At 43.6% G+C, this 60,948-nt stretch overlaps 3 protein-coding genes and 2 pseudogenes across 3 annotated transcripts; 1 reads left to right on the forward strand and 4 right to left on the reverse strand.

Annotated features, from left to right (window-relative positions):
- Positions 1 to 7,160: 7,160 nt before the first annotated feature.
- On the reverse strand, positions 7,161 to 12,878 carry Gm21655 (annotated as a pseudogene).
- A 9,385-nt stretch (positions 12,879 to 22,263) lies between these two features.
- Gm21663 (predicted gene, 21663) lies at positions 22,264 to 28,972 on the reverse strand. The gene is made up of 5 exons (NM_001378637.1): positions 28,774 to 28,972; positions 27,621 to 27,780; positions 26,121 to 26,264; positions 25,302 to 25,485; positions 22,264 to 24,558 (listed from the first exon to the last, which is right to left on the reverse strand). Exons 1-5 carry the CDS (start codon positions 28,910 to 28,912, stop codon positions 24,382 to 24,384), a joined length of 804 nt encoding a protein of 267 aa, NP_001365566.1. The 5' UTR covers positions 28,913 to 28,972; the 3' UTR covers positions 22,264 to 24,381.
- Positions 28,973 to 36,402: 7,430 nt separating this feature from the next.
- On the reverse strand, positions 36,403 to 40,950 carry Gm21671 (predicted gene, 21671). The gene is made up of 5 exons (NM_001281516.1): positions 40,812 to 40,950; positions 39,660 to 39,819; positions 38,143 to 38,286; positions 37,324 to 37,507; positions 36,403 to 36,579 (listed from the first exon to the last, which is right to left on the reverse strand). The coding sequence occupies exons 1-5, from the start codon at positions 40,948 to 40,950 to the stop codon at positions 36,403 to 36,405; spliced, it is 804 nt and encodes a 267-aa protein (NP_001268445.1).
- Positions 40,951 to 43,218: 2,268 nt separating this feature from the next.
- Gm21168 lies at positions 43,219 to 47,803 on the forward strand (annotated as a pseudogene).
- Positions 47,804 to 53,516: 5,713 nt separating this feature from the next.
- On the reverse strand, positions 53,517 to 59,251 carry Gm21680 (predicted gene, 21680). The gene is made up of 5 exons (NM_001378644.1): positions 59,056 to 59,251; positions 57,905 to 58,064; positions 56,401 to 56,544; positions 55,584 to 55,767; positions 53,517 to 54,839 (listed from the first exon to the last, which is right to left on the reverse strand). Exons 1-5 carry the CDS (start codon positions 59,192 to 59,194, stop codon positions 54,663 to 54,665), a joined length of 804 nt encoding a protein of 267 aa, NP_001365573.1. The 5' UTR covers positions 59,195 to 59,251; the 3' UTR covers positions 53,517 to 54,662.
- Between the last annotated feature and the right edge of the window lie 1,697 nt (positions 59,252 to 60,948).

Here is a 60,948-nt window from a genome sequence, read left to right on the forward strand (position 1 = left end):
GCCCTTGGTCCTGTGAAGGCTCTATGCCCAAGTATAGGGGAATGCCAGGACCAGAAATGGGAGTGGGTGGGTTGGGGAGCAGGGGGAGAGGGGAAGGGATAGGGGTTTTGGAGGGGGAAAGTAGGAAAGGGGATAACATTTGAAATAAATAAAGAATCTATCAATCAGATAGGGGACTAATATCCAATATATATAATGAACTCAAGAAGGTGGACTCCAGAAAATCAAATAACCCCATTAAAAAATGGGGCTCAGAGCTAAACAAAGAGTTCTCACCTGAGGAATACCGAATGGCTGAGAAGCACCAGAAAAATGTTCAGCATCCTTAATCATCAGGGAAATGCAAATCAAAACAACCCTGAGATTCCACCTCACACCAGTCAGAATGGCTAAGATCAAAAGTTCAGGTGACAGCAGATGCTGGTGAGGATGTGGAGAAAGAGGAATATTCCTCCATATTTGGTGGGATTGCAAGCTTGTACAACCACTCTGGAAATCAGTCTGGCAGTTCCTCAGAAAATTGGACATAGTACTACTGGAGGATCCCACAATACCTCTCCTGGGCATATATCCAGAAGATGTTCCAACTGGTAAGAAAGACGCATGCTCCACTATGTTCATAGCAGCCTTATTTATAATAGCCAGAAACTGGAAAGAACCCAGATGCTCTTCAACAGAGGAATGGATACAAAAAAAATGTGGTACATTTACACAATGGAGTACTACTCAGCTATTAAAAAGAATGAATTTATGAAATTCCTAGGCAAATGGTTGGACCTGGAGGGCATCATCCTGAGTGAGGTAACCCAATCACAAAAGAACTCAAACAATATGTTCTCACTGATAAGTGGATATTAGCCCAGAAACTTAGAATACCCAAGATATAAGATACAATTTGCAAAACACATGAAACTCAAGAGGAACAAAGACCAAAGTGTGGACACTTTACCCCTTTTTAGAATTGGGAACAAAACACCCATGGAAGAAGTTACAGAGACAAAGTTTCTAGCTGAGACAAAACGATGGACCATCTAGAGACTGCCATATCCAGGGATCCATCCCATAATCAGCCTCCAAACGCTGACACCATTGCATACACTAGCAAGATTTTGCTGAAAGGACCCTGATATAGCTGTCTCCTGTGAGACTATGCCGGGGCCTAGCAAACACAGAAGTGGATGCTCACAGTCAGCTATTGGATGGATCACAGGGCCCCCAATGGAGGAGCTAGAGGAAGTACCCAAGGAGCTAAAGGGAACTGCAACCCTATAGGTAGAACAACAATATGAACTAACCAGTACCCCGGAGCTCTTGTCTCTAGCTGCCTATGTATCAAAAGATGGCCTAGTCCGCCATCACTAGAAAGAGAGGTCCATTGTTCATGCAAACTTTATATGCCCCAGTACAGGGGAACGCCAGGGCCAAAAAGTGGGAATGGGTTGGTAGGGGAGTGGGGGGTGGGGGAGGCCATGGGGGACTTTTGGGATAGCATTGGAAATGTAAATGAGGAAAATACCTAATAAAAATATTAAAAAAGAATCTATCTAATAGAAAAAGAAAAAATGAATAAATAACATTAAAATACTTGAAAAAATATAAAAAGTATACCATGTTATATTTATGTAAAATTGCATGCATGCACACAAACTAACACACACCCACACATGTATGTGTGGTTTTATATATATATATATATCCATATATATATATATACATACATATATATACATATACATGTATAGTATATACATAATAACTTGGTGTGATAATGCTTCCCTCAGGACTCATAGACTATATAACAAAAGATATATTACAAGGCATAGTAAACCTCCTTTGGGTTGATGTTTAAGGGAGCCCAAGGAACAATACAAGTAATCAACTGCTTTTACCCTGTTTTGTCTCCTAAAACTTGAAGGTAAATCCCTATTGATGAGCACACTATACAGTTTGAGAACAGGACTTAGTGGAAGTGAGATGGGCGTGCTCCAGAAGCCTTCTTGCTGAGAACCTTTAGAGAAGTTAAATATCAACAAAGCAGAACACATAAATTACTCACACACACAAATACACATGCACAAACACTCACACACACACATATACTCACACACACACACAGAGTCCTGATATTGCTGAAGGAGAAACTTCACAGGAATAAGAAAGTAGAAAAACAGGAAACAGAAATCCCTTCGTTTATTTTATAAATATTAAGTTACTCTGAATTCAAGAATATTAAAGGCCGGGCAAGGACTGGAGGAGCTGAAGGGGTTTGCAACCCCTTGGGAAGAACAACAATATCAACCAACCAGATGCCCCCAGAGCTCCCAGGGACGAAACCACTAACCAAAGAGGACCCATGGCTCCAGCTGCATATGTAGCAAAGGATGGCCTTATGTGGCGTCAATGAGAGGGGATGCCCTTGGTCCTGTGAAGGCTAGATGCCCCAGTGTAGGGGAATGCTAGGGCAGTGAGGTGGGAGTGCGTGGGTGCGTGGGTGAGTGGGGAAGTACCCTCATAGAAGCAGGGGGAAGAAGGATGGGATAGGGGGTTTGGGGAAGGTGAACTGGGAAAGGGATAACAGTTGAAATGTAAATAAATGTAAAATCCAATTAAAAAGGAAAGTATTTAAAAAAAAAAAAGAATGGCTGGCAACATGCATCCAAGTCTAGGAATGTATTGCAGTCTGGGAGAGAAAATGAGACACAGTGCTCCACACTGCACATTAGCTAGAGAAAGTACCAAAGAAGCTAAAGGGATCTGCAACCCTATAGGTGGAACAACATTATGAACTAACCAGTACCCCGGAGCTCTTGACTCTAGCTGCATATGCATCAAAAGATGGCCTAGTCGGCCATCACTGGAAAGAGAGGCCCATTGGACACGCAAACTTTATATGCCCCAGTACAGGGGAACGCCAGGGCCATAAAAGGGGAGTGGGTGGGTAGGGGAGAGGGGGTGGGTGGCTATGGGGGACTTTTGGTATAGCATTGCAAATGTAAATGAGCGAAATACCTAATAAAAAATGGAAAAAAAAATTAAAAAAAAATTAAAAAAAAAAAAAAGGACAGCTTAGTCTGGTAAGGGCTGACATGAAATATTTCATATCACAAGTAGAAAAATCCAGGATAATGTATACATCTGGTAGCATTTTCCAAACAAACCACACAGTGTTGTGAGGATCCATACTTGAATAGGCTTTGCAAAACCCAGGCCCCTTCCAGTTCTAAGATGGAGAAGGAGAACCAACCACTACAGTAGTATCTTGGCAGTGTGGGCTAAATCAAGTTTCACCCACTCTCCACTGTGTTGCGGATGACCCTTTCTCTGGCTGAATCAGTTCATAAAACCCAGAGGACCTGTGCCAGTGTATAATCAAAACCTCTACCCTGCTTCTGTAGGTGCTGAACTTTTAAAAGTCCTGGCTTGCCAGCAACTCTTTGTGGAAGCACAGGATTAATTCATTCACACATTAACTCTCTGATTCATCCCCACGCAGAGTCAGTTCCATTCAGTAAAACTCACACAGTCACCTGGAACAAGTACTTCCACAATATACTCTTAGATCTGCTATGGCAAAAGGGGAGCTTCAAATGTCCTTCCTAATTAGCAACAACAAAACACAGCAAGTGTATGGTCAAGGACAACCGCATCTATCAAAGCTATTTCCCAGAGTGACTTTGAAGGTTATCATATCTGGTGTGTGGTTATCCCTGAGGCTGTATTGCAAGCAAAACTGAGGCATGTGACTCTGGCCTTCCTGATTCATTTTATAAATAAATAAATTGAGTTATAAATATAACTCAATATTTGGCTACAGAGTCATGAATGGACGTGTGTTACAGAGTACTATATGTTAGGAGTATGAGAATTCATAACAGCATGGATACAGTATGGTGGTGAATACATCTTAGTGTGTACATGGGGTAAGCCACATGATCCACACACAAGAGACCATCGCCTTGTGTATCCCTAGGTGGCTATGACTTCACACATATACAGAAAAGGATAGCTGGGTCTGGGTTTAGTCAGAGAAGATGCAACTGACCCTAAAGAGACCGAGGTCTCTGGAAGTTCAGAGGTCTGGTGGGGTGGGTTTGGGGATCTTTGTGGACAGAGGAGGGTCAGGGGACGAGGTTTGGGATGTGGAAGAGACAGAGGGTAGATCTGGAGTTTAAAAGAAAAAACATAAATAAAATAAAAGCATAAAAGTGTTATTTTTCTTGTGTTTCAGCCTTGCTTTTCTTTCTAAGCAGAGTAAGTTTGTCACCTTTCTGGATAGATAGAATTGATAGGAGCTAGAAAGTTTAAAGCAAAGATGGCTATTATACCAGCATGGGTTCAGAACAGCACCAAATCAAGGACAGGGTGAGGGAGTGGGCCATGGAGCCAGCTGAGAGCCACAGCCTCATGACTGGAGGCCTGAGCATGCCAGTCTTCCCTGGGCCTTACTCAGTCCTCACTCACCTCACAAGATGAGGACTTGCTCTGGCTTGTGGAGAGTAGAGCATTGATCACTGTGACCACTAGGAGGCGCAGTGATGAGGGGTCAGGACTAATTCAATGATGTGGGCAGATGGTCTGTTACCCTGCAAGTTGGGTGTAGTATCAGAGAAGGAAGAGTGGGTGAGCATAATCAGGACTGACATTTTCTCAGAGCCAAGCTCTAAGTACAGCCTTGGGCAAGTGGGCCCATCATACTGAGCTTTGGCTTCCTTATCTGTCATTGATGATAAGAATCCAGACCTCACATTGATGTTGTTTAAGTGAGATGCTGAGACAGCTGCCTAGCTATTGAAAAGAGATCAATATTATTGCTTATTACAGTGTAGACCCAGGGCCTTCACTGGGAATAACAACAATAACGATTGTGTTAGCAGCAATAATAGTAAACAAAGGAATCGTTGTTAGGTTTTTCCCATCCTTTCTTTCAGTCAGGTCCAAGTTTAGGAGTGCAGAGGACTGGGCCTGGAGACTGCTGTAGCTGGTTCAGATTCACATTTGCTTAGCTGGCCCCTCTGGAGAAACAGTGAAAGCCACTTTTGGCTACTTAGGTCCAAGGCATGCATAGGTAGGATAGCCTCTACTAGTCACATGCATGGTGGTGGCTGTCTTGGGTTGAATCATTGTCCCTTGCACTGCAGCTCAAGGCTTTTCTTAGGATTAAATCAGGGAGAACTTAGGGGGATTTGACCAAGAAGAGACTTTTATGAGATGTGCAGCAAATCCCCACTGTGACAGGCGGCTTTGTTATGAATACCTTCTTTATAAACAGTCCTGGAAATGCCCGGGTCACTTCTCCTTCCACAATAGGCCACACAGCATGGTAATTCACTTTATGTTGCCTTCCCTTCTGGACTTAAAATTCCATGTAAAGAATAAAGTAGATCCTATGACATCTGTACTCTTAAAATTGATCTGTGTGGACTGGGGATTTGTTTTGTTATTTTTTTGAATTTTTTTGGTTTCTGAGCCTGTTTTGTTTGCAAGAGGAGTATGTATTCTATAGGACTGTGACTAGCTATTCTGAATTTGGGTGGAGGGAAGCATGTTCCAATATTCCATTCTTTCAGTAAGTAAACATTTTTATAACCCAAATTAAAATACTATGTACAAATTACTGAAGCTGACAGAAAAGTCTCTTACATGTAGAAATATGGATAAGAGTAGACACAGCAGGGGATAATAGGTGTGTATGCTGAGTGCTTACAGCAGCTGGCCTGCTCTAGGCCACCCAATACTCTTCCAGATTCCCCCATCACACCCTTCACTCCATCACCTACCCTGTGCTTATGTTAAGACTCCCACTTTCCAACAAACTTATCAGACAGGGCTTTTACACAGTTTGGGGAGGGCTTGGATTACAGACAAAAGTAACAGAGCATGGGGGATCTTTATTTTTTTCTTCAAGTTGGACAGATTGCTACTATGCTTAGAACAAAAGGAAATACATGATTGTAGCTTGTAGAAAAAAAAAGTTAAAAAAAAACCCAAAACCAAAAAAAAAAAAAAACATAAAAACAAAATCCAATCCATGCTAAAGTGGTTAGGGACAGGCAAGATGATCTCATTAACCTTGAGTGGCCAGCCCCATGCAGCACTCTTGCCCTGTTTCCCATGGTTAGCTGCTGCCAGGCTGTTCATAATTCCAATGCCATCCACCACCTGTGGCTAGCCTACAGTGAGCTGACTGCCACTTGCACTTCCCCTTTACCTCTTAAAATAATAACACAAAAGACTTGTAATATGCCAGCCAAATTTATTAGGGGAAATCTACAAGCACAAAGTGCCCATGCAAGCAATACAAAACTCAACACATATAAATAAAACCTGCACACTTAGATCAGGAAAATGTACCTACATTACTCTATTTCCAATTTATGAAATCCCCAGTTATTTATGGACACTAGGGCCCCGTAGTCTAGCACCATCTTCCCATTCCTCTATCTTTTGTCCTCCGTTCCCTCTCTCTTCTCCATCACACTTCCCCTCTCTAATATTTCAGCTCTGCATTTCTTCCCAATTGTCCAATAAGAGCCTCTAGCCTTATCTGACCAATTAAGATTTCACCTAACTGCACCTTTGTTTAGGGACTCTTGAGGGAGCAGAAAACACAAACAGCAATCCACAACTTTCCCACTACCCCATTTTGTCCAATTAAATGGCTCTGAACACAGTCCTGCCAGTGGTAACATCAGAGCCCTGCTTACATGAATGAGTATGCATAGGTCAGGCACTGTACCTACACATCTCCTGATATTTCTCCACTCAACTGGACTTGATCCTGGCCATCTAAAACAGCACATTCTCTGGAAGGACAAAAGCCAACTGCAGGAGGTGTGGGGATGCCTCACAGGTTAGAGCATCTGCTACTCTCTAGAAGACCCACATGGTGCCTAACAACCATCTCCAGGAATGGTTGTGGTTCCTTCTTCTGTCCTCTGAGGGAAATGTCCCTCAGGAGGAGCCACATACTGTATTACATTCAGTAGGAAAGACACCCATTCACATAAATGTTAAACATAAGTCTAATCAGCAACAGCAAAAACACAGCAAGTTTATGGTCAAGGACAGCAGCATCTATCAGAAGCTATTTTCCAGCAAGCCATGGAAGGTAATTATATCTGCTTTGTGGTTATCACTTGACGAAGACCAGGTTTGGGAACGACTTAAAGAAACAGACGGACTACCGCTCTGGTGGCAAGTAGCAAAGCTTTACTGATTTCTACAGCTTAAAAACATGGGGTATGACTTTACAAATTTTGCTCAAAAAATAACATTTTTACTTAGTTGCACCTGGCAGACAATATTATCATTTTTGGAGTCATTTTCTCATAACAAGAACAAACTTCAGAAGAAGAAACTGTTATCTGAAGACCCAAGGACATCTTCCTATCAGGGTAAATATTAACTCTTGACTAGGAACAAGGAAAAACTCTGGCTCACAGAAAGTCATGTTTAGACATCCCTCCCTTTCAGGAGGAACGACCCATGACCTTTCTCCCAGTTAACGGCTCTGACCCTTTCAGGCCAGAACCAAAGGGAAGCCATTGCTCTCCTCAATCACTGTTGCTCTATTGCAAGTAAACTGAGGCAGATGGCTCTGGCCTTCCTGATTTATTTTATATTCCTTTCTGAATGTTTTTATATCTGCAGAAGCTCCTGAAAAATGGCTGTATATTACTCAGTATCTGGTTCACAGGATCATGAATGAATGTGTGTTATAGAGTGCTATATGTTAGGAGTAAGAGAATTCATGACACCATGGATGCAGTATGGCAGTGATTACATCATCAAGTGTTTATCCATGGGGTAAGTATAATTATTGACACAAAAGTTCATCACCTTGTATACCCCTAGGTGCCTAGGGTATAATTTTGCCATATAGCCCTGGCTGCCTGGAACTTACAAAGATCCATCTCTGGATGTGAGTTCTACGTCTACAGCTGGGATAGAACACCTGAATAAGGAAGATGGTCTCAAGAGTCACTTCTTACAAATCAGTTTTTATGCATAAGAAATAGAATTTTTAAAAAATAGGTTTTAAAAGTTCAATTAATATAGAGATAAAGGAAAAAACAATGAAATATAAGAACATATAACTTCTAAATAACTTAGCAACAATTGAAAGAACAAAAACCAAAACTTCAACCAAAACTCTAAAGGAAAATTATTGTTCAGCAGCCTTTTTCTGCACTTTTAGCAGCACAGCCCTACAGCCTGCTGCTCCTCTTGGACACTTGGTAGCAGAGGAATCACCTCAATTCCCTGCCAAGAGGCGTTGTCTGAAGAGAAAAGGGAACAATGCCCTGAATCAGCCATGGCTTCCTCGGTAGGGCCTATTCCCACTCAGGACATGTGCTATAAGAAGATTCATCTGAGGAAGATTCATCTGAGGAAGATGGTGGGTGCTGGGGATGGTGCTCAGCAGGGGCCTCCTGGCATGGCAACTCATTCTGCAAGATGCTGTCTTCTTCAGCTGTGGCCAATACCAGCTCTCTTGCAGCTTCTGAGACCTGGGAGAGGAAGGCAGTTACTAAGACACAGGAATGGTGGGGAAGGGCATGGCAGCTCTCAGGCTGCAGTCTCCCACTACCTCAAATTTACTTGACAGTCATCATTAATATTTTAACTGAAATTACTGCTGTGAAATCTGCAGACAGGCAAAGTATTCAAAAACAGTCACAAAACATGGACTGAAAAAGATCAACTCAGGCTTCTATCAGCTCCAAACAAGAACATGGCAAAGGAAGAGACCTCAGTGGATTACAGGAAGAAAGGAGAAGGCCACATGCCACCCAGATCAATGATAATGAGAAGCACTCATTTGACATTTGTACTTGGCTCTAATCCCTCCAAGGTGAATTGACCTAGAATGTCATATGACCTCTGCCTGTCTCCTGTCTAAGGACCCAGGACTCACTTAAACCTCCACATAGCATTCCACCTATCTTGAAGACATGCATGCAAGAATGTGACATGTTATTCACCTGTCACCCTGAGTGGAATGCAGACTAAAGCAGAGTTGAAAATACACTTGCCAGTGGTAACAGTGTCTCAAAAGAGGCTAATTCAGTGTCTCACAAGAGGCTAATTTCCCAGAATATTTGTGTGAAGACAGAGCAAAGAACAGCTACATTCCATGAGGAGGGTGGCTGCTTGGAAGTATGGACTAGAAAGTTGGCGGGGGGAGGCAAAGATAGATCTAATGTGTCAATGGTATCAGATAGTCATAGCCTGACTGAATTGTTTGTCCCTACCTGATGTTCTTGAGTCTCCAGGTTGCTGGTCTTCTCCTGTTCGTCTTTACCACTCAGGTTCAACTCCACCAAACTTTGATGAATGGTGGCCCAATCAGCATGTACTTCCTTGCTCTCCTACTGCAATATCACCAACTTCTTCTTTATAAGATTCTCCTCCAGCAGGATCCTGGTGTGCAGGTTACTGGAAACACACTCTGCATGGTAAGATCCTGCAGCCTCCTCCTCCCGTTTCTACTTACTTCCCATTAACCTGACCTGTACCCTGGATCCCATGAAGACTTAATACAATCCACCTCAATACATCCATGACAGCTGTACAAACAGCAAAGAGCCATTTCAGGGAAGAAGAAACTTTGGCTGTAGTCCAAACACCAAAAAGGGTCCATGTTTCTCCAAAAGAAAAAGGGATCTCCATCTACCCATGACAGCCCATGCATTGGGGCAATACCAATTAGTAGGGTGCAACTACAATCAGGGTACTCAAGAGAACAACAGGGAGGGCACTCTATCGTTGTGTTACTCCTCACTTAGCTCTGTAAAACCTGCCTGAGCCCCAGAGGCCCAGTACAGCATAATAACCTTCTCATGATCCGAATCACTTGTCTGTCTAGAGGCTCCAGAGGATGCCTGGAGAACACTGGCAGTGGTAAGTGTCTCTTAGAGGCTTAGGAAAACTGAGTCCAAAAGATCCAAGGCACACTGATGGCTAAAAGGCAGAAAGGATAGAAGGAGACCTGCGGACTCTCCAGACCAGAAACAAAGGAAGGTAGAAATGGCCATTTCACAAGTGTTGGCCTCCCTGACAAGAACTTACCGATAGAAATTTTTCTCCTTCTTGAGCTCCTGATTGTTCTCTCGGGCCTCCATGTTCTTCATCTCTAAGTCGTGTAGATATGTCATTATCTCCTTCTCCTTTAATTTCAGTTCTTTATAATGTCGAGTTTGCCTGTGGTAGGGCCTGGCCCCAGGAAGACAGAACTCCATGAACTTAGGCTTTTAGTAACATATGAACTCAGGCTGGGTCCTGGACTACTGCAGCCATGGAAACCACACTCTGCATTCTAAATGCTGGGATTTTCTTATCCTTGGGAAACTGGCTATCCTGGCCCCAGAACACCAGAAGCTAGGCATCCAGATGGAGGGTGCCCTGGCTCTCTGCCTTACTCAGTAGGGCTGAAGGGCAGACTAAACAGTTATGTTCTCAGGAGCCTAGGCTACGGGTCTTTGCCCACCAGACACCTGTGATGGTGTTTCTCCTGTTTTCATAAAAGGGATTCTAAATCCTGGATACCTAATACTGTAGAGACAGATATTACACATAATTCTGGAGATGAGGCCAGAAATCTCCACAGATATATAATCTGCTCAATAGATACAAATGTATGAACACTTCTGACCACATAGTCAAAGTGCAATGCTATTTAAAGTGGGGACTACCAGACCTCAGGACCCACCTCACCTGGAAACAGTTAGGCAGGTAAATCCTCAGGCCAAAACACCTACCCCTAGATTCCAAATTGTGGAGAGAAATAAAAACATACAAAACATCTTCACAGGTCAGTACCTGTGCATGCACATAGACTCACAGACTTAGACCTATACACAAGATGGAGAAACAAAGAGTGAGAGAATGGGAGAGAGAGAGAGAGAGAGAGAGAGAGAGAGAGAGAGAGAGACAGAGACATAGAGACAGAGAGAGGCAGAGACATAGAGACAGAGAGAGGCAGGCAGACAGATAGACAGACAGAGACAAAGGGAACACAATGACAGGTAGAATAATGTATGCAACATTACTGCCTCAGACTATAAGGCACACAGACAAGGAGGGACAGGCATGAAGTTCAGGCATTCTAATCAAGCACTGAGAAGAACCATGTGTGGACCAGGCCCCTCCAGCTGCAACCTGGAGGTTCCAGCACTGTCACCTGTGAGACAAGTAAAAACACAACTACAAACTCCCATCACCTAGAAACCTGCTGTCAAAGGCTTCCCAAATGAACCATAGGAAATCATCACTGCCTCTATCCCTGAGTTCTTCACTCAGACTCCAAGTTCCTCTTTTCAAGTGGAGGGAGCAGAGGAGTCTATTTCCCTTCCTACTCCTGACAAATCTTCAGGTGCAGCCTCTCCTCTAATAAGTATTTAGGGGCATGAAGTGGGGCCCAGGTATGTTCTGGTGGCATAGCTTCCTAGAACCCACACCTTTAAAAGCATAAGATGAGGGAGGCATTGCAGACCCCAGACGGACACCACAGGTTTTGGAGCAATGTATACCTCTTGTTCATGGATCCCTTGGTCACGTAGATCAGGCGATCTCTCAGCTCATTTATCTCCTTGGTAGTGAGCTGGATCTTTTTGATCAGCTCCTTCTCTTCCTTCTCAAACTGCTTTTTGCTTGTGACAGGAACAGGGGATGTTGTCTGTCTGTGAGCCACTGTAGGTAGATGAATACCAGAATATTAGATGTGAGAATGCAAAGAGTGTGGACTGACCACAGAGAAGGAAAAATGCCTGTAACCTCGTGACACCACCAAGAGATTGGTGCCAGCATGAGATTTCTTCTCAGTGGATCTCAGTTCTACCATCACTCTAGAGAGATCAGGCGATGTAAGTAGGCAGATGTTTCCTCATTCTCCTTAAACATGCTTATGAGGACCAGAGAGATGTCTTCTCCAGGGTACAATTTGGCTTCAGAGCCCTGAGCCCTGTGGTTTCACAAGTCAGATGATAAATACACTATTCAAAAGTATTTGAGATCTTGGAGATGCTCCAATATCCTACTTGTTACTCTAAGCCAAGGAATTGGCTTAAAAAGTCATGCAGGGGGAGAACATAGTCAACACAATGATCAATTTCCCAACCCGCCCCGAAACACAAAACATCCCAGAAGTATGTTTAGAATCCCTATGTGGGTCTATCAACTGATAGTTCTTTGTTTACAGTGTAGAAATGCGTGCCCCCTACATTGGTGATAAAGAAAGTTAAGGTAGGAACTGTCACGAACAGGAGATCAGAGTAGTTCTGAGAACATGAGGTCTTGGTCTGGAGCACCATTCTCTCCCTGTCACTAATGTCACATAACTACAGGAGCTAAAAGAAGCCATGGACTGAAGTGCAGGAATTCCCTCTCCAAAACTGGCATAGCTTAGACCCACTGTCACTCCTGATGGTCTCATTCTGTCCCCATGTAACACCCACAATACCCAGTGCAAAAAAAGACTTGAAGTTCATGTCATAACAGCTTTGACCTTGTCAATTCCTTCCTTAGGGGATGGAAAAGTACTGTTCTGAAATCCTTGATGTTCAACAATTGTGATAACCATGGAAATGTTTTCGCTACCCAGAGTCTCCAGTTCCACATTACTGGAAAGGCCAGCTCAGGCCACTCCTACCAGGAAGATCAACATCCACTTCCCAGGACTTACTCCACATTCGCCAAGTCCACCTCCTTCGTCCTTCATTACTCTCAGATGGAAGGTCAGCATCCTTCCTCCCCTCTCTGGTCTCTCTCCCATCCACATTGGCTCTCTGAAAAAGTCTGCAGAGTCGGGCAAACAAGGCCATCACTGCAGTGTCCAGCCTCTGACTGAGAAATCTCAGTGAGTTTGTTGTCACTACAACACTGGTGACATCACGGAGGTTCCTAAGAACTCTCCAGGAGACAATAGAATGTCCAGGAAGGGGTTGCTGATGTCATGGACTACATACAGCCTTTGGTTTCCTGCTAATGTTTCCCTGTACTGATAGGAAACTGAGCTGCCCTTTCCTGGGGCATAGCCATTGAGCACATTCTCCTTACAAAGCTTGGGTTTGTTCTAGGCTTGATTGGCAACACCTATGTAATTCCTATGTATCTAACTGTGTGTTTCCTTTCCAAACCCTTCTCAGAAATATCTCATCCTACTTTAAATTTTCCTCAATCAGCAGTAGGAGCAATCAAAACCTACTGAGAAATCATACCAGTTCGAATATGCAGCCAAAATCTACTCCTGTCTCATCATGTACAGGTGCATGAAATCTCATCCAGGCTGAGCCTGCAGGGCCGGGTGTAGTGTGGGTGTGTGTTAGGGGCCACACTCATGAAGCCTTGTGCTTAGCATTTGAAATTTGCCCCAAGATCCCTTAGGAGGGAGATATGCAGTTATCATGCAGTCATCACGCAGTCATCATGCTTCTGACAACAGTCTAGAGATCTGTTGGCAGAGAAAACTGAAATATTGGAGCCACCAATGAGTGGCCCTCAGATTGTGTGGGGGCTTTTCTCACTGCACCAAACTCACCAATCAGTATTGCTTATAGCCCTATGTGTGGTAGACCATGATATTGTGTATGTAATAAATAATATATTCAACAGAGTTGCAGATGTGCAGGTAGAAAGTATAGGCTAATACTATAGACAGGTTAGTTGACAGAGCAAGGGCCTAGCATCTTGTATTTGGGTTCATGTTTGGATCCACAAACCACACAAAACCCAATCTCAGTCAAACATGAATGATTCATTAAATGCAGACCCTAAAGTTGATTGATCAGAACCATAGCTCAGGTTTTGGGGGTTGAGCCATAGCCTCAAAAATCTTTCTTTGTTAACTTATAAAGACAAAAAAACCGAAAACCAAAACCCTAAAACCAAAACAAACAAACAAACAAAAACAAATGAAAAAACACAATTAGTTCATTTAAAGTTAGGGAAATATCCAGTGGTCTGTTCTGATCAGACCATTTTAGATAGAACTGCATACTGACCTTTAATTGGAGGGGTCCCATGGATTGGTTTATGGACCATTGTAAGATTAACAAGCCTCATACACAACACAACAGGATGTGGACACCATGACTTTGCTCTGAGTCAAGTTGTTTTTCTGTGTTGATGATTGGCTGTCATATGACAGCAACTATCTGAATAGGGCACAGACATAGAACACAATGGCTCTTGCTATACTGGGCGGTATATGCCTTAGCATTAGATTATCCAGGTCTCTCACATTGACCAGTTCTGTTTTCACAGTACTTGGAGACCCCACTTGGAAGCCCAAATATAGGAAAGTGGAAGCAGAATTGTCTGAGCTCAAGGTTAACCTGGTCCACACGGGGTATTTGAGACCCTGTTTCAGAAAACAACACTGAAACACATGCTACATGCAAGGCCTCACTAGCCAATTCTTGTCTATTATAAGGAACTTACCATTCTCTCCCTTCCAGTCTTTCTTTCTGGGAAGATGGAGAAGTGAAAATGATCTTTCCATTCTAAGGACCATGTTCTCTTTTCCCCTCAGCCCACATTAAGAACAAATAGAAGTGAGTATCATCATCTGAACAACTGAGTAATATCCACTGCTGCTAGCATGGTACTGTGCCCATGATAATCTTAGCTTCCTTTAGTGTTGCTGCCCCAGCAGGAAGTATTAAGTGCTGAGGCCAAAGCTCAGAGAACCTTTCAAGGGGCTAGAGAGAAGCCATCAGAGACTCTCCACTTCCTTGTCCTGAGATGAAATCCAGGAACACAATGTGAACTTGGTGGCTAATTAACCATACATCATACTTCTACCTCCACCTTTCTATGTTCAGTACAGGAAAGTGTTCATGCACCTCCATGCCAGATTTATCTTGATATATGTCGCAGGGCGCAGACTTTTTAGAGTGTTGCGTGTAGTCAAGCAGTTGGTGCCCTCAGTAAGATGTCACGAATAAGAAGTGACCACACTGTATTTGTTTAAAAAGTTCATTAGCTGAAAATTGAGCATAAGTGAGGAGTGGGACACCTGCACTGTGCCCTGGCGTTTTTGTGCCTAGACATGGCTCAAAGGGAAGGTGTGAAGACACCTTGGGTTCCTCTACATGGACAGAGTAAGGTGAAATGGGCAGTGACCAGGCTGAGCAATACTTCTGAGGCCCCTTATTACAGGTAACAAGCACATTCTATGTCCTCCTTACAAAGAGCTTCTGTTGAAACCATGGACCTTGTAAGGTAAGGCTATAGTAATGTCACGCAGACTTCTTTCCTAGTGATACAAAGTTCTCTCTGATAAGGCTTGCCCCATACCATATCTGTAGCAAATTTGTTACAAGCCAGCAGTCTATTTCATGCTGTTCCTGTAATATGCTTCCCAGTCATGGATGTAAAACCTTTCAAGGAGCTAGACAGAAGCCATCAGAGACTCTCCACTTCCTTGTCCTGAGATGAAATCCAGGAACACAATGTGAACTTGGTGGCCAATTAACCATGCATCATACTTCTACCTCCACCATTCTGTGTTCAGTACAGGAAAGTGTTCATGTACCTCCATGCCAGATTTATCTTGATATATGTTCCAGACTGGGACCCTATAGGGGGAACAACAATATTAACTAATCAGTACCCCCACTCAGAACTTGTGTCTCTAGCTGCATATGTATCAGAAGGTGGCCAGGTCAGCCATCATTGGAAAGAGAGGCACGTTGGTCTTGCAAACTTTATATGCCTCAGGACAGGGGAACACCAGGGCCAAGAAGTGGGAGTGTGTGGGGAGGAGGGGAGTGGGAAGAAGGGTATGGGGGACTCTTGGGATGCTCCAACTCCATAGCTGTTCAGGACCATCACCTCATTACATTCCTACCCCGTTGAAAAATATCTTAATAAAAACTCCTTCAAAACTCTGCCAAATTAAAGCACATCTGAGCATTAGACTTTGGCAGAGTTTTGAACACTCAATGCCCATTGCAAATTCTTTCTATCTTAACTCCCTCTTCACAGCCTCCTTCTGACTCTTAAAGGGGTTTGGGTAGGCAGAGACACCTTCCATTACCTTGCCTCCCCCCGGAGCACAGTCCTGGCCTATGTAGCCAGCACAATGACCTGCTTTCTGGCCTTTGCTACCTCTTGTCCCTTCCCAATCCTAATGTTGTAAGACTTGGTCCAGATCTCACGATCCAGATCTCTGGCCAACAGGAGAGTTGTTGACCAATGTCTCTTTCCACTGAGTGGCTCACTAGTCCTGAAAATAAAAGTGGCTAGCCTTCTCCATGTCCTGCACACTAAAGAGGTACACAAGCCACAGCCCAGAACACTGCTCTAATGCCTCCCATCTCATGGTAGACAGGCTGAATACTTTGGTGTGTATTCCTAACTTTGACCTACTAGCCTAAAAAAACCTCTTCATTATTGACCTCCGTCAGCCACATGATTGGGACAATGACTTGGTTAGTATTCACATATGGGTGAAAATGTCCTTAGATTTTCACAAGTCTATACTTGTGATGGTTTGTATATGCTTGGCCCAGGCAATGACACTATTAGAAGGTGTCAGAGTAGGTGTGGCCTTGTTGGAGTAGGTCTGTCATTATGAGCTTGGGCTTTAAGACCCTCATCCTAGCTGCCTGGAAGCCAGTATTCTGCTAGCAGTATTAAGATGAAGTTGTAGAACTCTCAGCTCCTCCTGCACCATGCCTGCCTGGATGGCACCATGCTCCCACCTTAATCATAATGGACTAATTTGAATCTGAAAGCCAGCCCCAATTAAATATTGTTCTTATAAGAGTTGCCTCGGTCATGGTGTCTCTTACCAGCAGGTAAAACCCTACCTAAGACAATAATTAATAGAACTAGTTTCTATTCGAAATAAAGACATCCTTTCTATATTGAATTGTACAAAAGCCAGAAAGATTCATGGACTTTTTGTTGTTGATGTTATACCAACAAATCTCTTTATTGACACGTATTCTAGAATGTACCCCTCACATAGCATCCTCCCAGATTTCATAATTTTATTAACAGTGCTGTGTATTAATTTTCTCATTGCATTTTCTGTCCTCATTTTCTTATATATTTCCCTGCACTGTTTAGTTTAAATGTTTCCCAATTGTCTTCTTAGTAAAATATTGATGGAAAAAACATCTTGTATCACCAAGTATAAATACCTCAACCTCTATTTGTGCTTCATGAGATTCTATTCATTAGAAAGGGATGTGTGTGTATGTATGTGTATGTGCGTGTATGTGTGTTTGTATGTGTTCTGTGTGCATGTGTGTGTGTGATTGTGTAGATATACAGATACACGCACAAATGTGTGCCCTAATAGGATTATTTCATTGCTGCTCTTATATATTCCAAGCATCTAGCAAGGAATATTATTATGCTAATGATTATGCCTTCTTGCTCAGGAGTCCACAGTCTTCCTATGTATAGAGGCATACACAGGTATTTATCCTGATCTGCACACATGTGCCTGTCTTCCTGATCTGAACTAATGTGCCTGTCTTTATTTCCTGATTATATAACTTGAATTTTATATGGCCTGGTGAAAGAAAATTCAAATTCTCACCTATATTAACAAAATCATAAATAAAATGTCTCAATCCATGTGTGTCTTTCACTGTTCTTTTACAAGATACTTCAGTCAAATTCCGCAACTCACTTTGCCTCAATCCACTTTTCTTTTTTTTTTAAATTAGGAATTTTCTTCATTTACTTTTCCAATGGTATCCCAAGAGTCCCCAATACCCTTCTTCCCACTCCCCTCCTCCCCACACACTCCCACTTCTTGGCCCTGGTGTTCCCCTGTACTGAGGCATATAAAGTTTGCAAGACCAATGTGCCTCTCTTTCCAATGATGGCCGACCTGGCCAGTTTCTGATACAGATGCAGCTAGAGACACAAGTTCTGGGGACAGGGGGGTACTGGTTAGTTAACATTGTTGTTCCACCTATAGGGTTAGAGACCCCCTTTACCTCCTTGGGTACTTTATCTACCTCCTCCATTGGGGGCCGTGTGATCCATCTAATAACTGATTGTGAGCATTCACTTCTGTGTTTGTTGGGCCCCTGCATAGTCTCACAAGAGACAGCTACATGAGGGTCCTTTCAGCAAAATCTTGCTAGTGTATGCAATGGTGTCAGCATTTGGAGGCTGCTTATGGCATGGATCCCCAGGTATGGCAGTCTCTAGATGGTCCATCCTTTCATCTAAGCTCCAACCTTGTATGTGTAACTCCTTCTAAGGGTGTTTTGTTCCTAGTTCTAAGAAGGAGCAAAGTGTCCACAGTTTGGTCTTTGTTCTTCTTGAGTTTCATGGGTTTTGCCAATTGTATCTTGTATAATGGGTGTTCTAAGTTTCTGGGCTAATATCCACTTATCAGTGAGTACATATTGTGTGAGTTCTTTTGTGCTTGGGTTACCTCACTCAAGATGGTGCCCTCCAGGTCCATCCATTTGCCTAGGAATTTCATAAGTTCAATCTTTGTAATAGCTGAGTAATACTCCATTGTGTAAAAGTGCCTCATTTTCTGTATCTGTTCCTCTGTTGAGGGACATTTGGTTTCTTTCCAACTTCTGGCTATTATAAATAAGGCTGCTATGAACATAGTGGAGCATGTGTCCTTGTTACCAGTTGGAACATCTTCTGGATATATACCCATGAGAGGTATTGCGGGATCCTCTGTCCAGTTTTCTGAGGAACAACCAGACTGATTTTCAGAGAGGACCCATGGCTCTAGCTGCATATGTTGCAAAGGATGGCCTTATCTGGCATCAATGAGATGGAATGCACTTGGTCCTGTGAAGTCTAGATGCTCCAGTGTAGGGGAATGCTAGGACGGTGAGGTGGGAGTGCATGGGTGCGTGGGGAAGTACCCTCATAGAATCAGGGGGAAGAAGGATGGGATTGGGAGTTTGGGGAAGGTGAACTGGGAAAGGTATAACAGTTGAAATGTAAATGAATGCAAAATACAATAAAAACGAAATTATTAAAAAAAAAAAAGAATGGCTGTCAACATGCTTCCAAGTCTAGAAATGCTTTGCAGTCTGGGAGAGAAAATGAGACACTGTGATCCACACTGAATATTTAGGACAGCTTAGTCTGGTAAGGGATGACATGAAATATTATTTCATATCACAAGTGCCAGTAGAATAATCCAGGTTAATGTATACATCTGGTAGCATTTACCAAACAATCCACACAGTGTTGTGAGGACCCATACTTGAGTAGGCTTTGTAAAACCCAGGCCCCTTCCAGTTCTAAGATGGAAAATGAGAACCAACCATTATAGTAGTATCTTGGCAGTGTGGGCTAAATCAAGTTTCACCCACTTTCCACTGTGTTGCGGATGACCCTTTCTCTGGCAGAATCAGTTCATAAAACCCAGAGGACCTGTGCCAGTGTATAATCAAAACCTCTACCCTGCTTCTTTAGGTGCTGAACTTTTAAAGTCCTGGCTTGCCAGCAACTCTTTGTGGAAGCACAGGGTTAACTCTTTCACACATTAACTCTCTGATTGATCTCCATGCAGAGTCAGTTCCATTCAGTAAAACTCACCCAGTCACCTGGAACAAGTACTTCCACAATATAATCTTCAAAAGGGGAGCTTCAAATGTCTTTCCTAATTAGCAACAACAAAACACAGCAAGTGTATGGTCAAGGACAACCACATCTATCAAAGCTATTTCCCAGAGTGACTTTGAAGGTTATCATATCTGGTGTGTGGTTATCACTGATGCTGTATTGCAAGCAAAACTGAGGCACATGACTCTGGCCTTCCTGATTTATTTTATATACTTTTGTGATTGTTTTTATTTCCTCAGCAGCTGTAGAGCAATGACTGTATATTACTCAGTGTTTGGCTACCGAGTCATGAATGGATGTGTGTTACAGAGTACTATATGTTAGGAGTATGAGAATTCATGACAGCATGGATACAGTATGGTGGTGAATACATCTTAGTGTGTACATGGGGTAAGCCACATGATTCACACACAAGAGACCATCGCCTCGTGTATCCCTAGGTTGCTACGACTTCACACATATACAGAAAAGGATAGCTGGGTCTGGGTTTAGTCAGAGAAGATGCAACTGACCCTAAAAGACCGAGGTCTCTGGAAGTTTAGAGGTCTGGTGGGGTGGGTTTGGGGATCCCCGTGGACAGAGGAGGGGCAGGGGAGAGGTATGGGATGTGGAAGAGACAGAGGGTAGATCTGGAGTTTAAAAAAAAATAAAACAAAAGCATAAAAGTGTTATTTTTCTTGTGTTTCAGCCTTGCTTTTCTTTCTAAGCAGAGTAAGTTTGTCACCTTTCTGGATAGGTAGAATTGATAGGAGCTAGAAATTGAAAGCAAAGATGGCTATTATACGAGTATGGGTTCAGAACATCACCAAATCAAGGACAGGGTGAGGGAGTGTGCCATGGAGCCAGCTGAGAGCCACAGCCTCATGACTGGAGGCCTGAGCATGTCAGGATTCCCTGTGCCTCACTCAGTCCTCACTCACCTCACAAGATGAGGACTTGCTCTGGCTTGTGGAGAGTAGAGCATTGATCACTGTGACCGCTAGGAGGCGCAGTGATGAGGGGTCAGGACTAATTTAATGATGTGGCAGATGGTCTATTACCCTGCAAGTTGGGTGTGGTATCAGAGAAGGAAGAGTGGGTGAACATAATCAGGACTGACAGTTTCTCAGAGCCAAACTCTAAGTACAGCCTTGGGCAAGTGGGCCCATCATACTGAGCTTTGGCTTCTTTATCTGTCATTGATGATAAAATTCAGACCTAACATTGATGTTGTTTAAGTTAGATGCTGAGACAGCTGCCTAGCTATTGAAAAGAGATCAATATTATTGCTTATTACAGTGTAGACCCAGGGCCTTCACTGGGAATAACAACAATAACGATTGTGTTAGCAGCAATAATAGTAAACAAAGGAATCGTTGTTAGGTTTTTCCCATCGTTTTTTTCAGTCAGGTCCAAGTTTAGGAGTGCAGAGGACTGGGCCTGGAGACTGCTGTAGCTGATTCAGATTCACAGTTGCTTAGCTGGCCCCTCTGGAGAAACAGTGAAAGCCACTTTTGGCTACTTAGGTCCAAGGCATGCATAGGTAGGATAGCCTCTACTAGTCACATGCATGGTGGTGGCTGTCTTGGGTTGAATCATTGTCCCTTGCACTGCAGCTCAAGGCTTTTCTTAGGATTAAATCAGGGAGAACTTAGGGGGATTTGACCAAGAAGAGACTTTTATGAGATGTGCAGCAAATCCCCACTCTGACAGGCGGCTTTGTTATGAATACCTTCTTTATAAACAGTCCTGGAAATGCCTGAGTCACTTTTTCTACAGGAGGCCACACAGCATGGTAATTCACTTTATGTTGCCTTCCCTTCTGGAGTTAAAATTCCATGTAAAGAGTAAAGTAGATCCTATGACATCTGTACTCTTAAAATTGAACTGTGTGGACTGGAGTTTTGTTTTGTTATTTTTTGTTAATTTTTTTGGTTTCTGAGCCTGTTTTGTTTGCAAGAGGAGTATGTATTCTACAGGACTGTGACTAGCTATTCTGAATTTGGGTGGAGGGAAGCATGTTCCAATATTCCATTCTTTCCGTAAGTAAACTTTTTTATAACCCAAATTTAAAAACTATGTACAAATTACAGAAGCTGACAGAAAAGTCTCTTACACGTAGAAATATGGATAAGAGTAGACACAGGAGGGGATAATAGGTGTGTATGCTGAGTGCTTACAGCAGCTGGCCTGCCCTAGGCCACCCAATACTCTTCCAGATTCCCCCATCACACCCTTCACTCCACCACCTACCCTGTGCTTATGTTAAGACTCCCACTTTGCAACAAACTTATCAGACAGGGCTTTTACACAGTTTGGGGAGGGCTTGGATCACAGACAAAAGAAACAGAGCATGGGGGATCTTTTATTTTTTTCTTCAAGTTGGACAGATTGCTACTCTGCTTAGCACAAAAAGAAATACATGATTGTAGCTTGTAGCAAAAAAAGAAACTTAAAAAAACCCAAAACCAAAACAACAAAACATAAAAACAAAATCCAATCCATGCTAATTTGGTTAGGCACAGGCAAGATGATCTCAGTAACCTTGAGTGGCCAGCCCCATGCAGCACTCTTGCCCTGTTTCCCATGGTTAGCTGCTGCCAGGCTGTTCATACTTCCAATGCCATCCACCACCTGTGGCTAGCCTACAGTGAGCTGGCTGCCACTCACACTTCCCCTTTACCTCTTAAAATAATAACACAAAGACTTGTAATATGCCAGCCAAATTTATTAGGGGAAATCTACAAGCACAAAATGTCCATGCAAGCAATACAAAACTCAACACATATAAATAAAACCTGCACACTTAGATCAGGAAAATGTACCTACATTACTCTATTTCCCATTTATGAAATCCCCAGTTATTTTTGGACACTAGTGTCCCGTAGTCTAGCACCATCTTCCCATTCCTCTATCTTTGTCCTCCGTTCCCTCTCTCTTCTCCATCACACTTCCACTCTCTAATATTTCAGCTCTGCATTTCTTCCCAATTGTCCAATAAGAGCCTCTAGCCTTATCTGACCAAATAAGATTTCACCTGACTGCACCTGTGTTTAGGGACTCTTGAGGGAGCAGAACACACAAACTTCAATCCACAACTTTCCCTCTACCGCATTTTGTCCAAATAAAAGGCTCTGAACACAGAACTGCCAGTGGTAACATCAGAGCCCTTCATACATGCCTGGCAGCATAGGACAATGAGTATGAGCAGGTCAGGCACTGTACCTACACATCTCCTGAGATTTCTCCATTCAACTGGGCTTGATCCTGGCCATCTAAACAGCACATTCTCTGGAAGGACAAAAGTCAACTTCAGGAGGTGTGGGGATGCCTCACAGGTTAGAGCATCTGCTACTCTCTAGAAGACCCACATGGTGCCTAACAACCATCTCCAGGAATGGTTGTGGTTCCTTCTTCTGTCCTCTGAGGGAAACGTCCCTCAGGAGGAGCCACATGCTGTATTACATTCAGTAGGAAAGACACCCATTCACATAAATGTTAAACATAAGTCTAATCAGCAACAGCAAAAACACAGCAAGTTTATGGTCAAGGACAGCAGCATCTATCAAAAGCTATTTCCCAGCAAGCCATGGAAGGTCATTATATCTGCTATGTGGTTAACATTTGATGACGACCAGCTTCGAGAATGCCTTAAAGAAACAGATAGATTACCGCTCTGCTGGCAAGTAGCAAAGCTTTACTGATTTCTACAGCTTAAAAACATGGGGTATGACTTTGCAAATTTTGCTCAAAAAATAACATTTTTACTTAGTTGCATCTGGCAAACAATATTATCAATTTTGGAGTCATTTTCTCATAACAACAATGAATTTCAGAAGAAGAAACTGTTATCTGAAGACCTAAGGACATCTTCCTCTCAGGGTAAATATTAACTCTTGACGAGGAACAAGGAAAAACTCTGGCTCACAGAAAGTCATGTTTAGACATCCCTCCCTTTCAGGAGGAACAACCCCTGAACTTTCTCCCAGTTAACGGCTCTGACCCTTTCAGGCCAGAACCAAAGGGAAGCCATTGTTCTCCTCAATCACTGTTGCTCTATTGCAAGTAAACTGAGGCAGCTGGCTCTGGCCTTCCTGATTTATTTTATATTCCTTTCTGAGTGTTTTTATATCCGCAGCTGCTCTAGAACAATGGCTGTATATTAATCAGTATCTGGTTCACGGGATCATGAATGAATGTGTGTTATAGAGTGCTATATGTTAGCAGTAATAGAATTCATGACACCATGGATGCAGTATGGCAGTGATTACATCATCAAGTGTGTGTCCATGGGGTAAGTAAAATTATCGACACAAAAGATCATCACCTTGTATACCCCCCTAGGTGGCTAGGCTCTGACTTTATTATACAGCCCTGGCTGCCTGGAACTTACAAAGATCCATCTCTGGATGTGAGTTCTAGGTCTACAGCAGGGGATAGAACACCTGAATAAGGAAGATGGTCTCAAGAGTCACTACTTGCAAATCAATTTTTCTGCATAAGAAATAGAATTTTTAAGAAATAGGTTTTAAAATTCAATTAATATAGAGATAAAGGCAAAAACAAACAATGAAATACAAGAACAAGAACATATAACTTCTAAATAACATAACAATAACTCAAAGAACAAAAATGAAAACTTCAACCAAAACTCTAAAGGAAAATTATTGTTCAGCAGCATTTTTTTGCACTTTTAGCAGCACAGCCCTCCAGGCTGCTGCTCCTCTTGGACACTTGGTAGCAGTGCAGCTGCCTCAGTTTTCTACCAAGAGTCGTTGTCTGAAGAGAAAAGGGAACAACGCCCTGAATCAGCCATGGCTTCCTCGTTAGGGCCTATTCCCACTCAGGACATGTGCTATAAGAAGATTCATCTGAGGAAGATTCATCCGAGGAAGATGATGGGTGCTGGGGATGGTGCTCAGCAGGAGCCTCCTGGCATGGCAACTCATTCTGCAAGATGCTGTCTTCTTCAGCTGTGGCCAATCCCAGCTCTCTTGCAGCTTCTGAGACCTGGGAGAGGAAGGCAGTTACTAAGACACAGGAATGGTGGGGATGGGCATGGCCGCTCTCAGGCTGCATTCTCCCACTTCCTCAACTTTACTTGACAGTCAACATTAATATTTTAACTGAAATTACAGATTTGAAAACTGCAGACAGGCAAAGTATTCAAAAACAGTCACAAAACATGGACTGAAAAAGATCAACTCAGGCTTCTATCAGCTCCAAACAAGAACATGGCAAAGGAAGAGACCTCAGTGGATTACAGGAAGAAAGGAGAAGGCCACATGCCACCCAGATCAATGATAATGAGAAGCACTCATTTGACATTTGTACTTGGCTCTAATCCCTCCAAGGTGAATTGACCTAGAATGTCATATGACCTCTGCCTGTCTCCTGTCTAAGGACCCAGGACTCACTTAAACCTCCACATAGCATTCCACCTATCTTGAAGACATGCATGCAAGAATGTGACATGTTATTCACCTGTCACCCTGAGTGGAATGCAGACTAAAGCAGAGTTGAAAATACACTTGCCAGTGGTAACAGTGTCTCAAAAGAGGCTAATTCAGTGTCTCACAAGAGGCTAATTTCCCAGAATATTTGTGTGAAGACAGAGCAAAGAACAGCTACATTCCATGAGGAGGGTGGCTGCTTGGAAGTATGGACTAGAAAGTTGGCGGGGCGAAGCAAAGTAGATCTAATGTGTCAATGGTATCAGATAGTCATAGCCTGACTGAATTGTTTTTCCCTACCTGATTTTCTTGAGCTTCCAGGTTGCTGGTCTTCTCCTGTTCGTCTTTACCACTCAGGTTCAACTCCACCAAACGTTGTTGAATGATGGCCCAATCAGCATGTATTTCCTTGCTCTCCTGCTGCAATATCGCCAACTTCTTCTTTATAAGATTCTCCCCCAGCAGGATCCGGGTGTGCAGGTTACTGGAAACACACTCTGCATGTTAAGATCCTGCAGCCTCCTCCTCCCATTTCTACTTACAGGTCCCATTAACCTGACCTGTACCCTGGTTCCCATGAAGACCTAATACAATCCACCTCAATACATCCATGACAGCTGTACAAACAGCAAAGAGCCATTTCAAGGAAGAAGAAATTTTTGCTGTAGTCCAAACACCAAAAAGGGTCCATGTTTCTCCAAAAGAAAGAGAGATCTCCATCTACCTATGACAACCAATGCATTGGGGCAATCCCAATTAGTAGGCTGCACATGGAATCAGGGAAGTCAGTAGAACCACAGGGAGGGCACTCTATCGTTGTGTTACACCTCAGTTAGCTCTGTAAAACCTGCCTGAGCCCCAGAGGCCCAGTACAGCATAATAACCTTCTCATGATCTGAATCACTTGTCTGTCTAGAGGCTCCAGAGGATGCCTGGAGAACACTGGCAGTGGTAAGAGTCTCTTAGAGGCCTAGGAAAACTGAGTCCAAAAGATCCAAGGCAAACTGATGGCTGAAAAGCAGAAAGGGTAGAAGGAGACCTGCAGACTCTCCAGACCAGAAACAAAGGAAAGTAGAAACGGCCATTTCACAAGGGTTGGCCTCCCTGACAAGAACTTACCGATAGAAATTTTTCTCCTTCTTGAGCTCCTGATTGTTCTCTCGGGCCTCCATGTTCTTCATCTCTAAGTCGTGTAGAAATGTCATGATCTCCTTCTCCTTTAATTTCAGTTCTTTATAATGTCGAGTTTGCCTGTGGTAGGGCCTGACCCCAGGAAGACAGAACTCCATGAACTTAGGCTTTTAGTAACACATGAACTCAGGCTGGGTCCTGGACTACTGCAGCCATGGAAACCACACTCTGCATTCTAAATGCTGGGATTTTCTTATCCTTGGGAAACTGGCTATCCTAGTCCCAGAACACCAGAAGCTAGGCATCCAGATGGAGGGTGACCTGGCTCTCTGCCTTACTCAGTAGGGCTGAAGGGCAGACTAAACAGTTATGTTCTCAGGAGCCTAGGCTACGGGTCTTTGCCCACCAGACACCTGTGATGGTGTTTCTCCTGTTTTCATAAAAGGGATTCTAAATCCTGGATACCTAATACTGTAGAGACAGATATTACACATAATTCTGGAGATGAGGCCAGAAATCTCCACAGATATATAATCTGCTCAATAGATACAAATGTATGAACACTTCTGACCACATAGTCAAAGTGCAATGCTATTTAAAGTGGGGACTACCAGACCTCAGGACCCACCTCACCTGGAAACTGTTAGGCAGGTAAATCCTCAGGCCAAAACACCTACCCCTAGATTCCAAATTGTGGAGAGAAATAAAAACATACAAAACATCTTCACAGGTCAGTACCTGTGCATGCACATAGACTCACAGACTTAGACCTATACACAAGATGGAGAAAGAAAGAGTGAGAGAATGGGGGGGAGAGAGAGAGAGAGAGAGAGAGAGAGAGAGAGACAGAGACAGAGACAGAGACAGAGACAGAGACAGAGACAGAGACAGAGACATAGAGACAGAGACAGAGACAGAGACATAGAGACAGAGAGAGGCAGGCAGACAGATAGACAGACAGAGACAAAGGGAACACAATGACAGGTAGAATAATGTATGCAACATTACTGCCTCAGACTATAAGGCACACAGACAAGGAGGGACAGGCATGAACTTCAGGCATTCTAATCAAGCACTGAGAAGAACCATGTGGGGACCAGGCCCCTCCAGCTGCTACCTGGAGGTGCCAGCACTGTCACCTGCGAGACAAGTAAAAACACAACTACAAACTCCCATCACCTAGAAACCTGCTGTCACAGGCTTTCCAAATGAACCATAGGAAATCATCCCTGCCTCTATCCCTGAGTTCTTCACTCAGACTCCAAGTTCCTCTTTTCAAGTGGAGGGAGCAGAGGAGTCTATTACCCTTCTCACTCCTGACAAATCTTCAGGTGCAGCCTCTCCTCTAATTAGTATTTAGGGGCATGAAGTGGGGCCCAGGTATGTCCTGGTGGCATAGCTTCCTAGAACCCACACCTTTAAAAGCATAAGATGAGGGAGGCATTGCAGACCCCAGACTGACACCACAGGTTTTGGAGCAATGTATACCTCTTGTTCATGGATCCCTCGGTCACGTAGATCAGGCGATCTCTCAGCTCATTTGTCTCCTCGGTAGTGAGCTGGATCTTTTTGATCAGCTCCTTCTCTTCCTTCTCAAACTGCTTTTTGCTTTTGACAGGTACCGGGGATGTTGTCTGTCTGTGAGCCACTGTACGTAGATGAATACCAGAATATTAGATGTGAGAATGCAAAGAGTGTGGACTGACCACAGAGAAGGAAAAATGCCTGTAACCTCGTGACACCACCAAGAGATTGGTGCCAGCATGAGATTTCTTCTCAGTGGATCTCAGTTCTACCATCACTCTAGAGAGATCAGGCGATGTACGTAGGCAGATGTTTCCTCATTCTCCTTAAACGTGCTTATGAGGACCAGAGAGATGTCTTCTCCAGGGTACAATTTGGCTTCAGAGCCCTGAGCCCTGTGGTTTCACAAGTCAGATGATAAATACACTATTCAAAAGTATTTGAGATCTTGGAGATGCTCCAATATCCTACCTGTTACTCTAAGCCAAGGAATTGGCTTAAAAAGTCATGCAGGGGGCAGAACATAGTCAACACATTGATCAATTTCCCAACCCGCCCCTAAACACAAAACATCCCAGAAGTAGGAATAGAATCCCCCTGTGGGTCTATCAACTGCTAGTTCTTTGTTTACAGTGTAGAAATGCCTGCCCCCTACAATTGGTGATAAAGAAAGTTAAGGTAGGAACTGTCACAAACAGGAGGTCAGAGTAGTTCTGAGAACATGAGGTCTTGGTCTGGAGCACCATTCTCTCCCTGTCACTAATGTCAGATAACTACAGGAGCTAAAAGAAGCCATGGACTGAAGTGCAGGATTTCCCTCCCCAAAACTGGCATAGCTTATACCCGCTGTCACTCCTGATGGTCTCATTCTGCCCCCATCTAACACCCACAATACCCAGTGCAAAAAAAGACTTGAAGTTCATGGCATAACAGCTTTGACCTTGTCAATTCCTTCCTTAGGGGATGGAAAAGTACTGTTCTGAAATCCTTGATGTTCAAGAATTGCGATAACCATGGAAATGTTTTCGCTACCCAGAGTCTCCAGTTCCACATTACTGGAAAGGCCAGCTCAGGCCACTCCTACCAGGAAGATCAACATCCACTTCCCAGGACTTACTGCACATTCGCCAAGTCCACCTCCTTCGTCCTTCATTCCTCTCAGATGGAGGGTCAGCATCCTTCCTCCCCTCTCTGGTCTCTCTCCCATCCACATTGACTCTCTGAAAAAGTCTGCAGAGTCGGGCAAACAAGGCCATCACTGCAATGTCCAGCCTCTGAATGAGAAATCTCAGTGGGTTTGTTGTCACTACAACACTGGTGACATCACGGAGGTTGCTAAGAACTCTCCAGGAGACAATAGAATGTCCAAGAAGGGACTGCTGATGTCATGGACTACATACAGCCTTTGGTTCCCTGCTAATGTTTCCCTGTACTGATAGGAAACTGAGCTGCCCTTTCCTGGGGCATAGCCATTGAGCACATCCTCCTTCCAAAGCCAGGGTTTGCTCTAGGCTTGATTGGCAACACCTAAGTAATTCCTATGTATCTAACTGAGTGTTTCCTTTCCAATCCCTTCTCAGAAATATCTCATCCTACCTTAAATTTTCCTCAATCAGCAGTAGGAGCCATTAAAAGCTACTGAGAAATCATACCAGTTCGAATATGCAGCCAAAATCTACTCCTGTCTCATCATGTACAGGTGCATGAAATCTCATCCAGGCTGAACCTGCAGGGCTGGGTGTAGTGTGGGTGTGTGTTAGGGGCCACACTCATGAAGCCTTGTGCTTAGCATTTGAAATTTGCCCCAAGATCCCTTAGGAGGGAGACATGCAGTCATCATGCAGTCATCACTCAGTCATTATGCTTCTGACAACAGTCTAGAGATCTGTTGGCAGAGGAAACTGAAATATTGGAGCCACCAATGAGTGGCCCTCAGATTGTGTGGGGGCTTTTCTCACTGCACCAAACTCACCAATCAGTATTGCTTATAGCCCTCTGTGTGCTAGACCATGAGATTTTGTTTGTAATAAATAATATATTCAACAGAGTTGCAGATGTGCAGGTAGAAAGTGTAGTCTAATACTATAGACAGGTTAGTTGACAGAGCAAGGGTCTAGCATCTTGTATTTGGGTTCATGTTTGGATCCACAAACCACACAAAACCCAATCCTAGTCAAACATCAATGATTCATTAAATGCAGACCCTAAAGTTGATTGATCAGAGCCATAGCTCAGGTTTTGGGGGTTGAGCCATAGCTTCAAAAATCTATCTTTGTTAACTTATAAAGACAAAAAAACCGAAAACCAAAACCCTAAAACCAAAACAAACAAACAAACAAAAACAAATGAAAAAACACAATTAGTTCATTTAAAGTTAGGGAAATATCCAGTGGTCTGTTCTGATCAGGCCATTTTAGATAGAACTGCATACTGACCTTTAATTGGAGGGTCCCATGGATTGGTTTATGGACCATTGTAAGATTAACAAGCCTCATACAGAACACAACAGGATGTGGACACCATGACTTTGCTCTGAGTTAAGTTGTTTTTCTGTGTTGATGATTGGCTGTCATATGACAGCAACTATCTGAATAGGGGGCAGGCATAGAACACAATTGCTCTTGCTATTTTGGGCGGTACATGCCTTAGCATTAGGTTATCCAGGTCTCTCACAATGACCAGTTCAGTTTTCACAGTACTTGAAGACCCCACTTGGAAGCCCAAATATAGGAAAGTGGAAGCAGAATTGTCTGAGCTCAAGGTTAACCTGGTTCACATGGGGTATTTGAGACCCTGTTTCAGAAAACAACACTGAAACACACGCGACATGCAAGGCCTCACTAGCCAATTCTTGTCTATTATAAAGAACTTACCATTCTCTCCCTTCCAGTCTTTCTTTCTGGGAAGATGGAGAAGTGAAAATGATCTTTCCATTCTAAGAACCATGTTCTCTTTTCCCCTCAGCCCACATGAAGAACAAATGGAAGTGAGTATCATCATCTGAACAACTGAGTAATATCCACTGCTGCTAGCATGGTACTGTGCCCATGATAATCTTAGCTTCCTTTAGTGTTGCTGCCCCAGCAGGAAGTATTAAGGTCTGAGGCCAGAGCTCAGAGAACCTTTCAAGGGGCTAGACAGAAGCCATCAGAGACTCTCCACTTCCTTGTCCTGAGATGAAATCCAGGAACACAATGTGAACTTGGTGGCTAATTAACCATACATCATACTTCTAGCTCCACCATTCTGTGTTCAGTACAGGAAAGTGTTCATGCACCTCCATGCCAGATTTATCTTAATATATGTCCCAGGGCACAGACTTTTTAGAGAGTTGGGTGTAGTCAAGCAGTTGGTGCCCTCAGTAAGATGTCAAGACTATCAATAACAAGTGACCACACTGTAGTTGTTTAAAAAGTTCATTAGCTGAATATTGAGCATAAGTGAGGAGTGGGACACCAGCACTGTGTCCTGGCGTTTTTGTGCCTAGACACGGCTCAAAGGGAAGGTGTGAGGACAGTTTGGGTTCCTCTGCATGGACAGAGTAAGGTGAAATAGGCACTGACCCGGCTGAGCAATACTTCTGAGGCCCCTTATTACAGGTAACAAACACATTCTCTGTCCTCCTTCCAAAGAGCTTCTGTTGAGACCATGGATCTTGTAAGGTAAGGCTATAGTAAGGTCACACAGACTTTTTTCCTAGTGATACAAATTTCTCTCTTATAAGGCTTACACCATACCATATCTGTAGCAAGGTTGTTACAAGCCAGCAGTCTATTTAATGCTGTTCCTGTACTATGCTTCCCAGTCATGGATGTAAAACCTTTCAAGGAGCTAGACAGAAGCCATCAGAGACTCTCCACTTCCTTGTCCTGAGATGAAATCCAGGAACACAATGCTAACTTGGTGGCCAATTAAGCATGCATCATACTTCTACCTCCACCATTCTGTTTTCAGTACAGGAAAGTGTTCATGCACCTCCATGCCAGATTTTTCTTGATATATGTCCCAGACTGGGACCCTATAGGTGGAAGAACAATATTGACTAACCAGTACCCCCCCCACCCCAGTACTTGTGTCTCTAGCTGCATCTGTATCAGAAGCTGGCCTAGTCGGCCATCATTGGAAAGAGAGGCACACTGGTCTTGCAAACATTATATGCCTCAGTACAGGGGAACACCAGGGCCAAGAAGTGGGAGTGTGTGGGGAGGAGGGGAGTGGGAAGAAGGGTATGGGGGACTCTTGGGATGCTCCAACTCCATAGCTGTTCAGGACCATCACCTCATTACATTCCTACCCTGTTGAAAAATATCTTAATAAAAACTCCTTCAAAACTCTGCCAAATTAAAGCACATCAGAGCATTAGACTTTGGCAGAGTTTTGAACACTCAATGCCCATTGCTAATTCTTTCTATCTTGACTCCCTCTGCACAGCCTCCTTCTGACTCTTAAAGGGGTGGGGGTAGGCAGAGACACCTTCCATTACCTTGCTCCCTCTGGAGCACAGCCCTGGCCTATGTAGCAAGCACAATGACACCTGCTTTCTTGCCTTTGCTACCTCCTGTCCCTTCCCAATCCTAACGTTTTAAGACTTGGTCCCGATCTCCCAATCCAGATCTCTGGCCAACAGGAGAGTAGTTGACCCATGGCTCTTTCCACTGAGTGGCTCACTAGTCCTGAAAATAAAAGTGGCTAGCCTTCTCCATGTCCTGCACACTAAAGAGGTGCACAAGCCACAGCCCAGAACACTGCTCTAATGCCTCCCATCTCATGGTAGACAGGCTGAATACTTTGGTGTGTATTCCTAACTTTGACCTACTAGCCTAAAAAAACCTCTTCATTATTGACCTCTGTGAGCCACATGATTGGGACAATGACTTGATTAGTATTCACATATGGGTGAAAATGTCCTTAGATTTTCACAAGTCTATACTTGTGATGGTTTGTATATGCTTGGCCCAGGGAATGACACTATTAGAAGGTGTCAGAGTAGGTGTGGCCTTGTTGGAGTAGGTCTGTCATTATGAGCTTGGGCTTTAAGACCCTCATCCTAGCTGCCTGGAAGCCAGTATTTTGCTAGCAGTATTAAGATGAAGTTGTAGAACTCTCAGCTCCTCCTGCACCATGCCTGCCTGGATGGCACCATGCTCCCACCTTAATCATAATGGACTAATTTGAATCTGAAAGCCAGCCCCAATTAAATACTGTTCTTATAAGAGTTGCCTCGGTCATGGTGTCTCTTCCCAGCAGATAAAATCCTACCTAAGACAATAATTAATAGAACGAGTTTCTATTTGAAATAAAGACATCCTTTCTATATTGACTTGTACAAAAGCCAGAAAGATTCATGGAATTTTTTTGTTGTTGTTATACCAACAAATCTCTTTATCGACATGTATTCTAGAATGTAACCCTCACATAGCATCCTCATAGATTACATAATTTCATTAACAGTGCTGTGTATTAATTTTCTCATTGCATTCTCTGTCCTCATTTCCTTATATATTTCCCTGCACTGTTTAGTTTAAATGTTTACCATTTGTCTTCTTAGTAGAATATTGATGGAAAAAACATCTTGTGTCACCAAGTATAAATACCTCAACCTCTATTTGTGCTTCATGTGCTTCTATTAATTAAAAAGGGATGTGTTTTGTGTCTGTATGTGTGTATGTGTGTGTATGTGTTCTGTGTGCATGTGTGTGTGTGTGATTGTGTGGATATACAGATACACGCACAAATGTGTTCGCTAATAGGATTATTTCATGGCTGCTATTATATATTCCAAGCATCTAGCAAGGAATATTATTATGCTAATGATTATGCCCTCTTGCTCAGGAGTCCACAGTCTTGCTATGTATAGAGGCATACACAGGTATTTATCCTGATCTGCACGCATGTGCCTGTCTTCCTGATCTGAACTAATGTGCCTGTCTTTATTTCCTGATTATATAACTTGAATTTTATATGGCCTGGAGAAAGAACATACAAATTCTTACGTATATTAACAAAAACATAAATAAAATGTCTCAATCCATGTGTGTCTTTAACTGTTCTTTTACAAGATACTTCAGTCAAATTCCGCAACTCACTTTGCCTCAATCCACTTTTCTTTTCTTTTTTTTTAATTAGGTATTTTCTTCATTTACATTTCCAATGGTATCCCAAGAGTCCCCAATACTCTTCTTCACACTCCCCTCCTCCCCACACACTCGCACTTCTTGGCCCTGGTGTTCCCCTGTACTGAGGCATATAAAGTTTGCAAGACCAATGTGCTTCTCTTTCCACTGATGGCCGACTAGGCCAGCTTCTGATACATATGCAGCTAGAGACAGAAGTTCTGGGGGGGAAGGGGTACTGGTTAGTTAACATTGTTGTTCCACCTATAGGGTTGCAGACCCCCTTTAGCTCCTTGGGTACTTTATCTAGCTCCTCCATTGGGGGCCCTATGATCCATCCAATAACTGATTGTGAGCATCCACTTCTGTGTTTGCTGGGCCCCAGCATATTCTCACAAGAGAGAGCTATATGAAGGTCCTTTCTGCAAAATCTTGCTAGTGTATGCAATGGTGTCAGCATTTGGAGGCTGCTTATAGCATGGATCCCCAGGTATGGCAGTCTCTAGATGGTCCATCCTTTCATCTCAGCTCCAAACCTTGTCTCTGTAACTCCTTCTAAGGGTGTTTTGTTTCCAATTCTAAGAAGGGGTAAAGTGTCCAAAGTTTGGTTTTTGTTTCTCTTGAGTTTCATGTGTTTTGCAAATTGTATCTTGTATCTTGGGTGTTCTAAGTTTCTGGGCTAATATCCACTTATCAGTGAGTATATATTGTGTGAGTTCTTTTGTGCTTGGGTTACCTCACTCAAGATGATGCCCTCCAGTTCCTTCCATTTGCCTAGGAATTTCATAAATTCATTCTTTTTAATAGCTGAGTAATACTCCATTGTGTAAATGTGCCTCATTTTCTGTATCCGTTCCTCTGTTGAGGGACATTTGGGTTCTTTCCAACTTCTGGCTATTATAAATAAGGCTGCTATGAACATAGTGGAGCATGTGTTCTTGTTACCAGTTGGAACATCTTCTGAATATATACCCATGAGCGGTATTGCAGGATCCTCTGTCCAGTTTTCTGAGGAACCACCAGACTGATTTTCAGAGAGGACCCATGGTTCCAGCTGCATATGTTGCAAAGGATGGCCTTATCTGGCACACATTCTGTGGAAGGACAAAAGCCAACTGCAGGAGGTGTGGGGATGCCTCACAGGTTAGCGCATCTGCTACTCTCTAGAAGACCCACATAGTGCCTAACAACCATCTCCAGGAATGGTTGTGGTTCCTTCTGTCCTCTGAGGGAAACGTCCCTCAGGAGGAGCCACATACTGTATTACATTCAGTAGGAAAGACACCCATCACATAAATGTTAAACATAAGTCTAATCAGCAACAGCAAAAACACAGCAAGTTTATGGTCAAGGACAGCAGCATCTATCAAAAGCTATTTCCCAGCAAGCCATGGAAGGTCATTATATCTGCTATGTGGTTAACACTTGATGAAGACCAGCTTCGAGAATGCCTTAAAGAAACAGATGGACTACCGCTCTGCTGGCAAGTAGCAAAGCTTTACTGATTTCTACAGCTTAAAAACATGGGGTATGACTTTGCAAATTTTGCTCAAAAAATAACATTTTTACTTAGTTGCATCTGGCAAACAATATTATCAATTTTGGAGTCATTTTCTCATAACAAGAATGAATTTCAGAAGAAGAAACTGTTATCTGAAGACCCAAGGACATCTTCCTCTCAGGGTAAATATTAACTCTTGACTAGGAACAAGGAAAAACTCTGGCTCACAGAAAGTCATGTTTAGACATCCCTCCCTTTCAGGAGGAACGACCCCTGAACTTTCTCCCAGTTAACCGCTCTGACCCTTTCAGGCCCGAACCAAAGGGAAGCCATTGTTCTCCTCAATCACTGATGTTCTATTGCAAGTAAACTGAGGCAGATGGCTCTGGCCTTCCTGATTTATTTTATATTCCTTTCTGAGTGTTTTTATATCCGCAGCAGCTCTAGAACAATGGCTGTATATTACTCAGTATCTGGTTCACAGGATCATGAATGAATGTGTGTTATAGAGTGCTATATGTTAGCAGTAAGAGAATTCATGACACCATGGATGCAGTATGGCAGTGATTACATCATCAAGTGTGTGTCCATGGGGTAAGTAAAATTATCAACACAAAAGATCATCACCTTGTATACCCCTAGGTGGCTAGGCTATGACTTTACTATACAGCCCTGGCTGCCTGGAACTTACAAAGATCCATCTCTGGATGTGAGTTCTAGGTCTACAGCAGGGGATAGAACACCTGAATAAGGAAGATGGTCTCAAGAGTCACTACTTGCAAATCAATTTTTCTGCATAAGAAATAGAATTTTTAAAAAATAGGTTTTAAAAGTTCAATTAATATAGAGATAAAGGCAAAAACAAACAATGAAATACAAGAACAAGAACATATAACTTCTAAATAACATAACAATAACTCAAAGAACAAAAATGAAAACTTCAACCAAAACTCTAAAGGAAAATTATTGTTCAGCAGCTTTTTTCTGCACTTTTGGCAGCACAGCCCTCCAGCCTGCTGCTCCTCTTGGACACTTGGTAGCAGTGCAGCCGCCTCAGTTCTCTACCAAGAGTCGTTGCCTGAAGATAAAAGGGTACAACGCCCTGAATCAGCCATGGCTTCCTCGTTAGGGCCTATTCCCACTCAGGACATGTGCTATAAGAAGATTCATCTGAGGAAGATTCATCTGAGGAAGATGGTGGGTGCTGGGGATGGTGCTCAGCAGGGGCCTCCTGGCATGGCAACTCATTCTGCAAGATGCTGTCTTCTTCAGCTGTGGCCAATCCCAGCTCTCTTGCAGCTTCTGAGACCTGGGAGAGGAAGGCAGTTACTAAGACACAGGAATGGTGGGGAAGGGCATGGAAGCTCTCAGACTGCAGTCTCCCACTACCTCAACTTTACTTGACAGTCAACATTAATATTTTAACTGAAATTACAGATTTGAAAACTGCAGACAGGCAAAGTATTCAAAAACAGTCACAAAACATGGACTGAAAAAGATCAACTCAGGCTTCTATCAGCTCCAAACAAGAACATGGCAAAGGAAGAGACCTCAGTGGATTACAGGAAGAAAGGAGAAGGCCACATGCCACCCAGATCAATGATAATGAGAAGTACTCATTTGACATTTGTACTTGGCTCTAATCCCTCCAAGGTGAATTGACCTAGAATGTCATATGACTTCTGCCTGTCTCCTGTCTAAGGACCCAGGACTCATTAAAACCTCCACATAGCATTCCACCTATCTTGAAGACATGCATGCAAGAATGTGACATGTTATTCACCTGTCACCCTGAGTGGAATGCAGACTAAAGCAGAGTTGAAAGTACACTTGCCAGTGGTAACAGTGTCTCTAAAGAGGCTAATTCAGTGTCTCACAAGAGGCTAATTTCCCAGAATATTTGTGTGAAGACAGAGCAAAGAACAGCTACATTCCGTGAGGAGGGTGGCTGCTTGGAAGTATGGACAAGAAAGTTGGCCGGGGGAAGCAAAGATAGATCTAATGTGCCAATGGTATCAGATAGTCATAGCCTGACTGAATTGTTTGTCCCTACCTGATGTTCTTGAGTCTCCAGGTTGCTGGTCTTCTCCTGTTCGTCTTTACCACTCAGGTTCAACTCCACCAAACGTTGTTGAATGATGGCCCAATCAGCATGTATTTCCTTGCTCTCCTGCTGCAATATCGCCAACTTCTTCTTTATAAGATTCTCCTCCAGCAGGATCCGGGTGTGCAGGTTACTGGAAACACACTCTGCATGTTAAGATCCTGCAGCCTCCTCCTCCCATTTCTACTTACAGGTCCCATTAACCTGACCTGTACCCTGGTTCCCATGAAGACCTAATGCAATCCACCTCAATACATCCATGACAGCTGTACAAACAGCAACCAGCCATTTCAAGGAAGAAGAAATTTTTGCTGCAGTCCAAACGCCAAAAAGGGTCCATGTTTCTCCAAAGGAAATAGAGATCTCCATCTACCTATGACAGCCAATGCATTGGGGCAATCCCAATTAGTAGGCTGCAAATGAAATCAGGGAAGTCAGTAGAACCACAGGGAGGGCACTCTATCGTTGTGTTACACCTCAGTTAGCTCTGTAAAACCTGCCTGAGCCCCAGGGGCCCAGTACAGCATAATAACCTTCTCATGATCTGAATCACTTGTCTGTCTAGAGGCTCCAGAGGATGCCTGGAGAACACTGGCAGTAGTAAGAGTCTCTAAGAGGCCTAGGAAAACTGAGTCCAAAAGATCCAAGGCAAACTGATGGCTGAAAAGCAGAAAGGATAGAAGGAGACCTGCAGACGGTCCAGACCAGAAACAAAGGAAAGTAGAATTGGCCATTTCACAAGTGTTGGCCTCCCTGACAAGAACTTACCGATAGAAATTTTTCTCCTTCTTGAGCTCCTGCTTGTTCTCTCGGGCCTCCATGTTCTCCATCTCTAAGATGTGTAGATATGTCATGATCTCCTTCTCCTTTAATTTCAGTTCTTTATAATGTCGAGTTTGCCTGTGGTAGGGCCTGACCCCAGGAAGACAGAACTCCATGAACTTAGGCTTTTAGTAACACATGAACTCAGGCTGGGTCCTGGACTACTGCAGCCATGGAAACCACACTCTGCATTCTAAATGCTGGGATTTTCTTATCCTTGGGAAACTGGCTATCCTAGCCCCAGAACACCAGAAGCTAGGCATCCAGATGGAGGGTGCCCTGGCTCTCTGCCTTACTCAGTAGGGCTGAAGGGCAGACTAAACAGTTATGTTCTCAGGAGCCTAAGCTACGGGTCTTTGCCCACCAGACACCTGTGATGGTATTCCCCCTGTTTTCATAAGAGGGATTCTAAATCCTGGATACCTAATACTGTAGAGACAGATATTATACATAATTCAGGAGATGAGGCCAGAAATCACCACAGATTTATAATCTGCCCAAGGGATACAAATGTATGAACACTTGTGACCACATAGTCAAAGTGCAATGCTATTTAAAGTGGGGACTACCAGACCTCAGGACCCACCTCACCTGGAAACTGTTAGGCAGGTAAATCCTCAGGCCAAAACACCTACCCCTAGATTCCAAATTGTGGAGAGAAATAAAAACATACAAAACATATTCACAGTTCTGTACCTGAGCATGCACATAGACTCACAGACTTAGACCTATACACAAGATGGTGAAACAAAGAGTGAGAGAATGGGGGAGAGAGAGAGAGAGAGAGAGAGAGAGAGAGAGAGAGAGAGAGAGAGAGAGAGACTGAGAGAGACAGAGAGACAGAGAGACACACAGAGAGAAAGACAGAGAGAGAGAGACAGAGAGAGAGACAGAGAGAGAGAGACAGAGAGAGACAGGCAGACAGATAGAGAGACAGAGACAAAGGGAACACAATGACAGGTAGAATAATGTATGCAACATTACTGCCTCAGACTATAAGGCACACAGACAAGGAGGGACAGGCATGAACTTCAGGCATTCTAATCAAGCACTGAGAAAAACTATGTGGGACCAGGCCCCTCCAGATTCTACCTGGAGGTTCCAGCACTGTCAGCTGCGAGACAAGTAAAAACACAACTACAAACACCCATCACCTAGAAACCTGCTGTCAACGGCTTTCCAAATGAATCATAGGACATCATCACTGCCTCTATCCCTGAGTTCTTCACTTAGACTCCACGTTCCTCTATTTAAGTGGAGGGAGCAGAGGAGTCTATTACCCTTCTCACTCCTGACAAATCTTCAGGTGCAGTCTCTCCTCTAATAAGTATTTAGTGACATGAAGTGGGGCCCAGGTATGTTCTGGTGGCATAGCTTCCTAGAACCCACACCTTTAAAAGCATAAGATGAGGGAGGCATTGCAGACCACAGACTGACACCACAGGATTTGGAGCAATGTATACCTCTTGTTCATGGATCCCTTGGTCACGTAGATCAGGCGATCTCTCAGCTCATTTGTCTCCTCGGTAGTGAGCTGGATCTTTTTGATCAGCTCCTTCTCTTCCTTCTCAAACTGCTTTTTGCTTGTGACAGGTACAGGTGATGTTTTCTGTCTGTGAGCCACTGTAGGTAGATGAATACCAGAATATTAGATGTGAGAATGCAAAGAGTGTAGACTGACCACAGAGAAGGAAAAATGCCTGTAACCTCGTGACACCACCAAGAGATTGGTGCCAGCATGAGATTTCTTCTCAGTGGATCTCAGTCCTACCATCACTCTAGAGAGATCAGGCGATGTAAGTAGGCAGATGTTTCCTCATTCTCCTTAAACATGCTTATGAGGACCAGAGAGATGTCTTCTCCAGGGTACAACTTGGCTTCAGAGCCCTGAGCCCTGTGGTTTCACAAGTCAGATGATAAATACACTATTCAAAAGTATTTGAGATCTTGGAGATGCTCCAATATCCTACCTGTTACTCTAAGCCAAGGAATTGGCTTAAAAAGTCATGCAGGGGGAGAACATAGTCAACACAATGATCAATTTCCCAACCCGCCCCTAAACACAAAACATCCCAGAAGTAGGAATAGAATCACCCTGTGGGTCTATCAACTGATAGTTCTTTGTTTACAGTGTAGAAATGCGTGCCCCCTACAATTGGTGATAAAGAAAGTTAAGGTAGGAACTGTCACAAACAGGAGGTCAGAGTAGTTCTGAGAACATGAGGTCTTGGTCTGGAGCACCATTCTCTCCCTGTCACTAATGTCAGATAACTACAGGAGCTAAAAGAAGCCATGGACTGAAGTGCAGGATTTCCCTCCCCAAAACTGGCATAGCTTACACCGGCTGTCACTCGTGATGGTCTCATTCTGTCCCCATGTAACACCCACAATACCCAGTGCAAAAAAAGACTTGAGGTTCATAGCATAACAGCTTTGACCTTGTCAATTCCTTCCTTAGGGGATGGAAAAGTACTGTTCTGAAATCCTTGATGTTCAAGAATTGTGATAACCATGGAAATGTTTTCGCTACCCAGAGTCTCCAGTTCCACATTACTTGAAAGGCCAGCTCAGGCCACCCCTACCAGGAAGCTCAACATCCACTTCCCAGGACTTACTCCACATTCGCCAAGTCCACCTCCTTTGTCCTTCATTCCTCTCAGATGGAAGGTCAGCATCCTTCCTCCCCTCTCTGGTCTCTCTCCCTTCCACATTGGCTCTCTGAAAAAGTCTGCAGAGTCGGGCAAACAAGGCCATCACTGCAATGTCCAGCCTCTGACTGAGAAATCTCAGTGAGTTTGTTGTCACTACAACACTGGTGACATCACGGATGTTGCTAAGAACTCTCCAGAAGACAATAGAATGTCCAAGAAGGGACTGCTGATGTCATGGACTACATACAGCCTTTGGTTTCCTGCTAATGTTTCCCTGTACTGATAGGAAACTGAGCTGCCCTTTCCTGGGGCATAGCCATTGAGCACATCCTCCTTCCAAAGCCAGGGTTTGCTCTAGGCTTGATTGGCAACACCTAAGTAATTCCTATGTATCTAACTGAGTGTTTCCTTTCCAAACCCTTCTCAGAAATATCTCATCCTACCTTAAATTTTCCTCAGTCAGCAGTAGGAGCAATTAAAACCTACTGAGAAATCATACCAGTTCAAATATGCAGCCAAAATCTACTCCTGTCTCATCATGTACAGGTGTATGAAATCTCATCCAGGCAGAGCCTGCAGGGCCGGGTGTAGTGTGGGTGTGTGTTAGGGGCCACACTCATGAAGCCTTGTGCTTAGCATTTGAAAGTTGCCCCAAGATCCCTAAGGAGGGAGACATGCAGTCATCTAGCAGTCATCACGCAGTCATCATGCTTCTGACAACAGTCTAGAGATCTGTTGGCAGAGAAAACTGAAATATTGGAGCCACCAATGAGTGGCCCTCAGATTGTGTGGGGGCTTTTCTCACTGCACCAAACTCACCAATCAGTATTGCTTATAGCCCTCTGTGTGGTAGACCATGAGATTTTTGTATGTAATAAATAATATATTCAACAGAGTTGCAGATGTGCAGGTAGAAAGTATAGGCTAATACTATAGACAGGTTAGTTGACAGAGCAAGGGCCTAGCATCTTGTATTTGGGTTCATGTTTGGATCCACAAACCACACAAAACCCAGTCTCAGTCAAACATGAATGATTCATTAAATGCAGACCCTAAAGTTGATTGATCAGAACCATAGCTCAGGTTTTGGGGGTTGAGCCATAGCCTCAAAAATCTATCTTTGTTAACTTATAAAGACAAAAAAACCGAAAACCAAAACCCTAAAACCAAAACAAACAAACAAACATTAACAAATGAAAAAACACAATTAGTTCATTTAAAGTTAGGGAAATATCCAGTGGTCTGTTCTGATCAGGCCATTTTAGATATAACTGCATACTGACCTTTAATTGGAGGGTCCCATGGATTGGTTTATGGACCATTGTAAGATTAACAAACCTCATACAGAACACAACAGGATGTGGACACCATGACTTTGCTCTGAGTCAAGTTGTTTTTCTGTGTTGATGATTGGCTGTCTTATGACAGCAACTATCTGAAATAGGGGGCAGACATAGAACACAATGGCTCTTGCTATATTGGGCGGTACATGCCTTAGCATTAGATTATCCAGGTCTCTCACAATGACCAGTTCTGTTTTCACAGTACTTGGAGACCCCCCTTGGAAGCCCAAATATAGGAAAGTGGAAGCAGAATTGTCTGAGCTCAAGGTTAACCTGGTCCACATGGGGTATTTGAGACCCTGTTTCAGAAAACAACACTGAAACACACTCTACATGCAAGGCCTCACTAGCCAATTCTTGTCTATTATAAAGAACTTACCATTCTCTCCCTTCCAGTCTTTCTTTCTGGGAAGATGGAGAAGTGAAAATGATCTTTCCATTCTAAGGACCATGTTCTCTTTTTCCCTCAGCCCACATTAAGAACAAATGAAAGTGAGTATCATCATCTGAACAACTGAGTAATATCCACTGCTGCTAGTGTGGTACTGTGCCGATGATAATCTTAGCTTCCTTTAGTGTTGCTGCTCCAGCAGGAAGTATTAAGTGCTGAGGCCAAAGCTCAGAGAACCTTTCAAGAGGCTAGACAGAAGCCATCAGAGACTCTCCACTTCCTTGTCCTGAGATGAAATCCAGGAACACAATGTGAACTTGGTGGCTAATTAACCATACATCATACTTCTACCTCCACCATTCTGTGTTCAGTACAGGAAAGTGTTCATGCACCTCCATGCCAGATTTATCTTGATATATGTCGCAGGGCGCAGACTTTTTAGAGAGTTGCGTGTAGTCAAGCAGTTGGTGCCCTCAGTAAGATGTCAAGACTATCAATAACAAGTGACCACACTGTATTTGTTTAAAAAGTTCATTAGCGAGATTACGGGTCCGGACGTCCGCACCTGGTTGCCTGTTTAGGGTGATGCTGTAGTGGGGATAAGTCCCGCCACTGTCCAGAAGTGGGGGATCCCAGCCACAGCGAGAGCCATGGAGGGCCAGCACGTGGAGGAGCTGCTGGCCAAGGCAGAGCAGGAGGAGGTGGAGATGCTGCAGTGCATCAAGGTGCACAAGGAGCTGGAGCTGGAGTTCGACCTGGGCAACCTCCTGGCTTTGGACCGCAACCCCCCCGACCGTGCTGTGCCAGGCCAGGCCGTCGCCGGAGGCGGAGCTGCGAGCGCTTGCGTGGGACAACACGCAGCTGCTCATCAACCAGCTGTGGCGGCTGCCGACCGAGCGCGTGGAGGAGGCGATGGTCGCGCGCTTGCTGGAGCCCGCCACTCGCCTGCCCCGCGAGAAGCCGCTGCCCCGACCATGGCGGCTCACCCGCTGGCAGCAGTTCATGCGCCTTAAGGGAATCAGTCCCAAGAAGAAGACCAACCTCCTGTGGGAGGAGGCGAGTGGCCAGTGGCTGCGCCGTTGGGGCTACAAGCTCGCCTGGGATGACACTAAGGAATGGGTGATCGAGGTGCCTGGGAGCTCCAACCCCATCGAAGACCAGTTCGCCAAGAGGACTCAGGCCAAGAAAGAACGCGTGGCCAAGAATGAGCTGAACCGTCTGCGGAACCTGGTTCGCGCGCACAAGTTGCAGATGCCCAGCTCAGCCGGCCTGCACCCTACTGGACACCAGAGTAAGGAGGAGCTGTGCCTTGCCATGCAAGTGGCCAAGGTTTCCACTGATTCGGTGGGATGCTTCCAGGAGTGCCTTCCCAAGGAGAAAGCTCCCCGGGGCTCCTGCAAGAAGAGGAAGTTTCAGCCCTTCTTTGGGGACTTTGCAGCCGAGATAAAAGAACCAGTTGGAGCTACTTTGAGTCATGAACAGCAAGAAACCTCGGCTGGACGTGACAAGGGCCACCAACAAGCAGATGAGGGAAGAGGACCAAGAGGAGGCTACCAAGAGGAGGAAAATGAGCCAGAAAGGTAAGAGGAAAGGGGCCGGCAAGGACCTTCTGGCAAGAGAAAGGGCGGCCTGCCGGGTCAGGGAGAAAAGAGGAAAGGAGGGTTGGGAAGCAAAAAGCATTCCTGGCCTTCTGCTTTAGGTGGCAAGAAGAAAGGAGTGCCGCCCCAAGGTGGGAAGAGGAGGAAGTAGTGTTCTCCCCTCGGGACCTGTTCTGAAAAGCTGGGACTGTACTAAAAGTTAACTTGGGCTGTATAGGTGGCCGCTGCCCTCAATGACATTTGACATTAAAGGGACGGGTTTGCCTTCCCTCGAGTCAGTGCTGGACGAATTAATAGAGACACTGACTGGAAATTGGTGTATTTTGAGAATATGAGAATTATAGAAACGATATAGCCAGAACCAGGAATAAGTTAAGGACTGCCTTTTTTACTTTACTTTGGATACTGCGTTATAGTAGATTGGTTTCAACATTTTTGCATTATTTTTATAACAAAGCTTGTGTATTTATCAAAGCGGGGAGGGCGGGGGAAAATTATATCTACCTGTGATTTGCAAGTATTGTAAATGGATGCAGGTACCTGGTGTTGCTTTTAACTTTTACTGTCGGTAGAGGTTGTATGTGAAGCCAGTAACCTGGGCACCAATGTGGAGTGTGCTTGAGAAAAACAAGGTAGTTACAGTGGTTCTAAATAAGACCCCTTGTATTAGGAAAACTTTGACACTAAATATAATATTAAAAGTAGAGTGCTTTTTGATGTTGGTTCAGGTGGTACATTTGGCCAATGGATTGCTTTAAGTGATAAATTGGAACCACACTAAGTAATGTTAATTAACCTTGTTACTCCAGAAATAGTTGTCATTTTGTTTGTAACCGGTGGCTTTTGTTTAATTGGCTTGGGTTTTAGATATTGTCAAGTGCAGGGCTGGCATTCACTATGGAACCAAGGCTCCCCTGGAACTCAGGGCCAAGTGCTGAGATTATAATCGAGCAGCTACGCCCAGCAGCAGATTCCATGATTATTTCTGTCCTGGTAGTTTTTTCCTTGTTTCATTGTCTTATTTTGTTCTTAATAACCTTATCTTTGCATAATTAAAAAAAAGTTCATTAGCTGAAAATTGAGCATAAGTGAGGAGTGGGACACCAGCACTGTGTCCTGGCGTTTTTGTGCCTAGACACGGCTCAAAGGGAAGGTGTGAGGACAACTTGGGTTCATCTGCATGGACAGAGTAAGGTGAAATAGCACTGACCAGGCTGAGCAATACTTCTGAGGCCCCTTATTACAGGTAACAAACACATTCTCTGTCCTCCTTCCAAAGAGCTTCTGTTGAGACCATGGATCTTGTAAGGTAAGGCTATAGTAAGGTCACACAGACTTCTTTCCTAGTGATACAAAGTTCTCTCTGATAAGGCTTACCCCATACCATATCTGTAGCAAGTTTGTTACAAGCCAGCAGTCTATTTCATGCTGTTCCTGTAATATGTTTCCCAATCATGGATGTAAAACCTTTCAAGGAGCTAGAGAGAAGCCATCAGAGACTCTCCACTTCCTTGTCCTGAGATGAAATCCAGGAACACAATGTGAACTTGGTGGCCAACTAACCATGCATCATACTTCTACCTCCACCATTCTGTGTTCAGTACAGGAAAGTGTTCATGTACCTCCATGCCAGATTTATCTTGATATATGTTCCAGACTGGGACCCTATAGGTGGAACAACAATATTAACTAACCAGTATCCCCACTCAGAACTTTTGTCTCTAGCTGCATATGTATCAGAAGCTGGCCAGGTTGGCCATCATTGGAAAGAGAGGCACATTGGTCTTGCAAACTTTATATGCCTCAGTACAGGGGAACACCAGGACCAAGAAGTGGGAGTGTGTGGGGAGGAGGGAAGTGGGAAGAAGGGTATGGGGGACTCTTGGGATGCTCCAACTCCATAGCTGTTCAGGACCATCACCTCATTACATTCCTACCCTGTTGAAAAATATCTTAATAAAAACTCCTTCAAAACTCTGCCAAATTAAAGCACATCTGAGCATTAGACTTTGGCAGAGTTTTGAACACTCAATACCCATTGCAAATTCTTTCTATCTTAACTCCCTCTGCACAGCCTCCTTCTGACTCTTAAAGGGGTTGGGGTAGGCAGAGACACCTTCCATTACCTTGCCTCCCTCCGGAGCACAGCCCTGGCCTATGTGGCAAGCACAATGACACGTGTTTTCTTGCCTTTGCTACCTCTTGTCCATTCCCAATCCTAATGTTGTAAGACTTGGTCCAGATCTCCCAATCCAGATCTCTGGCCAACAGGAGAGTAGTTGACCAATGGCTCTTTCCACTGAGTGGCTCACTAGTTCTGAAAATAAAAGTGGCTAGCCTTCTCCATGTCCTGCACACTAAAGAGGTGCACAAGCCACAGCCCAGAATACTGCTCTAATGCCTCCAATCTCATGGTAGACAGGCTGAATACTTTGGTGTGTATTCCTAACTTTGACCTAAAAAAAGTCTTCATATTGACCTCTGTGAGCCACATATTTGGACAGTGACTTAATTAGTATTCACATATGGGTGAAAATGTCCTTATGTTTTTTACAAGTCTATACTTGTGATGGTTTGTATATGCTTGGCCCAGGGAATGACACTATTAGAAGGTGTCAGAGTAGGTGTGGCCTTGTTGGAGTAGGTCTGTCATTATGAGCTTGGGCTTTAAGACCCTCATCCTAGCTTCCTGGAAGCCAGTATTCTGCTAGCAGTATTAAGATGAAGTTGTAGAACTCTCAGCTCCTCCTGCACCATGCCTGCCTGGATGGCACCATGCTCCCACCTTAATCATAATGGACTAATTTGAATCTGAAAGCCAGCCCCAATTAAATATTGTTCTTATAAGAGTTGCGTCGGTCATGGTTTCTCTTCCCAGCAGATAAAACCCTACCTAAGACAATAATTAATAGAACTAGTTTCTATTTGAAATAAAGACATCCTTTCTATATTGACTTGTACAAAAGCCAGAAAGATCCATGGACTTTTTGTTGTTGTTGTTATACTAACAAATCTCTTTATTGACATGTGTTCTAGAATGCACCCCTCACATAGCATCCTCATAGATTACATCATTTTATTAACAGTGCTGTGTATTAATTTTCTCATTGCATTCTCTGTCCTCATTTCCTTATATATTTCCCTGCACAGTTTAGTTTAAATGTTTACCATTTGTCTTCTTAGTAGAATATTGATGGAAAAAGAAATTGTGTCACCAAGTATAAATACCTCAACCTCTATTTGTGCTTCATGTGCTTCTATTCATTAAAAAGGGATGTGTGTGTATGTGTCTGTATGTGTGTATGTGTATGTGTGTGTATTTGTGTTTGTATGTGTTCTGTGTGCATGTGTGTGTGATTGTGTGGATATACAGACACACGCACAAATGTGTTCGCTAATAGGATTATTTCATGGCTGCTATTCTATATTCCAAGCATCTAGCAAGGAATATTATTATGCTAATGATTATGCCCTCTTGCTCAGGAGTCCACAGTCTTCCTATGTATAGAGGCATACACAGGTATTTATCCTGATCTGCACGCATGTGCCTGTCTTCCTGATCTGAACTAATGTGCCTGTCATTATTTCCTGATTATATAACTTGAATTTTATATGGCCTGGAGATAGAAAATACAAATTCTCACCTATATTAACAAAAACATAAATAAAATGTCTCAATCCATGTGTGTCTTTAACTGTTCTTTTACAAGATACTTCAGTCAAATTCCGCAACTCACTTTGCCTCAATCCACTTTTCTTTTCTTTTTTTTTAAATTAGGTATTTTCTTCATTTACATTTCCATTGATATCCCAAGAGTCCCCCATACCCTTCTTCCCACTCCCCTCATCCCCACACACTACCACTTCTTGGCCCTGGTGTTCCCCTGTACTGAGGCATATCAATTTTGCAAGAACAATGTGCCTCTCTTTCCACTGATGGCCGATCTGGCCAGCTTCTGATACAGATGCAGCTAGAGACACAAGTTCTGGGGGCAGGAGGGTACTTGTTAGTTAACATTGTTGTTCCACCTATAGGGTTGCAGACCCCCTTTAGCTCCTTGGGTACTTTATCTAGCTTCTCCATTGGGGGCCCTGTGATCCATCCAATAACTGATTGTGAGCATTCACTTCTGTGTTTGTTGGGCCCCTGCATAGTCTCACAAGAGACAGCTACATGAGGGTCCTTTCAGCAAAATCTTGCTAGTGTATGCAATGGTGTCAGCATTTGGAGGCTGATTATGGCATGAATCCACAGGTATGGCAGTCTCTAGATGGTCCATCCTTTCATCTAAGCTCCAAACCTTGTCTCTGTAACTCCTTCTAAGGGTGTTTTGTTCCCAATTCTAAGAAGGAGCAAAGTGTCCACAGTTTGGTCTTTGTTCTTCGTGAGTTTCATGTGTTTTGCAAATTGTATCTTGTATCTTGGGTGTTCTAAGTTTCTGGGCTAATATCCACTTATCAGTGAGTACATATTGTGTGAATTCTTTTGTGCTTGGGTTACCTCACTCAAGATGGTGCCCTCCAGGTCCATCCATTTGCCAGGGAATTTCATAAATTCATTCTTTTTAATAGCTGAGTAATACTCCATTGTGTAAATGTGCCTCATCTTCTGTATCCGTTCCTCAGTTGAGGGACATTTGGGTTCTTTCCAACTTCTGGCTATTATAAATAAGGCTGCTATGAACATAGTGGAGCATGTGTCCTTGCTACCAGTTGGAACATCTTCTGGATATATACCCATGAGAGGTATTGCAGGATCCTCTGTCCAGTTTTCTGAGGAACCACCAGACTGATTTTCAGAGAGGACCCATGGCTCCAGCTGCATATGTTGCAAAGGATGTCCTTATCTGGCATCAATGAGAGGGGATGCCCTTGGTCCTGTGAAGGCTAGATGCTCCAGTGTAGGGGAATGCTAGGACGGTGAGGTGGGAGTGTGAGGGTGTGTGGGGAAGTACCCTCATAGAAGCAGGGGTAAGATGGATGGGATAGGGGGTTTGGGGAAGGTGAACTGGGAAAGGGATAACAGTTGAAATGTAAATGAACGCAAAACCCAGTAAAAACGAAATTATTAAAAAAAAAAAAAAAAGAATGGCTGGCAACATGCTTCCAAGTCTAGAAATGCTTTGCAGTCTGGAAGAGAAAATAAGACACTGTGCTTCATACTGAACATTTAGGACAGCTTAGTCTGGTAAGGACTGACATGAAATATTATTTCATATCACAAGTGCCAGTAGAAAAATCCAGGATAATGTATCCATCTGGTAGCATTTACCAAACAAACCACACAATGTTGTGAGGACCCATACTTGAGTAGGCTTTGCAAAACCCAGGCCCCTTCCAGTTCTAAGATGGAAAATGAGAACCAACCACTATAGTAGTATCTTGGCAGTGTGGGTTAAATCAAGTTTCACCTACTTCCCACTGTGTTGCGGATGACCCTTTCTCTGGCAGAATCAGTTCATAAAACCCAGAGGACATGTGCCAGTGTATAATCAAAACCTCTACCCGGCCTGTGTAGGTGCTGATCTTTTAAAAGTCCTAGCTTGCCAGCAACTCTTTGTGGAAGCACATGGTTAACTCTTTCACATATTAACTCTGATTGATCCCCACACAGAGTCAGTTCCTTTCAGTAAATACCCAACCAGTCACCTGGAACAAGTACTTCCACAATATACTCTTAGATCTGCTATGTCAAAAGGGGAGCTTCAAATGTCCTTCCTAATTAGCAACAACAAAACACAGCAAGTGTATGGTCAAGGACAACCGCATCTATCAAAGCTATTTCCCAGAGTGACTTTGAAGGTTATCATATCTGGTGTGTGGTTATCACTGATGCTGTATTGCAAGCAAAACTGAGGCACATGACTCTGGCCTTCCTGATTTATTTTATATACTTTTGTGATTGTTTTTATTTCCTCAGCAGCTGTAGAGCAATGACTGTATATTACTCAGTGTTTGGCTACAGAGTCATGAATGGATGTGTGTTACAGAGTACTATATGTTAGGAGTATGAGAATTCATGACAGCATGGATACAGTATGGTGGTGAATACATCTTAGTGTGTACATGGGGTAAGCCACATGATCCACACACAAGAAATCATCGCCTCGTGTATCCCTAGGTGGCTATGTCTTCACACATATACAGAAAAGGATAGCTGGGTCTGGGTTTAGTCAGAGAAGATGCAACTGACCCTAAAGAGACCGAGGTCTCTGGAAGTTCAGAGGTCTGGTGGGGTGGGTTTGGGGATCCTCATGGACAGAGGAGGGGCAGGGAATGAGTAATGGGATGTGGAAGAGACAGAGGGCAGATCTGGAGTTAAAAAAAACATAAGTAAAACAAAAGCATAAAAGTGTTATTTTTCTTGTGTTTCAGCCTTGCTTTTCTTTCTAAGCAGAGTAAGTTTGTCACCTTTCTGGATTGATAGAATTAATAGGAGCTAGAAAATTGAAAGCAAAGATGGCTATTATACCAGCATGGGTTCAGAACGTCACCAAATCAAGGACAGGGTGAGGGAGTGGGCCATGGAGCCAGCTGAGAGCCACAGCCTCATGACTGGAGGCCTGAGCATGCCAGTCTTCCCTGGGCCTCACTCAGTCCTCACTCACCTCACAAGATGAGGACTTGCTCTGGCTTGTGGAGAGTAGAGCATTGATCACTGTGACCGCTAGGAGGCGCAGTGATGAGGGGTCAGGACTAATTCAATGATGTGGGCAGATGGTCTGTTACCCTGCAAGTTGGGTGTGGTATCAGAGAAGGAAGAGTGGCTGAGCATAATCAGGAATGACATTTCCTCAGAGCCAAGATCTAAGTACAGCCTTGGGCAAGTGGGCCCATCATACTGAGCTTTGGCTTCCTTATCTGTCATTGATGATAAGAATCCAGACCTCACATTGATGTTGCTTAAGTGAGATGCTGAGACAGCTGCCTAGCTATTGAAAAGAGATCAATATTATTGCTTATTACAGTGTAGACCCAGGGCCTTCACTGGGGAATAACAACAATAACGATTGTGTTAGCAGCAATAATAGTAAACAAAGGAATCGTTGTTAGGTTTTTCCCATCCTTTCTTTCAGTCAGGTCCAAGTTTAGGAGTGCAGAGGACTGGGCCTGGAGACTGCTGTAGCTGGTTCAGATTCACATTTGCTTAGCTGGCCCCTCTGGAGAAACAGTGAAAGCCACTTTTGGCTACTTAGGTCCAAGGCATGCATAGGTAGGATAGCCTCTACTAGTCACATGCATGGTGGTGGCTGTCTTGGGTTGAATCATTGTCCCTTGCACTGCAGCTCAAGGCTTTTCTTAGGATTAAATCAGGGAGAACTTAGGGGGATTTGACCAAGAAGAGACTTTTATGAGATGTGCAGCAAATCCCCACTGTGACAGGTGGCTTTGTTATGAATACCTTCTTTATAAACAGTCCTGGAAATGCCCGGGTCACTTCTCCTTCCACAATAGGCCACACAGCATGGTAATTCACTTTATGTTGCCTTCCCTTCTGGACTTAAAATTCCATGTAAAGAATAAAGTAGATCCTATGACATCTGTACTCTTAAAATTGATCTGTGTGGACTGGGGATTTGTTTTGTTATTTTTTTGAATTTTTTTGGTTTCTGAGCCTGTTTTGTTTGCAAGAGGAGTATGTATTCTATAGGACTGTGACTAGCTATTCTGAATTTGGGTGATGGGAAGCATGTTCCAATATTCCATTCTTTCAGTAAGTAAACATTTTTATAACCCAAATTAAAATACTATGTACAAATTACTGAAGCTGACAGAAAAGTCTCTTACATGTAGAAATATGGATAAGAGTAGACACAGCAGGGGATAATAGGTGTGTATGCTGAGTGCTTACAGCAGCTGGCCTGCTCTAGGCCACCCAATACTCTTCCAGATTCCCCCATCACACCCTTCACTCCATCACCTACCCTGTGCTTATGTTAAGACTCCCACTTTGCAACAAACTTATCAGACAGGGCTTTTACACAGTTTGGGGAGGGCTTGGATTACAGACAAAAGTAACAGAGCATGGGGGATCTTTATTTTTTTCTTCAAGTTGGACAGATTGCTACTATGCTTAGAACAAAAGGAAATACATGATTGTAGCTTGTAGAAAAAAAAAGTTAAAAAAAAAACCAAAACCAAAAAAAAAAAAAAAAACATAAAAACAAAATCCAATCCATGCTAAAGTGGTTAGGGACAGGCAAGATGATCTCATTAACCGTGAGTGGCCAGCCCCATGCAGCACTCTTGCCCTGTTTCCCATGGTTAGCTGCTGCCAGGCTGTTCATACTTCCAATGCCATCCACCACCTGTGGCTAGCCTACAGTGAGCTGACTGCCACTTGCACTTCCCCTTTACCTCTTAAAATAATAACACAAAAGACTTATAATATGCCAGCCAAATTTATTAGGGGAAATCTACAAGCACAAAGTGCCCATGCAAGCAATACAAAACTCAACACATATAAATACAACCTGCACACTTAGATCAGGAAAATGTACCTACATTACTCTATTTCCAATTTATGAAATCCCCAGTTATTTATGGACACTAGGGCCCCGTAGTCTAGCACCATCTTCCCATTCCTCTATCTTTTGTCCTCCGTTCCCTCTCTCTTCTCCATCACACTTCCCCTCTCTAATATTTCAGCTCTGCATTTCTTCCCAATTGTCCAATAAGAGCCTCTAGCCTTATCTGACCAATTAAGATTTCACCTAACTGCACCTTTGTTTAGGGACTCTTGAGGGAGCAGAAAACACAAACAGCAATCCACAACTTTCCCACTACCCCATTTTGTCCAATTAAATGGCTCTGAACACAGTCCTGCCAGTGGTAACATCAGAGCCCTGCTTACATGAATGAGTATTCATAGGTCAGGAACTGTACCTACACATCTCCTGAGATTTCTCCACTCAACTGGACTTGATCCTGGCCATCTAAAACAGCACATTCTCTGGAAGGACAAAAGCCAACTGCAGGAGGTGTGGGGATGCCTCACAGGTTAGAGCATCTGCTACTCTCTAGAAGACCCACATGGTGCCTAACAACCATCTCCAGGAATGGTTGTGGTTCCTTCTTCTGTCCTCTGAGGGAAATGTCCCTCAGGAGGAGCCACATACTGTATTACATTCAGTAGGAAAGACACCCATTCACATAAATGTTAAACATAAGTCTAATCAGCAACAGCAAAAACACAGCAAGTTTATGGTCAAGGACAGCAGCATCTATCAGAAGCTATTTTCCAGCAAGCCATGGAAGGTAATTATATCTGCTTTGTGGTTATCACTTGACGAAGACCAGGTTTGGGAACGACTTAAAGAAACAGACGGACTACCGCTCTGGTGGCAAGTAGCAAAGCTTTACTGATTTCTACAGCTTAAAAACATGGGGCATTACTTTACAAATTTTGCTCAAAAAATAACATTTTTACTTAGTTGCACCTGGCAGACAATATTATCATTTTTGGAGTCATTTTCTCATAACAAGAACAAACTTCAGAAGAAGAAACTGTTATCTGAAGACCCAAGGACATCTTCCTATCAGGGTAAATATTAACTCTTGACTAGGAACAAGGAAAAACTCTGGCTCACAGAAAGTCATGTTTAGACATCCCTCCCTTTCAGGAGGAACGACCCATGACCTTTCTCCCAGTTAACGGCTCTGACCCTTTCAGGCCAGAACCAAAGGGAAGCCATTGCTCTCCTCAATCACTGTTGCTCTATTGCAAGTAAACTGAGGCAGATGGCTCTGGCCTTCCTGATTTATTTTATATTCCTTTCTGAATGTTTTTATATCTGCAGAAGCTCCTGAAAAATGGCTGTATGTTACTCAGTATCTGGTTCACAGGATCATGAATGAATGTGTGTTATAGAGTGCTATATGTTAGGAGTAAGAGAATTCATGACACCATGGATGCAGTATGGCAGTGATTACATCATCAAGTGTTTATCCATGGGGTAAGTATAATTATTGACACAAAAGTTCATCACCTTGTATACCCCTAGGTGCCTAGGGTATAATTTTGCCATATAGCCCTGGCTGCCTGGAACTTACAAAGATCCATCTCTGGATGTGAGTTCTACGTCTACAGCTGGGATAGAACACCTGAATAAGGAAGATGGTATCAAGAGTCACTTCTTACAAATCAGTTTTTATGCATAAGAAATAGAATTTTTAAAAAATAGGTTTTAAAAGTTCAATTAATATAGAGATAAAGGAAAAAACAATGAAATATAAGAACATATAACTTCTAAATAACTTAGCAACAATTGAAAGAACAAAAACCAAAACTTCAACCAAAACTCTAAAGGAAAATTATTGTTCAGCAGCCTTTTTCTGCACTTTTAGCAGCACAGCCCTACAGCCTGCTGCTCCTCTTGGACACTTGGTAGCAGAGGAATCACCTCAATTCCCTGCCAAGAGGCGTTGTCTGAAGAGAAAAGGGAACAATGCCCTGAATCAGCCATGGCTTCCTCGGTAGGGCCTATTCCCACTCAGGACATGTGCTATAAGAAGATTCATCTGAGGAAGATTCATCTGAGGAAGATGGTGGGTGCTGGGGATGGTGCTCAGCAGGGGCCTCCTGGCATGGCAACTCATTCTGCAGGATGCTGTCTTCTTCAGCTGTGGCCAATACCAGCTCTCTTGCAGCTTCTGAGACCTGGGAGAGGAAGGCAGTTACTAAGACACAGGAATGGTGGGGAAGGGCATGGCAGCTCTCAGGCTGCAGTCTCCCAATACCTCAACTTTACTTGACAGTCATCATTAATATTTTAACTGAAATTACTGCTGTGAAATCTGCAGACAGGCAAAGTATTCAAAAACAGTCACAAAACATGGACTGAAAAAGATCAACTCAGGCTTCTATCAGCTCCAAACAAGAACATGGCAAAGGAAGAGACCTCAGTGGATTACAGGAAGAAAGGAGAAGGCCACATGCCACCCAGATCAATGATAATGAGAAGTACTCATTTGACATTTGTACTTGGCTCTAATCCCTCCAAGGTGAATTGACCTAGAATGTCATATGACCTCTGCCTGTCTCCTGTCTAAGGACCCAGAACTCACTCAAACCTCCATATAGCATTCCACCTATCATGAAGACATGCATGCAAGAATGTGACATGTTGTTCACCTGTCACCCTGAGTGGACTGCAGCCTAAAGCAAAGTTGAAAGGTACACTTGCCAGTGGTAACAGTGTCTCAAAAGAGGCTAATTCAGAGTCTCACAAGAGGTTGACTTCCCAGAATACTTGTGTGAAGACAGAGCAAAGAACAGTTACATTCCATGAGGAGGGTGGCTGCTTGGAAGTATGGACTAGAAAGTTGGCGGGGGAAGCAAAGATAGATCTAATGTGTCAATGGTATCAGATAGTTATAGCCTGACTGAATTGTTTGTCCCTACCTGATGTTCTTGAGTCTCCAGGTTGCTGGTCTTCTCCTGTTCATCTTTACCACTCAGGTTCAACTCCACCAAACTTTGATGAATGGTGGCCCAATCAGCATGTACTTCCTTGCTCTCCTGCTGCAATATCACCAACTTCTTCTTTATAAGATTCTCCTCCAGCAGGATCCTGGTGTGCAGGTTACTGGAAACACACTCTGCATGGTAAGATCCTGCAGCCTCCTCCTCCCGTTTCTACTTACTTCCCATTAACCTGACCTGTACCCTGGATCCCTTGAAGACTTAATACAATCCACCTCAATACATCCATGACAGCTGTACAAACAGCAAAGAGCCATTTCAGGGAAGAAGAAATTTTGGCTGTAGTCCAAACACCAAAAAGGGTCCATGTTTCTCCAAAAGAAAAAGGGATCTCCATCTACCCATGACAGCCCATGCATTGGGGCAATACCAATTAGTAGGGTGCAACTACAATCAGGGTACTCAAGAGAACAACAGGGAGGGCACTCTATCGTTGCGTTACTCCTCACTTAGCTCTGTAAAACCTGCCTGAGCCCCAGAGGCCCAGTACAGCATAATAACCTTCTCATGATCTGAATCACTTGTCTGTCTAGAGGCTCCAGAGGATGCCTGGAGAACACTGGCAGTGGTAAGAGTCTCTTAGAGGCCTAGGAAAACTGAGTCCAAAAGATCCAAGGCAAACTGATGGCTGAAAAGCAGAAAGGATAGAAGGAGACCTGCAGACTCTCCAGACCAGAAACAAAGGAAAGTAGAAATGGCCATTTCACAAGTGTTGGCCTCCCTGACAAGAACTTACCGATAGAAATTTTTCTCCTTCTTGAGCTCCTGCTTGTTCTCTCGGGCCTCCATGTTCTTCATCTCTAATTCGTGTAGATATGTCATGATCTCCTTCTCCTTTAATTTCAGTTCTTTATAATGTCGAGTTTGCCTGTGGTAGGGCCTGGCCCCAGGAAGACCGAACTCCATGAACTTAGGTTTTAAGTAACACATGAACTCAGGCTGGGTCCTGGACTACTGCAGCCATGGAAACCACACTCTGCATTCTAAATGCTGGGATTTTCTAATCCTTGGGAAACTGGCTATCCTAGCCCCAGAACACCAGAAGCTAGGCATCCAGATGGAGGGTGCCCTGGCTCTCTGCCTTACTCAGTAGGGCTGAAGGGCAGACTAAACAGTTATGTTCTCAGGAGCCTAGGCTACGGGTCTTTGCCCACCAGACACCTGTGATGGTATTCCCCCTGTTTTCATAAGAGGGATTCTAAATCCTGGATACCTAATACTGTAGAGACAGATATTACACATAATTCTGGAGATGAGGCCAGAAATCACCACAGATTTATAATCTGCTCAATAGATACAAATGTATGAACACTTGTGACCACATAGTCAAAGTGCAATGCTATTTAAAGTGGGGACTCCCAGACCTCAGGACCCACCTCACCTGGAAACTGTTAGGCAGGTAAATCCTCAGGCCAAAACACCTAGCCCTAGATTCCAAATTGTGGAGAGAAATAAAAACACACAAAACATCTTCACAGGTCAGTACCTGTGCATGCACATAGACTCACAGACTTAGACCTATACACAAGATGGAGAAACAAAGAGTGAGAGAATGGGAGAGAGAGACAGAGAGAGACAGAGAGAGACAGAGAGAGACAGAGAGACAGAGAGACAGAGAGACAGAGAGACACAGAGACAGAGACAGAGAGACAGAGAGAGAGAGACAGAAAGAGAGAGAGACAGAGAGAGACAGGTAGACAGATAGACAGACAGAGACAAAGGGAACACAATGATAGGTAGAATAATGTATGCAACATTACTGCCTCAGACTATAAGGCACACAGACAAGGAGGGACAGGCATGAACTTCAGGCATTCTAATCAAGCACTGAGAAGAACCATGTGGGGACCAGGCCCCTCCAGCTGCTACCTGGAGGTTCCAGCACTGTCACCTGTGAGACAAGTAAAAACACAACTACAAACTCCCATCACCTAGAAACCTGCTGTCAAAGGCTTCCCAAATGAACCATAGGAAATCATCACTGCCTCTATCCCTGACTTCTTCACTCAGACTCCAAGTACCTATTTTCAAGTGGAGGGAGCAGAGGAGTCTATTTCCCTTCCTACTCCTGACAAATCTTCAGGTGCAGCCTCTCCTCTAATAAGTATTTAGGGGCATGAAGTGGGGCCCAGGTATGTTCTGGTGGCATAGCTTCCTAGAACCCACACCTTTAAAAGCATAAGATGAGGGAGGCATTGCAGACCCCAGACGGACACCACAGGTTTTGGAGCAATGTATACCTCTTGTTCATGGATCCCTTGGTCACGTAGATCAGGCGATCTCTCAGCTCATTTATCTCCTTGGTAGTGAGCTGGATCTTTTTGATCAGCTCCTTCTCTTCCTTCTCAAACTGCTTTTTGCTTGTGACAGGAACAGGGGATGTTGTCTGTCTGTGAGCCACTGTAGGTAGATGAATACCAGAATATTAGATGTGAGAATGCAAAGAGTGTAGACTGACCACAGAGAAGGAAAAATGCCTGTAACCTCGTGACACCACCAAGAGATTGGTGCCAGCATGAGATTTCTTCTCAGTGGATCTCAGTTCTACCATCACTCTAGAGAGATCAGGCGATGTAAGTAGGCAGATGTTTCCTCATTCTCCTTAAACATGCTTATGAGGACCAGAGAGATGTCTTCTCCAGGGTACAATTTGGCTTCAGAGCCCTGAGCCCTGTGGTTTCACAAGTCAGATGATAAATACACTATTCAAAAGTATTTGAGATCTTGGAGATGCTCCAATATCCTACTTGTTACTCTAAGCCAAGGAATTGGCTTAAAAAGTCATGCAGGGGGAGAACATAGTCAACACAATGATCAATTTCCCAACCCGCCCCGAAACACAAAACATCCCAGAAGTATGTTTAGAATCCCTGTGTGGGTCTATCAACTGATAGTTCTTTGTTTACAGTGTAGAAATGCGTGCCCCCTACATTGGTGATAAAGAAAGTTAAGGTAGGAACTGTCACGAACAGGAGATCAGAGTAGTTCTGAGAACATGAGGTCTTGGTCTGGAGCACCATTCTCTCCCTGTCACTAATGTCACATAACTACAGGAGCTAAAAGAAGCCATGGACTGAAGTGCAGGAATTCCCTCTCCAAAACTGGCATAGCTTAGACCCACTGTCACTCCTGATGGTCTCATTCTGTCCCCATGTAACACCCACAATACCCAGTGCAAAAAAAGACTTGAAGTTCATGGCATAACAGCTTTGACCTTGTCAATTCCTTCCTTAGGGGATGGAAAAGTACTGTTCTGAAATCCTTGATGTTCAACAATTGTGATAACCATGGAAATGTTTTCGCTACCCAGAGTCTCCAGTTCCACATTACTGGAAAGGCCAGCTCAGGCCACTGCTACCAGGAAGATCAACATCCACTTCCCAGGACTTACTCCACATTCGCCAAGTCCACCTCCTTCGTCCTTCATTACTCTCAGATGGAAGGTCAGCATCCTTCCTCCCCTCTCTGGTCTCTCTCCCATCCACATTGGCTCTCTGAAAAAGTCTGCAGAGTCGGGCAAACAAGGCCATCACTGCAGTGTCCAGCCTCTGACTGAGAAATCTCAGTGAGTTTGTTGTCACTACAACACTGGTGACATCACGGAGGTTCCTAAGAACTCTCCAGGAGACAATAGAATGTCCAGGAAGGGGTTGCTGATGTCATGGACTACATACAGCCTTTGGTTTCCTGCTAATGTTTCCCTGTACTGATAGGAAACTGAGCTGCCCTTTCCTGGGGCATAGCCATTGAGCACATTCTCCTTCCAAAGCCAGGGTTTGCTCTAGGCTTGATTGGCAACACCTAAGTAATTCCTATGTATCTAACTGTGTGTTTCCTTTCCAAACCCTTCTCAGAAATATCTCATCCTACCTTAAATTTTCCTCAATCAGCAGTAGGAGCAATCAAAACCTACTGAGAAATCATACCAGTTCGAATATGCAGCCAAAATCTACTCCTGTCTCATCATGTACAGGTGCATGAAATCTCATCCAGGCTGAGTCTGCAGGGCCGGGTGTAGTGTGGGTGTGTGTTAGGGGCCACACTCATGAAGCCTTGTGCTTAGCATTTGAAATTTGCCCCAAGATCCCTTAGGAGGGAGATATGCAGTTATCATGCAGTCATCACGCAGTCATCATGCTTCTGACAACAGTCTAGAGATCTGTTGGCAGAGAAAACTGAAATATTGGAGCCACCAATGAGTGGCCCTCAGATTGTGTGGGGGCTTTTCTCACTGCACCAAACTCACCAATCAGTATTGCTTATAGCCCTCTGTGTGCTAGACTATGAGATTTTGTTTGTAATAAATAATATATTCAACAGAGTTGCAGATGTGCAGGTAGAAAGTGTAGTCTAATACTATAGACAGGTTAGTTGACAGAGCAAGGGCCTAGCATCTTGTATTTGGGTTCATGTTTGGATCCACAAACCACACAAAACCCAATCTCAGTCAAACATGAATGATTCATTAAATGCAGACCCTAAAGTTGATTGATCAGAACCATAGCTCAGGTTTTGGGGGTTGAGCCATAGCCTCAAAAATCTTTCTTTGTTAACTTATAAAGACAAAAAAACTGAAAACCAAAACCCTAAAACCAAAACAAACAAACAAACAAAAACAAATGAAAAAACACAATTAGTTCATTTAAAGTTAGGGAAATATCCAGTGGTCTGTTCTGATCAGGCCATTTTAGATATAACTGCATACTGACCTTTAATTGGAGGGTCCCATGGAATGGTTTATGGACCATTGTAAGATTAACAAGCCTCATACACAACACAACAGGATGTGGACACCGTGACTTTGCTCTGAGTCAAGTTGTTTTTCTGTGTTGATGATTGGCTGTCATATGACAGCAACTATCTGAATAGGGCACAGACATAGAACACAATGGCTCTTGCTATACTGGGCGGTACATGCCTTAGAATTAGATTATCCAGGTCTCTCACAATGACCAGTTCTGTTTTCACAGTACTTGGAGACCCCACTTGGAAGCCCAAATATAGGAAAGTGGAAGCAGAATTGTCTGAGCTCAAGGTTAACCTGGTCCACATGGGGTATTTGAGACCCTGTTTCAGAAAACAACACTGAAACACACTCTACATGCAAGGCCTCACTAGCCAATTCTTGTCTATTATAAAGAACTTACCATTCTCTCCCTTCCAGTCTTTCTTTCTGGGAAGATGGAGAAGTGAAAATGATCTTTCCATTCTAAGGACCATGTTCTCTTTTCCCCTCAGCCCACATTAAGAACAAATAGAAGTGAGTATCATCATCTGAACAACT

The sequence above is a fragment of the Mus musculus genome, chromosome 5 (assembly GCF_000001635.26).
Source record: "Mus musculus strain C57BL/6J chromosome 5, GRCm38.p6 C57BL/6J".
Classification (NCBI taxonomy): Eukaryota; Metazoa; Chordata; class Mammalia; order Rodentia; family Muridae; genus Mus; species Mus musculus.

Bases quoted from the DNA above. Each gene is read 5' to 3' on its own strand.
- Gm21680 (NM_001378644.1), bottom strand. From the start codon at position 59,194: ATGGCCTTGTTTGCCCGACTCTGCAGACTTTTTCAGAGAGCCAATGTG. The intron at 58,065-59,055 runs GTAAGTCCTGGG...ATCTACCTACAG, and splicing joins GTGGACTTGGCGAATGTGGA to TGGCTCACAGACAGACAACA. The intron at 55,768-56,400 runs GTAAGTTCTTGT...GTGTGTTTCCAG, and splicing joins AAGGAGAAAAATTTCTATCG to TAACCTGCACACCAGGATCC.
- Gm21663 (NM_001378637.1), bottom strand. From the start codon at position 28,912: ATGGCCTTGTTTGCCCGACTCTGCAGACTTTTTCAGAGAGTCAATGTG. The intron at 27,781-28,773 runs GTAAGTCCTGGG...ATCTACGTACAG, and splicing joins GTGGACTTGGCGAATGTGCA to TGGCTCACAGACAGACAACA. The intron at 26,265-27,620 runs GTATACATTGCT...TCCTGGGGTCAG, and splicing joins GAGGGATCCATGAACAAGAG to GCCCTACCACAGGCAAACTC.
- Gm21671 (NM_001281516.1), bottom strand. From the start codon at position 40,950: ATGGCCTTGTTTGCCCGACTCTGCAGACTTTTTCAGAGAGCCAATGTG. The intron at 37,508-38,142 runs GTAAGTTCTTGT...GTGTGTTTCCAG, and splicing joins AAGGAGAAAAATTTCTATCG to TAACCTGCACACCCGGATCC. The intron at 36,580-37,323 runs GTAGGGACAAAC...TTCCTCTCCCAG, and splicing joins TGGAGACTCAAGAACATCAG to GTCTCAGAAGCTGCAAGAGA.